The sequence below is a fragment of the Panulirus ornatus genome, chromosome 3 (genome assembly GCF_036320965.1).
Source record: "Panulirus ornatus isolate Po-2019 chromosome 3, ASM3632096v1, whole genome shotgun sequence".
NCBI classification, from domain to species: domain Eukaryota; kingdom Metazoa; phylum Arthropoda; class Malacostraca; order Decapoda; family Palinuridae; genus Panulirus; species Panulirus ornatus.
The window spans coordinates 75,960,412-76,032,500 of NC_092226.1; the positions used below are offsets into that span (position 1 = coordinate 75,960,412).

At 40.1% G+C, this 72,089-nt stretch overlaps 1 protein-coding gene across 4 annotated transcripts; it reads left to right on the top strand.

Moving 5' to 3' along the window:
* The first annotated feature begins 32,240 nt into the window (after positions 1–32,240).
* On the top strand, positions 32,241–53,764 carry LOC139763902 (facilitated trehalose transporter Tret1-like). Of its 4 annotated transcripts, none has more exons than XM_071690332.1 (5): positions 32,241–32,361; positions 40,060–40,093; positions 40,767–40,902; positions 46,717–46,916; positions 51,920–53,764. In XM_071690332.1, exons 1-5 carry the CDS (start codon positions 32,324–32,326, stop codon positions 53,045–53,047), a joined length of 1,536 nt encoding a protein of 511 aa, XP_071546433.1. In that variant the 5' UTR covers positions 32,241–32,323; the 3' UTR covers positions 53,048–53,764. The 4 variants fall into 4 exon arrangements, with proteins under 4 accessions (XP_071546433.1, XP_071546450.1, XP_071546422.1 ...); XM_071690340.1 differs by lacking the exon at positions 32,241–32,361 and adding an exon at positions 32,465–32,542; XM_071690349.1 differs by lacking the exon at positions 40,060–40,093 and having other exon boundaries at positions 32,256–32,361.
* The last annotated feature ends 18,325 nt before the right edge of the window (positions 53,765–72,089 follow it).

Below are 72,089 nucleotides of genomic sequence, written 5' to 3' on the forward strand. Positions count from 1 at the left end.
TTCAAAGGTCTACCATACATTTAATCAACTATGATGATTAATTCCCCTGTAATTCTTCTAGTCATTCTTACTCTATTCACCTTAATGTAATGGAATAGCCCACAGTCTTCAATCCATGCAGCCAAATCTAGTCATCAATGGCTTCACCACCACTGAAGCATCTCACTCACCAATCCATCTACTCTTTAAGCTTTTCTCATCAACGTTCTTGACTACTCCTCTCATATCCACTCCTGTCGCTTACCTCAGACAAGTCCTGCCCCAACCCCGCCCCCAGGAGAGTTTCTGCCATCTTACGTTAGTGCCGTTCCCCTCATGTTATTGCAACTCTCATGCTGGTGCCTCGTTCCTTATGAGGCCAGGGTTTCCAAGGTCCCTCACTGGCTGATGCAACAATGACGGAATGATTGAGTCCGCTGGTACTCTGAGCATGTAACGAGAAAGTCTATGATCGTCACAGGAGACACTGCACTACTCCAAGCAGTACAGGTCTAATCACCCAGTTCCATGTTAGGATGAGAAGATCATCATTAAGACCAATCTTACGGCCATCCCCATTAGTGAAAGTCTCAGGTTAACCCGAGTAAACCATTAGAGAGACTAGTCTTTTTGGTGCGACTCATTAGGAGGAGGGTCATGTTAGCCGGAGGTGGTCGTTGTCGAGATTGAACCATTAGGAGGACCCCATTAGCATGTTTATGCATTTGGTAAAGGCGACCGTTATAGGTGGGGCGTTAGGATCGTTCCATTAAACAGATTCGCCGATAAGCTGGTTCAGCAGGGTTCCCTTACAAGATGAAGTCTCACGTTAACTTGTGTAACCATCATTACAGTTCCTCCTCCATGAATGATCTTGGTGAATATCTCCTCCATGTATGACCTTGGTGAATATCTCCTCCATGTATGACCTTGGTGAATATTAACATCTTGAACACTACGGTACCATCCTGGAGGACGATGACCTCACCTTGGTCATGACCTTTAATTTTTTGACTTGCGACTCAAAAGTTAAAACATCTAAAACGAAGTGAATTAAGTATTCCTTGCGGGACACCCGTTCAGAATCAAGTAAAAAGCCAGGCAATCATACCCAAGAGTCGTCCCGCCGTGTTTAAGAGTCTTTCTCTGGCCTTCAAGAGTCACACTTGTGCTCAAGGGATCAAGGACAGACCACAACAATTTGTCTTACTACCGTACATGTCACTGTTGGTAAACTGTTGGTTATTCGTCTGTACATCAGACAAAATTTTGAATTCTTGTAGAGCTTTTGTGCTGGATTTCATATGGAAATTTAATCTAAACTTTATATAAAAGTTCTTCTTTAGTACCTGGTCTTAAAATTTATGATGGGAGATAGTTTTAGTTTCGGCCGAAACCCCACTCACACTCTCGGACCGGACTACCGTGAATTAATTTACACAAACACAATAAGCAAGAAAATACAGACCGACCTCTTGGTGCAGTGGCCTCACGCTCTCTGGTCTGTCTTTTATTTAACTATTCTCACAGCGTTTAAGCATCTATTTTGTATATAATGGTTATTACTGTGTAGCGACGTTCCCTATATATGATGTGGCCTCTGCTGTTGGTGGTGGTGTTGTGCTGGTGCTGCTGTTCTTGCTCTTACTGTAGTTGCTGCTGTTGATAAGGCTGTTGCTGCTACTGCTTTTGTTCCTCCTGCAGCAGCTGCTGTTGCCCCACCCCTCCTGCTGTCACACCTGCTGTTCTTGTTGGTGCTGCTGCTTCTGCTGCTCCTGCTTTCCCAAGTCAATGTCACCACCTACAGTCCTGCAGCTCGTGTATAGCTTCAGCCAGTCTCCCATTTTATCTCTGAGTCTTTCTTCTGTGTTCTCGTGCCGCATTCTTGTGACCTTGTGTACCGAGGACCTTTCGATTCCTTTCACTATCATCTTGTGGACTCCGTAACTTATCGCACATCTGACTGATCCACACAGAAAGGGAGGGCTGGCCAGGGTATCAAGCAGGTCCATATATGAAGCTTGGGAGGCCTAGATACTGGCTAGTCATCCTCTCAGCAAGGTATTGATACCAGGAAACCATTCTGGATGGAATGTCCAGGAGATCAAGTGATAATGTTGGTCCACAAACTAAAATTTTACAACATTATTTTCCTTTCTAAATGACGATTTGTTGCTAATCAAGAAGAAATTCACAAAGATAGAGGATAATTGTAAACTATCAAATGAATAGAGTCTACAATAACAAATTATATGTTTCTCTGAAATCACCAGATTGAGTTACTGCTAACATTCAACTGATCATCATACGAAGAATGACTCAAAAGGGTTTTGTTTGGTCATAATATCCGAGAATATTTTGTCTATCCACGTCAAGGTCATCCACCAGAGGAAGGGGCGCTCAACATGTGCTGGTGAGTATCAAGCTACGTCGGTGTAGGTAGCTGGGAGAACGGGGCACTATACGCACCTTCCATCTAGGTCGCTCGTGTCTTCTTTCTATGATTCGATAATGATTACATGAAAAGAACATGCACTAGAAACTGCGTGTGTAAACCCGTCTCAGTTTATCAACTCTGCAACGTCCGCTATGAAACGTTCACGAGAAATCTAATAGTTAAATAGAAAATTATAATAAAACTAACATAACCAATTGTATCATCAAACTAATGTAAAAATATCGCCAAGTTTTATGTTTTGGTTTTGCTGTGCTTCCAGATTTTTCATCTACTTCACTTTTACATTGCAAAACATGGCTCGGTAGTTTTTTCTATTTCCGTAGTCAGCCGGGGGCAAAGCATGACAATTCACAATTAACGTTGTCGAGCGAAGGACAAAACAGCAATTATTAATTGTTTGTGCTATCGGCCGACACTGAATTCGGTCAAATATTAAATTCCAACAAAGTTTATATTGAACTGCTTCACTTGGAACGTACGCATCACAGCGACGTAATAACAAATGGCGGATTTAATGGAAAATGTATTACACAAACTGATTACAGATCAAGACTCTCTCAAGCTGTACGCTTACACACAATATCACCAACAACAAGACTTTGCAAAAAAGAAAAATAGTAACAGACAATGATGACACTTTCCCACGTGGCAAAGTAGCGAACAAAAATGATAATGATGCTAATAACACTATCATTATTATCATTACTATTGTTATCATTACCATCATTATTATCATTACTATTATTATTATTATTATCATTGTTATCATTATTATCATTGTTATTATTATTATTATTATTATTATTATTATTATTATTATTATTATTATTCAGAAGCGTACACCTATGACGTAGGTACTAGTACGAGGGTAGGTGGTTGAGTGGTTCCAAATGAAGGTGGACGTGTGATGTCACCATGGCTATTAAATTTGTAGTGACAGACACGGATGCAAGTGTGTTGAAACAAGGCGTAGGTCTGCATCATACACAGAGTTAGTGGTCTTGTGAGCTTAGACGGTTGATATTTGCAGATAACACGGTTCTGGTAGCAGATTCAAAGGTTAATTCCCAAAGTTACCGTCCAAGCTTGGGAGAGTGTGTGAGAGGAGAACACTGAGTTGACATAAATAAAAGTAAAGTGATGAGATGCAGCAGTGGGCGAGAGAGGATAGGCTGAGTGTGTCTAAAGAGGGAAAACCTGGAGAAAAGATAATTGCTATCATTACTTGGAACTGGACTTGGCAGCGAAAGGGACCATGGAAGCTGAATTAGGTGATCCATAGGTTGCAGGAGCGGGTAAAGTTCGGCATGGATGTATGTCTTCAGACTTGAGTGCAAAGCAAAGGAAGAGAGTGGATGTGTTGGGAAGATAATGCCTGTAGACAATGTGTGGGGTGACGAGGGATGATCTTGTAAGTAATGACACTGTGTGAGTGCGGTGTGGTAGAAGGCGAGGTCTGATGATGAGAGCTGACCAGGGTGCGCTGAAATGATCTTGATTTGTGGAGAAGATGAGTGAAGAAAGTCTAACAAAGAGGAAGTTCGTGGCAGAAATAGAAGAAGAGGGAAGGGAAGAAAGAGAAGGAGTAAGAGGGAAGGAGGTTTTGAGGTTCCAGAACCTGAACATTTAGGTGGAATAGACATGTGCAGTGGATGGAACAAATTGGAACAATGTGGTATGTGAGTGGCGACAGGCTATCCCTGAGCTAAGACAGGGGATATGAAACGTCAGGGGAAAACACGGAAATGGTCTCTGGGGTTTGATTATGGATGGTGTGCTTTGGTTTCGGTTCATTATACAAGACAACTAGAGAATGGATGTGAGTAAATGATTCCGTATTTTCGTCTGTTTCTGGTGTTACCTCGCTAAAACAGTTCCAAGAAAAGAGAAGGAAACAAAACTATTGTCCTCACTCATTAAGGATATGATTTTATTGTTCTGGTAACCATTTCAAGAACCAGACGTCTACATGCTGGTAATGAGCGCCTGGTCGACCCTGTGTTCAATGAACCATTAGGCTATACACGATTTTAATACCTGGTTCAGTATTTGTGAGTGATCTGGGAATGCCTGACATAGTTCTCGGTGGCGACGGACATTTCGTGGATAAATAGATCATAAGTGGAAAGACCATGTCCAAACACTGGATCAAGGTGTGGGAGCTACGTGGTTTAGGTTCCATGCCAGAGAGAGAGAGAGAGAGAGAGAGAGAGAGAGAGAGAGAGAGATCTATTTCAGAGACACGAACTCAACTCATCCAAAATCGACGGGTGTATCAGTTAAGTTGTGTCGTATGTGGAAACATCAGCTATCATGGCTCAAAGGTCATCTCAAGGAGCTGGAGGAATCTACACATCCTGGATCAGCACTTGCCTCACATGATATTATACCTAAGACTATGTTCCATGCCGCAGTAAGGTAATGATAATGTAAAATTTACTCATCAGGACACCTAAAAGATAATTAGCCACAACGAGACGTGTAGAATATAATCAGCCCAAGTCACGACCCGTGATATATAATCAGCCCAGGTCACGACCCGTGATATATAATCAGCCCAGGTCACGACCCGTGGTGTTCATGAGAGGCGGCCAATCTTGTACATCGTTTGATTTGTTGATTCCATCATCTTGCATGTCGGTCGACGGTATCTTTCTCCTGCACATTGCTCTCTTTACCCATCCTTCTCACGTTATTCCTCCTTACTTCTGTTCCTCTACAGCACGTCTCTCCACTCGTCTGTCCCTCCTCTCTCCTGTCTTCATACACAGTAATTCTTCTGAATCAATATCTTCACCAACTGGGCTATTGTAGCCAGCTGGGAGGATAAGGTATTGGTCTGGTCTGTACATTTGTTCAATACAGTATTTCATGGGTAATTTTTGATACATTATTTTCTTGTCTTTTGACGCGTTTCAAAATGACTTCCTTTTTCAGTGAACTGTAAACATTTACTGGAATCGGTATTTGAACATAATCCTTCAAGGTGTAGAAGAAATATTTTATATGAAAAGAGATGTACATCAACAAACGAAACACGAATGAATATATCTAACTCATCACAAATCACAAGAAATAAAGAGAAGTTTTTACGAACATATTGAAATAGATACTACGCTTTCTACTTCACATTAGTTCTATATTGATATTCTACCATGAAAATATTAGATAGTGTGTAAAGAACAACTTAGAAAAAGAGCAGGAATGTGAGAATGTGGGAGAAGGAACGTGAACACACGAAGTAATCAGAACTGGGAAGTGTAGAAGTACGGATACGAGACTGATGATGAGCAGATTACCAGAGGGAAAAACCTAAATAATTGTTGAGAAAGACAAATGTTATTACACGGTATGGTATATATATATATATATATATATATATATATATATATATATATATATATATATATATATATATATATATATATATATATATATATATATATATATATATATATATATATATATATATATATGAGTGTGTGTGTGTGTGTGTGTGTGTGTGTGTGTGTGTGTGTGTGTGTGTGTGTGTGAGTGCGTGTGTGTCAAATGATGTTCTTCCTGCTAGCAATAACTGCTATGATATTTGATTCCGTATCTATATGTTATATGACTCGCAATTACTATACGTATGGGTAAAAAAAATGACAATACAAAGCAATTATTTATTTTTTTGGTCTCAGAGATTAATGTAAACGATAAAATTGTTATGGTATTCTTGCCTACTTGATATTCATGATTCCTATTACAAACATAATAACAATATCAAAATTTTGTTGACGATTTAATTCATATGTTTTCATGTTTGATGACAAGGGCGACTGGTGACCATGGTTCACCAGGATTATGTACATTTATGGTGAGGATGAGAACAGTGTGGTGACCTTCCCTGCCTCCAGTGTGGTGACCTTCCCTGCCTCCAGTGTGGTGACCTTCCCTGCCTCCAGTGTGGTGACCTTCCCTGCCTCCAGTGTGGTGACCTTCCCTGCCTCCAGTGTGGTGACCTTCCCTGCCTCTAGTGTGGTGACCTTCCCTGCCTCCAGTGTGGTGACCTTCCCTGCCTCCAGTGTGGTGACCTTCCCTGCCTCCAGTGTGGTGACCTTCCCTGCCACCAGTGTGGTGACCTTCCCTGCCTCCAGTGTGGTGACCTTCCCTGCCTCCAGTGTGGTGACCTTCCCTGCCTCCAGTGTGGTGACCTTCCCTGCCTCCAGTGTGGTGACCTTCCCTGCCCCCAGTGTGGTGACCTTCCCTGCCTCCAGTGTGGTGACCTTCCCTGCCACCAGTGTGGTGACCTTCCCTGCCTCCAGTGTGGTGACCTTCCCTGCCACCAGTGTGGTGACCTTCCCTGCCCCCAGTGTGGTGACCTTCCCTGCCTCCAGTGTGGTGACCTTCCCTGCCACCAGTGTGGTGACCTTCCCTGCCCCCAGTGTGGTGACCTTCCCTGCCCCCAGTGTGGTGACTTTACCTGCCTCACACTCTACTGTTGTGGGATGTAAACACCTCAGGTTCCACCCGTCACTCACATCAGCTGAAGCGTTTCCTGGAAGCTCTTGCCTCTGGTACTGTGGTAACAGCTGATGCAACAAGGGTCAAACCTTTTGCCATTTACTGAGGACTTTCACATTCCACAACACCAGAGGCGACAAGTATCAAGCCCTCTAGCACTTACTGAAGACTTTCATCTGTCACAACAGTTTAGGACGCCAGGGTAAAAAGCATGACCATTGTCTAGGTAGCTGGATGGCTCCCTCACCTCTCGTTAACTACACCAATTAGATCTCCGTGAAATTAGTACCGTCGGTTTAGTGAGTGATGGTTCCCCCACCTCTCGTTAGTTACACTAACGAGGCCTCCTAGTGAACAAATACTGCGTTATTTCATGGCACAAATTACAGGTTTTCTGTCGTAAACGCCGGTAAATTCTCTTTATGGCAGTGAAGCAGTAAAACCCCTTTGGTAAATAATGACCTTGAAATTATGTTCCACAAAAAAAAACGGAATTTAGTGTTCACTTGTTTAATGAATTATCGTCTGAGGAGACCAGAGCCACCTACCGTGAACACTCAGTTGTATAATGTCCGTGTATAACAGGAGAGGCTTTACCGGACTCCACTCTGTAAGTCATTACATCACGGGTGAAATATCACCTTCAACAAGGCTTCATCACTCTCAATGTACGGAGTATAGTACAGTATTGTCAAGGACCTTCTCGCTCTGAAGGAGTCCATCATAACCCCGCTGCTGATTGGAGTGTCGATTTGAGGCCGCAGGAGCCCAATTAAAGTAGTCCTTGTGTTGTATAATGATAATGGTATGACAGGAGGTCAGTGATTCTGAAGACTTGTTATTACTTGTCACTGGAGGTGGTCAGCGTGCTGCATGTCTGTCTTACTGCGTCAGGTCTTCCATCTCTTGACCATGGATGATCTGGCACGTTATAAACGTTCACAGAAAAAATGATGAATGTTACATCTCCCATCCCTGGGGTCTGGAAGCTTCACTCAGGTATGAGTTCCAGGTCCTCCATTTCTTCTTAGTTTATCTATTTAGCTTGGCCGTCAGACAGCGGATGACTCACTGTACAATCCACTAGGATCAACCTGTGGACGGTAACGCTGAGGGGTTACTGAGGTCACCAACATATAGTAGTTCATCTTATTTGCTTGCAGTGTTATCACGTGTTGGAGACGTTCTTAAGGTGAGAAAAGTGGGTAAAGTAGATATCACCTCAGTTTTTCTGTTGCCTCATCCTGAAGTATATGACGTTGTGCCGTTTTTTTAAAGGATTTGTTTAGACTAACCTTTACAAGGTTCAGTTTCTCTCACTTTGAATGCACAGTGTTCCAGGATGTGACTATATTTTAGAAACATACATTTCTTTTCATAGGATGAGTATTTTCACAGAAACTAAAGCGCCAATTGTACCTATGGTTTAGGCTTAATCTAACAGTTTCAGTATATTGTAGTTTACTGATCTCATTTGTTCTCATACACACGTTTCTTGTGACACATTTCATTATGATGTAGAATAGGTTAACTGTGGTCCATTTGCACTCACCTGTTTGCCTCAGATGTATCTGTTAGTTCTCTCGTGACTGTAGGATTTAGACTTGTAAGTGACGACGCATCGTTGTGCTCAAGAACCTCTTCATGAAGTGCAAGTTCAGCCAGGCATCATCTTTATGGCGTTCCAGAAGAGGTATATATGGCATGTATGTGTGTACGTATGTTACATATCTGTATATAGGAAAATACTATATTGAAGGTACGTACTCTGCTAAACTTATCTCCTTTTACTGTGATCTACAAAGTTAACTTTTAGAGCAGCATTCCTCCAGTCTGATATCGTACTGAGTTACCGATGGCCATGGGTAATGCTGGTGAGGATAACAATGTCCTCGACTTGATCTTTTCCCACTCTCTTGTTATTCTCTGTTATCCAGGCAGATGATGCCTCGACAACTGATCACTGCCAATAATTTTGTCAGTGCCTGGTCATTGTTCATGACAGGTATTCGTAACTAAGACAACATTGTCCTCAAACGTGTTGCGTCAGCGAATGATCATTGTCGTAGTGAGTGGAGTATTAGATGAGAGATTATTCGCTTCATGTGTCAGTGATACATCAGCGTCAATAACCGTCCATTATCTCGGTGGCTGATAATCTAACTGTCTCATCATTGTTTTCAGTGTTGTTGCTGTTTCAGGAACCTGATATTTAATTCTTACCACTGGCCTTGATGGAGACAATTACTTCCCTGGGAATCGTTAAGACCTGTTGGTTCCTACTGGCCTAATAACAGCATCAAATTGCCGATCACGTAGCAATAACAATACTCCTGGTAAAAGTGTCATTATTATTTGATCATTAGAGGGTCGGTATTGGAGGTATAATTGGGTATTAAGACCATCAGGGACCCATTACTGAAGTCATAACATTTCAGCAGCTTCGTGTTTCACAAAGATGGCATTGGTCGGGAAGCTGTTCCTTTACTGAATGTGTGGACGATTTGGCAGAGAGGTCGTGTTCTCCAGTGAAGGAAGGACCCCCGTGACTCCAAGCTCTCCTTACTCACTCTTCCTCATTTATTCTTTTCCACATGGTTTCTCGTCCATTTTTCACGTGTGTTTTCTCCCATCAACTCAGGTCTTTTTCCTCTCTACACCTTATTTTTGATGCTGACTTCTTTCTCAACTCCATATCTCCTGTCATTTCCCAAGACTTTTCCTCCACCTTTGATTTCACTGTTCTTCATCCTAATGATAGTTCTTTTCTCTAATTCCTGTTTCACTCTCGTCGTCCTGATGCCAAACTTTCCTGCTTTTCTGTCAAATTAACGTTATTAGTCTTTCCTCCTCCAGTCTTCCTATAACGCCAGGCCGGCTGTCTTGTTGTGTCTTACTTTATCTTCCCGTAAGTCCAAACATACGTTCATGTCGTCACTCTTAATGACCAGCTCTCAGTTCACCATCATTCTAATTTCTGCACGTCATTTGTTTTATCATTGGAAAAATGTCTGACCTGCAACAATTTTATTACCATCTATTCCAAACCTGAATTTTATATAACCTTACATTAAGTTTCAGTGCGTTAGCAGAAGACGTATTGTTCCACAAAGCGATCCTTCTTCCTTCATCATCTTCCTCAGTTTCTAGTGATATGTCTCCAAGTCTTTCTCATATTACATCTCTCAGTCCTCGTCCTCTGCCTCCTACATGGGTAACGCCTGGGTTCTCCATCACTTCCTTCCGTCAGATCTAATGTTAAGTCTTTCTCTCTTATATCATTCATCCAAACGTTCTCTCTCACACACACACACACACACACACTTTACTGTAATGCCGTATGGTTAGATATGGGCATAAAATTAATTAGACATATGAAAAATTGATCAGGAAAAAGCCAGTGCTTATAGAATGTATATGATACCGTAGCATGAGTAAATCATATCAGTCACTCCTGGTAACAACTAAACTCTACGTAAGAAGCATAACAGATCGGTAACTCATCGCTCACATCATACAAAGACAAAATAACACGAACAACAACCAATGAAATATCGAAGTAAAGCAATTTGTTCATCATTGTGGAACGAACTGCGTCTTTCCATCATAAATATATTATGGTTTCCCTATCCGTTATTCAGCGACTCACTGTGTTGCTTTCAACATAAACCAGGTCTTCACTGACGTAGTGCAGAGTGACAGGCCTTTCTTGAGTCTGGTGAAGAAAAAGAACACCATTACAGCGTCCAAGACGGCCTCCACTAGGTCCTCAACCTGTGGTGACCTGGCAAGACGACCTCCACTAGGTCCTCTGTCTCTGGAACCTGGCAAAACTTCGGAAGAAATTACCAGCTTTTGGAATAGACCCCGAGACCAAAGTCCAACAACGAAATAGGATTCCATACCTCCTGTCTATACACTGTAATCAATTTGGAACACTGGCTGCAGCATCCATAAATATCCATTGTTTTGGGTGGAGGGGATGTTTTACACACACCATATTCAGCATTTGAAACGGATGGAGTGTAGGAGACGAAGGTCATACTTCAAGGTCAGCAACAGACATTTATACTACAAGCTGACACAAGCAGTTCTCTCTAGATATCTCCTTTAGCCTCAACTGTGATCTGAGACGACGCCACCTGATGGATGAATGATCGTTGTTAAGTCTGCAAAATCTGGGAAAATTAGAAGTCTCGCTGGAGTTGTCTCAAAGGTCCGGCAAGAACATCTCACCAAGACTTACTGCGCTCTGAGAAATTTATATTTGCTGTAGAGCCTGCGAAGGATTCAGAGAGAGAGAGAGAGAGAGAGAGAGAGAGAGAGAGAGAGAGAGAGAGAGAGAGAGAGAGAGAGAGAGAGAGAGAGAGAGAGAGAGAGAGAGAGAGAGAGAGAGAGAGAGAGAGAGAGAGAGAGAGAGAGAGAGATTTGCTGAATAGTGTGAGGGATAAGTGCTGGTCAATCTTAGTTATAATGGCAAGTTCTTTACGTCATATGGCTGCAGCAGAGCCATAGCACAGCCAAGGAGAACGCCTACATCCGCCTATAATCTGTTTAAGAACACAGCTGATACTAAACTATTGTTCTTTGTGTGAAGAGTAAAGCGTCCTCTGAGTTGCTAGTGATTGCAAAGACTTCACTCAGCGCAAAAGTTGTCTTAATATCATGGGTTGCTCATTTACAAGGTTCGCTTGGCGTTATGAGTCACAGCCACAAGGGTTTCTCAGTGCCAGGAGTCTTTCAGTGCCAAACGTCGCTCATTATCAATAGTTGATCAGTGTCAAGAGTCACTCAGTGTTTGATGTCATCTGCCTGCTCAGTGGCCTCTACACCCTTCATCATACACATACTTCCTCACTAATCATCCATCGCTCTTCATGCCCTGACTTGGTGAGTTCTGCAGGGGACGCACTGCCGCAGACAACCAACATGGTCACTTCTGTGTACAGCCACAACAGACAACCGCACATCGTAAGGTCTGCAAAGAACACATAGCCAAAAACTACCATATACTCGTATAGCAAGTTTCATAAGGGAGAAGTCTTACATGGATACACATATGGCTAATTCTGTTACCTACTGAGCACACACACACACACATACACACACACACACACACACACACACACACACACACACACACACACACACACACACACACGTACGTGCATAAAGGAATCATTCAAACAACTAATAAACAACCATTAAAATCAGTGACCACATTTGTGCTCTGGTTTTGACGTCATACAACCCCGTTTTCCATTTATAGATTCAGTAATCTTGTATCTTCACACACATGCGACTAATTCTGTAACAGAGACACTCGGATGTGAACATTGGAATAATTCTTCATGCCGCTGAAATCCATTCCCAAGTTGGTGAGCCCCATGGATGAAACAGAGGCAGGTTCGTGTTCTCCTGGCTGATGCCTGTCTCTCAGGAATACAGGTTGTGAAGAATTTTGGCAACACATTTTATCCTGTTTATGATATGTCTGTATGAGGTCACCCACATGTAAGAACACCAGGATTCTGTTATCTATCTGACACTATAGTCTATTATCTATCCAAGCCATCTTTTTAGCACACACATGCCATCAAAGCTGTTGCCAGTGACGTAAATGATCACGATTGACCCTCATAGATTTCAGTGATAAAACAACTATTGTAGTACCACAGCTCCCACTATGGCAGTCTGCTGCACCATAACACCAATTCGCCTAAAAGTTGCTTTAATCCCTCACTGTTACTTGCAAGCAAAGGGACGGCATCTGTGCTTCTTATATTCATTTCAAGAATTTTCTCATTTAGGTGACGTGAGATAAGCTAATCTAACTTCAGAAACTTTCATCCTAGACTTCTTTCCACGTGATATGCAGCCAGTAAACCAACACAATGTTTATTTGTGAAGTAAGTTACTGATATGATTGCTGGATTCTTTTTTCTAAATCGGATTAAATAAACTGGTGAGACGAACATAACAAGAGATGAAACTAATGTTAGTACCATATATCAGACTGACCAGCACTGGTTAGTATTCATCCAGACGACCATTCATGGTTAGCCATGTGTTTAATCTATAGTTCACCGACATAAAGAAGTTAAGAAACTCCATTGTTACGACCATGGTTGCTACGCTCAGTAAATGCCGCGCTATTGTGACTGACATGTCTACAAGCATTTCAGACATTTCGTTGTTGTTGCTGTTGCCGGTGTCATCTGGCGACCCAGAGCGAGAAGAAAAAACAGGAAGGATGGATCGTGTCCTTCGGATATTGAAAGCAGCGCCAGCACGCCTGGTGTCTGTGGAGGAGACTTGTAGAAGAACCATACATGTAGTAAGACTGTATGTCCTGAGAATGATCCTGAAGGTGTTGATTTATTTCACTTCTTGGTTATCGGATGATGTTATTGGTCTTAGTCGATAGGCGTAAAACTAAAGAAAAGATTGTGAAGCAGTAGCAACTATTTCCTTCAGACTTTCACCACAGCTGCACCACAGTTGCTGTGAGCTGTGTTTAAGGCCTTTACAACACTCTCACTTTAACGCTATCATCAATCTGTGGGAGGTTCTGACAGATTTCTTCCTAACGCTCGTACACAACACATCGAGTGGTGTATTCATCAGTATAAACAGGTTACACTCTGATGCACTACACAGGTGTGAAGCTAAGATCACCTGGTATGCACAGTGTACCATTGCACTAAACTGTTGAATGTTTCTTAAAAAAAAGAATCCAAAGTTAATCAATACACAGGAATTACGATCACGTTCAAAATTACACCAGAAGTTAATTTTTCCAGAATATAACTACAGTTTATGGATATTATCATTATCATTTTTCTTTCACTGATTACCACCTTGATATCGTATCTTCTGAAAACCATTCATCGTAGATAGTTTTATTATTTTCTTTATTTTGTAGTTCTTGCACCAACGCGCTTCAGGAGACAGCTAGACAGACATACAGGAAGTGAAAGGGAGAGAGAAGCTCATTAAAAGTTGGGAAGATCCGGAGTGAAGGTGTAGCGAACATTAGAGGATTTATTGAGGTAAGGTATGGATCCCGAGCGGTAGTGAGTGGCTGAGAGGCGGAAGTTATTTGTTTTGAGGAACCGAAGTGACAGTATTGTGGAGAACAAATGTATGCAATAAGTCGAGTTAAGACTTACGGAGATGGCCACACTCGTGAGAGTGTAAGTAAACTAAACTGTGTTATCACAGTGTTGGATAACTTAGTCAAACATTTAAAGTAGAGCAGTGTTTCTGGTGTGGACAGGATAAGATGAGAGAAGGAAATAAATGCCTCCTATTAAATCTAGCAGGAGATATAATCGATTAAGTAAATGCGATGATAATTTATCAAATTTACACTTTAAAGTGAATAAGATCTTAGAAATAATGAAAAGTTTAAAGACCGGTTGACTGGTTATTTGGGCTTTTAATTTATCGACTGCCAGAGTCATTAAGAACGTCAAATTCAAGATATAACCACCAATCAGAAAGTCTTGAACCCCTTTCTCAATCGATCAAGATAGTTCGGAGATCAAATATATCCTCCCTATAGTATGGCACTTGTCTTCAAGGAAATATGAACAAAATGATGAGAGATGAATATGAGGGTTACCAGAGGTAACAACATAACTGTACAAACCAACCGAAAGCGACACACAATTTCATTGTTGAGTTTAAGTTAGGATGAGTTTGTTGCTGGGGAGAGGTTGTGTCGTGCAGCCACGAACTTAAAGGTATACGACAAGAACCTGTTTAAACCAAGTTCAAAACCAGTGGTTACAGTTATAAGGTAAAGTGCTGGGAAGCCGAGTGGTTAAGACAGGACTCAGGCCAATGTGTACACACGAAAATGAGCTGGATGACGTTATGTAAGGAGGTATATCGCTAGTCGGTCGCTGCCTTCTGTGCAGCCCACTTCGACTCCCACAGGTCTAAAGGTATCACTCAACACCATTCCACATCTCACTACACCATCTTCATCATGACTGACGCACATGTATAATGGGCTTCGATAGGTTCCTGAATGGAGCCCAGGTGTAAGGTGGGAAGTCAGTCAGTTTGTAAACGATGCCAGTACCTGAAGTGAGGGGAGCCGGGTTAGTGGCACTGTCATGCATGGACGAGTTTGAACTTCTGAATATCGACACGGAAGTCTTTCTTGTCAACATAAAGTCTCAGAGGCTTATAGATGATGACAGGAAGTTTTGCCAACAAAAATGTCCATTCTGTAGCCCCAAGTACCTCTCATGGCTCGGTATAGGAGACTGGGTTCAACAGAAGGGCTTAACACTGTAGGTCTCCGTCATCATGATCCTATTGACATGAGTCTGTTGCCATGTTTCCGTCGCCACGATCCTGTTGACATTACTATGTTGCCATGTATCCTTTGCAACGGACTTTCATGTGGCAAGCAACAAACTTTCTCATTAGATTGCGCCTGGTTCCATCTGGGTGTCCTTGTTCAAGTGACAAAAAGAGAACGGGACGGATTATGGTTATCAGTTGGTAATATTTTGCTACTTTGGGAATAAGATCTGGTTATCAAGTGCCACACTGAGCCTTACGGTCCCTTGAACATACAGTGTTGTGGGTGTTGGAGGGCACATCTCTAACCTACTACTGTATCATTTCGTGAAGAGCTCTTCTGTGGCAACGACCACCAGATGCGTGACCTTCACAGTTCCTTAAGATATGGAACAGGAAATTGGAAAGACTGATATACGGCAGCAAGGCTGATGGAAAGTCCAGTTTGGGTCCTGGCTGTGTGGGTCATGGGAACATAACATTACCAGAAGACAGGAACTGCTATGATCTTAATATTGGATATCATTCCAATATGACCAAACCAATTATGGATGACCTGTGGAAATCTGAGGAAAACAATATCTAAGTTCATTTACCTTATGACTTATATACTTGATGGAAGTGACTGATGGAGTCCAGGTTCTGTTTACTAACCAGTCTCTGATGGCTGGAAGTGACTGGGGGAACTATGACCAACCTTTGGATGGTGTCTCACACAAAGTTTAGAGATTACAGCGATCGGTGAGGGAGGCCTGCCAAGTTTTCTCCGTGGGAAATGGTTGCATGACTAGCTCAGGATTTTTCTTTTACAACCTCTGTAGTTTCTAGATTTTATCTCTGCTAAATTTTTGCCAGTTGTGCGGTTTGTTAGTATTCTGGCCCAGTCCTGAGGTTCTGGAAGTTCTCTTCCTAAGAAAGACTCGCTACTTGGGTGAAAAATAGAAGAGATACAAACGGAAGTTCTTGTATTCACATGTAAAACAGGCAAGGACAGCACTTGTCTAGAAGTTTACCTGTTACTGCATATGTAAAGGCCTCAGCAGGTTTAAGCGAGATCAGAGACGCCATCTTATTTCATGGATATGTGATGGAAATATTTTGTGCTACTCCAATTGTACTGATTTTCTTTTCCCTCCACCAATGAGGACAACCACGAGATAGACTGGAATAAATACCTGAGCAATTATGGCATTTCTTGTCCCCAAATAAGAAAGCCTCATGCTTTCAGTGCTCACTAGCACGCCCCAGTTTCTTACCGTGGACTTACCTCTCACCTTTAAAACCTCACAGAGTTCAGGTTGAACGGATGGACGAATAACTATGCAAAGCCAACAACCTCATGACCACAGTAAGAAATTTCCTGAAGTCATGGCAACAGTGCATTTCCCCGCTCTGTATCGCTGATCATCATCGCAATTCGGCAAGTCGCTTGATATGCAAGTACCTGAGAAATTCCGTTCAGATTCATATTGATTACACCCGTGCATACAGCCACTCCCTTCTGAAGGTTAGCTCTCGCCGTAGTGGAAGTAGCAACTTCATAGCTGTGGAAATTGTAATTCTTGTAAGGTTTCTGATCTGCAGAGTAGATACTAATTCAAGAAGGTCCCCACTTGACAATTCCCTCGGGTATTCAACATCTCTGATACATCAGTTAAGGAGCTCTTACATCATGAAAGTACGGAAGACCGTCGCAAGTGTGGAATCCATCGTCGGTAAGTGCACAAGATTTTCACTGCCTGGTGGTATACTGAGCCAAGCTCGGTCCTTGGTCCTTGGAGTGGTGATAGCCACGTAACCGGGATCAAGCCTCTCCCTTGGGATATACGTCCTTAAACCCAACACAACAAGATCCTTAAATTTCCTTTTAAAGTGTCGTTTGCTAAGTAATAAAGCTCTTTGTATATATACTCGGGTCTGCGCTTCAAGGCTTGACGAGAGGTTGCCTCGAGAGAAGCCCATCTTAACAAGCGTTCGGGTCACTTTTTCATCTCGAACAAAGTCAACGACGACACATAAAAACTGAACTCAACCAGAGAAGTGCCAGACGCTTTGCTGTTCCCAACACGAGGAGGCCGTGCACACCAAGTCTTCGAGGACCTGAAGGACTGGTCGTTAGATTTAAAGACGTGACCCATAAACGTGGTCATTAGGCCAAATATTTCTTCCTTTTATAAAGTTTAATGACCATCAAGGCCTAACTGAAAGAAGTTGCAGAGAAAATGGAAGCAGCGAGAAAGGTGTGGCTCTCTGTTCTAAGAGACGTCGAAGAAAGGAAAATAGATGAACTATCAGGGAAATGTATCATTAAGGCCAGACGACTCAGCAGTAAGATAACATTAGATTTAATTAGATACGTAAAGGAATGCAGTCACGAGAGCAGCAAAACACACTGGATCCTTTCGAGTCTGCTTATAATTCTAGAAAAATACTAGAAGCACAGAGTTATGTGGATCGTAGAAAATCAGATAGACGATCGAGAGAGGAAAAGTTTGTTTATAACTTAATCATAGTAATTCTCCTCTATACTCTCAAATCTATCTATATTTTCAAGTTGTTATATCAAAACTGGATATAATATTCAAGATGGAAATTCACCAGTAATTTGTAAAAGGTAATGATTAGTTCTGGAGTCTTATTTCCACTGCCCAGACGATGAAGACTAGATCATATTTTTCTACTCATCGCTTATTCAGCTTATTCTGCCTCCTTCCATGAAAGGGCGACTCATTGCTTCTGTTGCTTCTTGTCATTATCGTTCTCTCCAGTGAAGCATAAATAAAACGCCATTCCTTTGTCTTTGGGCCGATTGGCTGAAAACATTGTGGGCATGTAGATCACCGACCTTCAAATCGCTCAGAAAGTTTAAATTTTTTGACTCAGAGATTTTCAAGTATTTCTCTAGGATCAGAAGTTACCCATCTAAGCTTCAAAAAAATCTTTCACCAGCGACAACGATGTAATTTGAACACAACCCACGATTTCTTCACTTTTAATGACCTTTGCTTTCTTAAATATAACTGTAATGGCTCAAATCTGACTTTTACCTTGAACTTTGAATGAAAATTTTTGAGAATCATCCGCATATTTGTTTCGTGCTAGTAAGTTGAAACTGTAAAGATGAGCAGCCACAAATACGCGTTTTGGGGTTGTTTAAAGTTTAAGGTCATATGATCCTTTAAAAGACGGTAATAAGAAGATATCTGATAGTAATCATACATTGCAAATACCTTCCACGTTCTGAGTCTTTACCTCAAAGGTAAGGAATATCTCTAAACCTTGATGTTTGTGAAGTAGAAAATGGAAACGGAAGAAAAGTAATCCTTCTCCCTTCCAGGGACGTAAACAGCAATGTATTCTCAGAGCAACAGTTTTCTCCACGCCCTCTAGATGGCGTTAAGATACAAATACATAAACTTTCTCTCCGCAGCTTCACATTCTCCAAGATCATATAGGCGGTTGGGGATTTTTATGCTCTTTAGTTATAGAGATTTGCATTCTTGATTATAGAAGACACAGTCCGTTACATATCTTAGTTTCTATAGATTTGAACGTCTTTTGATACTCATAGCTGGAATGGAATCAAAAGCCCTCGAGCCTATCAACTCTCCAGCTGACACCACTCTTCAATCATTCCATTCTGTCCACCGTGATGTTGTTGCCCCTCTCTCCAAGGTCAGGACCCGAGGTTCCCACCTTCTTTTACTTCTTGTTAATTCTGTGTAAGGACCAGCAACACGAAGATTAACTATCATGACACATCCTCCTTTCCTCAGGCAATGAAAGTGTGGAATTATGTTCTTTCTTCGCCCTGCCCTTTTTGAATTTCCTTTCCACTCTTAAGAGTCACATGATTGTGTAACTCATTTCATTCCTTTTTTTGTTCACTTCTTTCACTCTGGATGGCTATGACTGAAGCATGTATCTGCCCATCCCATGCTGGTTAGTAGAAAAAAGAAGTACCCAACCCGTCAACGTTAAGCTAATACTCTTGACACTGTGTGTTCCACAGGTAATGTGTATGTCTTACAGTAACTGACAGTTGCTATCACGCACAGGACTGCTCACAGAAACACGGAGGCGCGTGGTAATTTTCAGGATGTTATCATACCATGACTTAAAGAATAACAAAATACATCACACATTCATTTACTGTCATGGCGTCCCTTCATAACGCACAAAGTGAGAAAATATTCAACACATAGAAATTAACACATTATTTTCACCGATCATTACAGGGTAGTCGCGTGTGCCGTGTTCCAGAATGTGAACGCAACAGTTTGTGAGCAGTTCCTTAACAGTGACCGGTAGTCCTGCTCAGTCGACAGAAACAAAATTGAGTCGGTCAGAGAATTTACCTCACTGACACGAACCCAGCGTATATCGCTCTCCTCACGCCAGCAAGGCTCGTGGCTCAGCAGAGGCTTGGGTACGGTCCACAGTGAGAAACATTAATCATACGACAGGATCGGATAATCTAAAAGCACTGAGCTCTTGCATCAATGTCTTAGGTCCACAAGAGTCTACCATTAACCCCTCAAAAGGACACAAATTCATATTCTCAGCAACGTACAAGAACGATATAGAAAGAAAAAAAGAACACGAATATCTAATTCACCATAAATACATAAGTAATATAAGAATTCAAACAATGGATGTGAGAAACACAGTGACTTTTGATGTAGCTACTTGATCAAATTTTCATCAAGGTTTTCCATCAGTGGTTAAGACACTTACAGTCAAGCAGCCGCTCCTGACAATAACACCTTATAAAGTCTGGAAGTCGATTTTCCTGTTTAACTACTGTGTTGCGGGGAAAGACCTTGCAAGCATTAGGATGCTCGGAAGACGTCGGGAAAGGTCACTAAGTGACAGAATATCATCAGTAATCTAAGGATAAATCTTTCAAACGTTAAGTCATAGATCTTGGAAAAATGATTCACTAAGATGTAATATAATGAACCAATGTGAGGCACTCACACTATAACACGATAAACAGTTTCTGTTTATATTGTACAGTTTACGAAATTATTCCTACCATAATACATAGGGAACCTCTGACATACTCCGCGTAGGAAACACTAAGAACAACCAACTGAATTGTCACAAAACATCATGAAGGTCTCCAGCAAAATCCTTACAGAATATCACGAAACTAACCAGCAAACTTTTCATATTTCACAATCAGGTCCCCCACCATACTCCACTACACTCCATGATGTCACACAGCGAAGACCTTACAACACACCATAAAAAATGTGAGTGTGTGTGTGTGTGTGTGTGTGTGTGTGTGTGTGTGTGTGTGTGTGTGTGTGTGTTTACATAACGCAAGGAGATAGCAGTATCACAGTACTTTCGGAAAGTTATTGGGTCCCCATTGAAATTTCTATCTGAGGTTAAGGGCAAGGTTCGGCCCATTCAACTAGGAAAATTTCGTCATATCTCTTGTTAACTGCAGAGGAGTCCACTGTTGTTAACTGCAGAGGAGTCCACTGTTGTTCCGTATTATATCAAGTTTTATTTCTTGTTCCGAATGACAGTCGGCGCGCGACACCGACCTGAAGTCATACCGGCTCAGATATGTTTGCTTACGTCTGTACTGGTGAGACGCCTCGTCAACACGTTACCTGGAAAACTTCCACCTTGTTCAGGATGGCAGGACACATCAGTTACGTTCTCAGTCACTTTAAGTTTCTTTCCGATTGAATCCTAAGTTTCCTGAGATTAGGTCAGTATAGTCATTCTCAAATAAATTTTTCTCGTCTATTTTAACCTTTCCAGATCATACTCAGCTCGTAGAAGACGATTGAAAGAGATGAGTGACTTCTGTTACGTTCGTATTTGTAAGCTGTGAAGTGATACCTGACGTAGTATAAACTTTCCTAAGTAAAGATATGAAAAGTTTTTTTTACTGACGTAGTATTCGGGTTCTGGTTCCCCTCTGATGGTGCAGAATAACTGATGTTTTTCTTTACTTAATGGTGTTATAAATTCTTCGAAATATGATTTAGTGTTGTAAATTAGGTAAGAGTAATCTTTCTGGAGTTTGTCCCATAATGATCATAAATTAGTGAGTCCTCTACTGTCTTTCGATGTTGCTTACGCTATACAATGATTTCATTTTCAAATGATTCTCGTAACGTTCTGCGGAGCGTCCAGCGGACAAGCTTAACATTATGTCTGTGATGAAAATTCCTTCACTTAAAACTGAGTAACGAGTCTCTTGTTCATCAAGAGTTCCTCTCTCAGTCAGTCTGTTTCTTGTGTAGGTGTTGTTTATAAGAGGAAGACATGTCATCGTTATATGATACCCTGTAAATTAATTTTCCTGGCTCAGCGCTCATACAACACGCCGTTCAATGGCTTCTGTTTACCTGGTCGGTAGGCTGTACGCATCACAGCTACTTACAGTTGTGGAGGATGAGATTAAGATAAACTTATTCTCAAAATAGACTTGTTAATTTCAGGAGCAAAAGGTTAAAGGTCAGAGTAACTGGTTCAGCTGCGTATGTATGAGAGGAAGGCGTCCACAAGACGAGACCAGGTCTTCACGTGCCTTTTGCTTCTTTAAATTAAATCTATTTATACATCAGATCAGAGCAAATGTATAGTATAAAGAGCCTGGAGCAAACAGGGAACAGAAGATCTATTGGTTTGTGACGAATGTACTTGCTAAAGAAAGAATTTGACTCAAGTTGTCTTAGTTTATAACATACATTCAGCTGGATATATTCTGCCTCTCCATGAGACCATCGTGTTTGCATTATCTGACGCAACAACTGGCATATTTCACCGTAGGAATACTGTTTGTAAATGAATATTTCCTTTGACTGAGATGGAACATTTAATGCTTAAGATTTAGTCCATATCCCTTTATCACTGCCACGACTTTATGAAAGTTAATGAACATCTTAACAACTGGCAAGACGCCACGGAACCATCCCTTCTGTAGAGAATATATCTTGTATTTATGCAGTTTATACAAGTAGAATTTTTTCTTTGGTCTTGTTGTTTACCTTGTTTCCCTCGATAATACAATTGTGTTTTTGACAATGCAGAAATGGAAACTGTACCACGTACTCAAGATGGAGCGAGCGTCTGTGGTAGAGTTTTTGATGATCTGTGTGGAAAGTTTCCGGGATGGAGTTGAACACTCTGCTGGCTTCGGAAATGTGTCAACATTTCTCATCTAATTTTCTCCGCTCATCTCTCATGTTTCATGTAAATAAAGTTCATTGTACTGTAGATATTGGATCACCACATTATTTCAGTTTCGTAAATTTATGATGATAAGAACATGTCGATAAGTGATTTTACCTAGATTTTACATTATCAAGAATATTGTCACAAACGAAAATAATTACTTTATGCAAGTGTTCGGTGGTCTATGGCTTCCCGACTCTGCATCTACGACTAAAGGGAAGCCAAGACTGTCATTTCAAGAAAGATTCCATCGTCTTTATTGCTGGTCGCGTGTCGTGCCGCGTAATAAGATGATATATAACAGCAGCAGAACACGCGGGGACATCATCTATACCTCACCGTGACCGTCTCTCCTTCAAATGTCTCGTCGTGTTTACTGCCACTCAGGTGCCGTTCAGTGTGATGAGATGATATTGGAAATTCAGAGGAGAGCACCCTGACCTCGCGAGTCTTGCTCCCACAACCATTCTTCGGTGAAGTGCTTTTGTTGAAGTTGGGATGCAAAGATCACATAAATGAAGAAGTTTAAGGCTTTACTGTAAAAACCTTTGATTCACAAATGAAAACTGAACGAAAATATGGAGAAAAGGGTGATGAGTATACTGAGTAAGTACGTGTGGAACCCTTATTTGCAAAGTATCCACAATTAGTTGATTATTTCCACGATCAATTGTATAGGGTTGGCATGAAAACCTAGAGACAGGTCCCACTGACTCTTCACCTATCATTCCAATTTGATAAACAGATTCCAACTAAACCTGGTGGCTCTGATCTTAAGGAATATATCCTGATGAGAGACACAGCTAATCAATTACATGGTTGAGAAAATCATAAACATCTCAAAAAATGCATTCAAATGTATACAAAAGAAAAAATGAATACAAGGACATCTGCATCTCTGTCACTGAATTTAACTGCAAAATCAGTATTGTTGCGTTACGGTCGGGAGCTTCCGTTCTGCAAACATGTTACAGACGTTCAGAAGAAAACTTCTTTCCGACACTGACAGTTCTGTGGATCTCATTCACACAGGTCAAGACACCAGCACTATCACAGAGGAGAGCACACTCACCAATCTTCGTTCGTACTTCATTTGTAGTGAAACACTTGATAACCTTTCAGACCATCAGCTCCGGCATGAGACCCGTAATCATCTTCGTTAATCTTTCCCTCTTTATCATCTTAGGTAAGGCGGACAGCACAGCCGGTCAAACACTCTTCATAAATAAAAAAGAGACACACTAGCCTCGGCCCTGTACCCTGCCTGCGAGAGTCTGTCTCAGCAGGTCCTGTGTCTACATAAGGCTACTTTCACTACCTAACATGAAACCTAAACGTGTCAAATCCAGTAATCAGTAAAGACTTAGCAAGAGAGAACGCAGACTTATGTAGACAAAATCAAGTCCTTTGACAGTGTGAGGGCTGGTGGCCTCCAGTACAGATTAGTACAGCAGAGTATGCCGGATATCACAGAGAAAAATTGCAATTGTCTCAACCAGTGTACAACAGTAGTTGCAGTAAACACAGCAACGTCACCGAAACTTTTTTACTGGGTGGCGTCTCATAAGGTAGTGTCCTGTCCCTAACTACGACCATAACTCACACATCAGATCCCCCCCCCCTTCCCCCTATCACCACCAACACCACCTCGATCCTCCTTCTCCCTTCTGGAGGGAACATGAACATCGACATATTCTATGCAGACGACGCTGCTCAGACAATAGTCACGAGTAACACACTGGCTGAACATACCCACCTTGAACAGTAAAAGGCATCCAAAATCAACAGGTATGAAAAAGACGAGAAGAGAAAAGTACATAAGTCTAATTGTGTCACTGATAAGACTGCACCTCAGCTGCAAACTAGTCAAGTGTAACGAGATTCAACAGTAGAAGAGCAACTAATTACTTGTCGACGTAATGATATGACGAACTATGAGAGCTGTACATGTTAAAGAAGTCCTGACCAGCTTTTCTTTCAAAATACTCTCTCCATCTCCACTTAACATTTCTTTTTTTCCTGATACCACTTTCCAAAACAGTGTTCCATTCTCTCTTATGTTCGTCGATACTTTCTCTCCATTTGTCATTCGTCTTGTTCTTCAGCCCTCGAACCTCTCCATTGACCTTTAGGTACTCTCTCCTGTACGGTATTTTTCCCAGTTCTCTGAAGTCTTTCCCTGAAGATACCGACAGTACATATGCCATCTTGTTTCACAAGCAATTCAGTTTCGTCATGCCACCTCTCACTGCCCTTTCTCGTAAGCCCACATACTGTCTTTCACGTACTTCACCCAATACAGTTAAGCACTGCTTCCCTAACACCTTAAACCTCTGAATATCATTGAAAATGTAGTTTAAGTATGACAAGTTTTACACAAATATGATAATTCATCCAAACTTAACTCAATGGAAATAGGCTATGTTAGGCCAGGGTTGGTTCGTTCAGACTAACCTGAGGAAACATCTCACTAGCATGCAAACCCTAACAAGCGTCGTCGACCGACTCTCGCTGAACTAGTCTCATTTTCCAGTTGAAATTGAACAGGTTGTTTACTTCCTCACGTCACAATTTATTCTGTTTTCGATACTTCCAGCATCTTTTCCTCTGGAAGGAAACTTGATGAATATCAAGTTTCCACACGGAAAACAAATGATTATCACAAGTGATGTCAGTAATGATAATGATTACAAAAACTTCACCGTAGCCTAGTATGGAAAATATACAAATATACTGTTATACATCGCGAAAACAGAGGATGATGTGTTTTTTATGTATATTTCAGTGTAAGAGCGTACGTGTGTCTCAGGGTAAACACAATGTTAAACATACGTAACCAGGAAGTTCGCATCTCCTCACTTAATGCTTTATGTAGAGCATCGGTGCGAGTAGCGTTGACAATTGTTCCTCTGGGACAAGACAGTGACTCACTGAGCGAAAAGCCTCTCATTACCAGTGGTGCCCTGAGAGGATTCATGCCTACAATGATAATGACTGTACGTGACTAGACGCTGAACCTGGTGTGAATTAATTGTACCAGACATACGGAGCTCTGTGCCAGGGTGTACATTTATCCGCTTGTTTAATGTGTCTTCCAGTCTGAGAGCGAAATTCATTACACTGATGAGTTCATGTTGGAAAAACACACCCAGCATTAACATTGAATGTGTGACTCATATGTAGATATAAGAAAACAGGGAAGAAGGCGTACAATGATGATGTAAAACGTTGTAAATTATGTTTGCTTGTGTTCTGTTCACTAGTCCTCGGAGAGACAAGAGACGTGCAAGAGAAAGGCAAGTGCAAGAGAGACCAACCCCAACTGTTATTGTAAGAATCTACGTTTCTGCTTTCCAGTCAACTCTTGTCTTGTGTATATTGTGTTAGCCACTTTCCCCACTGTCTCGGAAAGCTTAGTACACATAGTTTTTTTTGTCTAATAGCATTGTTTTTATTCTGCCGATATATATATATATATATATATATATATATATATATATATATATATATTATATATATATATATATATATATATATATATATATATATATATATATATATATATATATATATATATATATATTCTCGTATTTCGATAACTGTTTATGTGAATGTATCAGCGTAATCGACAACTGAACTACATTTTCCGTATCATGACGGTTATTTATGGTCTCAGGCATATTGTGTTTATTTACTACATCACCATATTTACCTACTAGTCTTGCAGACTTTCAGGGTATCATAAGGCCTTCCTAAGTGGGTTAATCTACCTCCAGTTTTTATAGCTACGTTCTCTACCCCACCTGTCAGCTCCTCCTCTTCATTCCTCAGGTAAAGCGTAAAACGATTAATGATTTCAAAAAACGAGAGACTAATCGTCCAGCTCTTGTGCTTAGTATGTGTCGCCACAGTAAAAATAACCTCAGCTCATCGTTGTGTAAGAGATTAGAGAGCTGGTAGCCCCCACTGCCTCAGTGAGACACCCGTAAAACTTACTCAAACCCGAGTTAAAGGGAAAGTTTCTGCCTAATACTGACCCCTCTAGGGTACCGGCCTTGTCCATTAGGGAAGATTGAAGTGAGTATGTTCCTGGTGTTAACTGTCTTCGTCTGCAGCATAATTACCAAGGCAGGTTATCCTCATCTAGTTGTATCACATTACTTAAATGATATGATAAGTGATATATTGTAGATAATCCAAGCTCATGCTTTTTAGAGAGAGAGAGAGAGAGAGAGAGAGAGAGAGAGAGAGAGAGAGAGAGAGAGAGAGAGAGAGAGAGAGAGACTCCTTCGAAGGTAATAATTCTCGAGGCAATCAACAAATAGAAGCATTTCATGGAAAAGCAGTTATACATATATATATATATATATATATATATATATATATATATATATATATATATATATATATATATATATATATATATATATATATATATATATATTAAGAGTATTATTAGCCGTAAAGAGTGTCGTTTATAAGATGACAACAGTTTGTTAACACAAAAGCTGAAAAGGAATCAACGAATTTATTTGAACAATCAAACAATTATGAAAACATGATGGATTGTTAAACCTTAATCAGTTTGATGAGTGTTAGTCATTTATTGAGTGCATGGTCAAAATGATTTTGAAAGCTCAAGCAACAAGTCACTAGTGGGACTTTCGAACTTACAGAAGATTGTTGCTTCAGTGTTCACTTTTGAACCTTACGTGAGTGAGAAACATTGAATAAGTATTAGAGAACATTGTCATTTTAACTAAATTCCGAATTTCAAAAGATTTGAATTCAATGAAGGAATATAGAAAAGGTGCTTGTAGTCACTAGATTTTTAATGATATGTGATAGATTAATGGAACCCAAGCATATATGATAAAATCATATGCTGAGAAGTAGAAGAAACAACCTTAGACTTTATTGGGGATAGGGGAGAAAGAATACTTCCCACGTATTCCCTGCGTGTCGTAGAAGGCGACTAAAAGGGAAGGGAGCGGGGGGCTGGAAATCCTCCCCTCTCGTTTTTTTTTTAATTTTCCAAAAGAAGGAACAGAGAAGGGGGCCAGGTGAGGATATTCCCTCAAAGGCCCAGTCCTCTGTTCTTAACGCTACCTCGCTATCGCGGGAAATGGCGAATAGTATGAAAAAAAAAAAAAAAAAAAAATTATTAGCCGTAATAATGATAGTAATAGCAGCAGTAGTAGTTGTTATATCAGATAGATCAGGAGTCTATCAGAAAGCTCATCAGTCGAGGTGGGTTTATCAGTTGCTGCAGTAGAATTAGCCCGAGTCATGAGAGCAGTGGTGGGGTGACAACTAGACTTCTCCCATCCTCGGTGACGTAAACCAGAACTCTGGTTTACGTTTAGTCTTTCGTGGGATTAAAAAATCGAAGTCTGTTCAGCGATATTCCGGAGGATCGCCTTCACCATGGACGATAAAGCTTTTATCTCAGCGGATAGCGATAATAAGAGAGCAATTATTTCCCCTGCGAGTGAGCGGACGGTCGTCGTGAACGTGGTATATCGCCCGTAAACATCTTCCGAATAGCTGAGGACGCCAGGCAGTTTCCTCAAGATAGGAAAGTATATTGGAAAAACAGCATCTGAATTGCTACTTATCGAGGCATCTACAACTTAAGAGGAAATTCTTTACCATCCAAAGTTTTAAAGTTCATTCTTTAAACTTGGTCATTATGTTAAGATTATATATATGTATATATACTTCCTCTCAGTTATTGACTATGTTGTGAACTATAGGAAACGGTGACTGTAAGATAAGATATTCTAATATATATATATATATATATATATATATATATATATATATATATATATATATATATATATATATATATATATATATATATATATATATATTGCCAGACTCTACCTATTCAAAGTTACACCGCGACTGAAGAGTCACTTTGACGAGGCTGTATCACTGGGAGGATCATCTCGTCAGAGAAGTTCTCAATGTACAGGAGTCCATGTTTCCCTGATACTGGAGTCCATGTTTCCCTGCTACTGGAGGAAACCGTGCTATGCAGGAGCCTCTGGAATGACGTCATGGGTAGCAACAGGACTCCTTCCTGAAGAATGATGATCCTGCGTTGATGATGGACAAACAGACGAAATGAAATGATCTTTGACGATGAAGAGGAATTCATCAAATCTAGCAACAATCTTCTTTCCGCTTAATGGTTCCATTAACGTAATGATGGAGAGGATGTCCTGCCGTCCAGATATGTATAATGTACAGTGAACGTAACTGGCCAACGCATGATGATGAAGTCATAACAAGTTTTCATCTGGTAAACTCTGAATAAATGAATGAAGATTAGCGAGTCATCGACGCATATATCTTTTGCCCATGACAAATTATGGGATCCTGTATACAGGCACATGTCCTTCTGACTCCAGAAATAAGGCAGACATATAGGAAGTCTTTTTTTTTTTTGCAAATACTGATACTGAATCAATATTAGACAATTCCATGCCATCACGTCTTTACTCAAAAGAAAATTATATCACAGTTCCAACGAAGATCTCAAAATCCATTTGTAACAATGAATGTAAATCTTCATCAAGTTGTACTGTATAGCGAAGAACTTTTACACTCATCTATGTTCGTCTGTCTGAATGTTTTTTCTTTTTTTTCTGTTGAAGGTTCCAGTCATGGACAAAAGTCTACATCAAGCCACATCAAGGCCAGGCCTTAATTGAAATAAAAAGAGAATTATGAAACGGAAAAATAATAGACTAGGGAAAGTACTTATGATTTTTTGAGGATGTGAAAGACCTGTCCTTTGAAATGTGCCAGGTCATTGTCATTGGTAAAGACATGAAAAGAAAGAAAGTTCCAAAGGATGTTTTGTGAAGTCATAACTTGTTTTAATGTGTGTGTGTGTGTGTGTGTGTGTGTGTGTGTGTGTGTGTGTGTGTGTGTGTGTGTGTGTTTGTGTCTGTATGTGTGCGTATTTGTGCTAGAATAATAATGATGGTAATAGTGATAATGATAATGATTTTGAGGGAGATATATATATAGGCGTCTGTGGGTGAATATGTGCGTGTGTGTTTATTTCTGTTATCATCCATCTCAAATAACCTGCTTATGCCGGCAATTAAATAAATCGATGAGAATTTCAGATGATTTATCATTTACTGCTTCTACATCTCAATTTTTCTTTTCTTTCATCTCCCTTGCAATCTATATTCACTACGTCCTTTACAAACATTTTAATCAATAAACACATCACTGAAGCACTCCACAGAGGTTATAGTAGATAAGTAGATGTGGCTGAGAATAGGATCATAGCAACCATCAGCTATCCGTTCAAGATCTTATCAGAAAGGATTTGATTCAGTTTGCGAGTCTTGGAACTGATACCGAAGAAAAGAAACCTCACATGGTCATCTTATCAGTTAATATCAGGACCTTAGATAATGATTACAAGTTTGTTTATGTAGCATATGAGGAAATCTTAAACACATTTGAGGGAGACAAGGCTAAATTTAGACCTTGATAAACTTTGGCATCGATTATATCCCTGATTAGCAATGCTGACATCACTGATTAACTATGAAAAGAAATATTTATGTTTGTAAACAAATCCAACTCGCGCTAGTTAAAATCATATCGCTACGAATAATAGGAAAATGATTTCCACATGGGATGGTGGTATTTTCTTTTCATAGTTGTACCATTACTGTATGCTGATTAAAGAGATTTTTATATTAAAGCTTCATATAAGCAAAATATTTTTGTTTAAGCTTTACCTTGAGTCCTCTACGTTTTTTGTTGTAAGACTTTGTAGGAGAATTGTCTATGCTGTTTGAACGTAAACTATGGTATAACTGTCAGTTTTCAGGATGATCACTCGCGGGACATTTATGATACCCACCTTCAACTGATTTGATATCACTTGTAGTAGTCTAGTGCATTGTGTATCCCGTCATGTGCAAGAACTGTCCCTCATATACGTGAACTGGATATTTGGCCTGACGTATGAAAATTGCCAAAGAAGAAAAATTGTAGTGAGACTTCCGTCCGTAACTGATATATAACAGTGCAGCTTGAAGAATTCATCCTCTCATATCCAACTACAGCGCCTTCCATTTAAAGAGAGAACGTTTTTCTATTAGTAAAGACTACTGTATCAGTGAATCCTGAAGACGTGATATGTAACTCACAAGTGCCAACAACCTGCCAGCTCACACCTACACTAACTCTGCTGTAGTCGACATTTCTCAATCAACAGTTAAGTTGTCACTGATTTATTGCAGCCAACTCTCTGCCCGTTCTCAAGCATGCTTGTTAGCCTTATACAATCTCCATCAATGAATAATGCTGCCAGTTTCTGGACTTTCATTAGGAAATCACTTTTATACCTGAAACAGCCCATATGCATAGTGGAAGTGTATGTTGTCTCAGAATTATCGTGAACACCTGAAAAAGGTGTTAACGTTTCTGAGGTTGGTAGATATAGTTTAAAGTTGACAACCTTAATGACCCTGGCAATTCATGATTGGCCTACAGCCCAAACAACCAATTAACTATATAATCTAATTCTGTTGTTTCTGAGTACATATGTCATGCGCAGATTTTGTTCAAGTGGAGTTTTCAAGACCTCAACAGGTCTACAAGCATCCGTCAGGGGCTCAGCGAAATTCTATAAAGGCTTGTACAGATCTAGAGAGTAAACAGGCAATGCCCATATTCGTTCAAGTTCCGAGACATAACAGTGGCAATGAGGCTGCAAGGTTGTACCAGACGCGTAACGATATGTTTAGGAAACAACAGTTTGTTGCATATACAAAAGTAAAATTTCATCATGATTTCTGCCACAATATCATTTGACATTTGCGCAAGACGTCCCTAGTCAATGTTCTTCCTTTTTACGATCCTATATAACGTATCCTGATGGTTTCACAATACCAGGTCCTTACGATGGGTATCAGTATTTTCATCAACATAGTTTGTGTGGCTACTACACTGTACGAAGTCTTTGATATACCCACAACCACTGGAACGTGACACATGAGGCAGTTCACGTTCGATCACGTTCAAACCTCCGTCCATATAGAGCGAAGGAACATATGCCTCTATTCCCTCCCTAGCGCCCTATATATGTTGGGTTAGGATATACATACTCCAGGATTCTGATATGATTAGATTATTCAATATGAACTCAAGTGCTTAGACCAGGTCCACTAAGATACGCAAGAAATTGTGAAGGGTAGTGACCGAGCCATATCATGTGAGGATTAGGAATTAGAAATAGATTCAGAATAACTAAGTAGATTTAGCAATTGAAAATAAAATAACAATCCTTCACTGACTTGTTTTCGCTGGAGTAGAACGGATACCATAAAACCTCATTATAATGATGACTTCGTTAAAACCTATACAAGATCATTTAATTAATCTGTACACCTATTCATGTTACTCACACAACATGACCTAAGCACTTCCGAGCTGTCTTTCATATTGCATTACTAATAATTTATATTGCATTACTAATAATTTATAACAGTGAGTAATGCCTTACTTATGGCTACCACTTAGTCTATTTGTACCAAACTTTTAGAAGCCTACTGAAAGGGAGTTCCTCTCTAGCCACCACACGGGCCTGACGGATGCCCAGGATTCTGAGTGTGCGCTTTTTAACTACCTTCTTCCTGTTGAATAGATTGCATCTTTCTAACTAGAACTAATAATCGAGACGCGAGAAAACTCCCTTCCTGCCTCCCGGCTCCCTCTCCTCTGGCTACGTCACCTGCGCAGGAGAGAGCGCGGACCGACGCTTAGGGTTCTAGAAATTCCGAGTCGTCAAATGGCAGCAACTCTGCCTGGACCAACATGGCACCCTCGACGCGCTACCGACCCATCCCCATCAGGTAGGTACCAACCCTCTGACCTGTGTTGCGAGTGGACGAGCTTGTCCTGAGCTCTTGCCTCACCGCTGTGATAAGAAGAATGACGTATACTCGACGATATAAGTCTCCTAGCTATACCGACGATATAAGTCTCCTAGCTATACCGGGGAATTCACCAGCAACCTGCTTATCAAGGAGGAAAGTAAGTTCATTTCTTATTTGTTCTGCACTTTGCTAGAAAAACGGCGTTTAGATATTAGTAAGAAAAGTGAGGCATTATAAAGAGTAGATGATAGGATGAATCAGTGGGAAAGTGTTGCATACCATGTTACTGCAACAATAGTCGATGTACAGGAACGCGAATCATTAGTAGCAAATAAAGTAGAGAACCTAGCAGATAGGCTGGCTTCCGTGGAGATGAAGTTGAATGATAAATATACCTTCCAGCCTGCTAGAAGGACTTGTCGCCTAGCATAAATTCAGGGAAGGGAGATTCCGACTCAGAATAGGTTTAGTTTACCGGAGGATGATGAAGTACAGGATGATGTAAACATCTTTTGTTTGGGAATTCCCTAATCAGCTATCATGTGTTTTTCTGGTGCAAAATTGGAAGATATTCTGCGGACTATTTAGGTAGTTCTCAGATAAACACCATCTGTTTAGTAACTCTCCTAATATCCTACTTCTACCTGAGACACAGTTGTCTAATGATGTTCTTACTCGTCCCTTTTTCATATCTAACCATAACACCCACTCACAGTTCCGGGGCAAGGGTGGTGTTTGTGCTTATTCCAACATCAACACGCCTGTTGCATGCCTCAAGGATCTTGGGTCTCCAAAGTTTGATGTTATGTGGCTCAAGGTCTGCCTCCCAACTTCCACACTTTTCCTCTGTTTCGCCTATTGCTCTCCTAATTCTACTAATCGTATATCCTTCTTCGACTATTTAAACTCCTGCCATGAGACTGCGACATCCTCTCACTCGCAAGCTGAGATCCTTCTACCTCGGGGATTTCAACGTTCACCATAGGGAATGGTTTAACTCCTCCCATACGGGTGGTGGAAGGATTGAAGCCCTCACGTTCTCCATTCTCAATTATTTAGAGCAAATTACCTCCCACCCTATCCATATTCCTGACGGCTGCGACCACTCTTTTAATATTCTGGATTTGTAAATACATACTCTCTCCCCCAGTTGGTTCATCTGATCACATTCCCATAAACATATCTATTCTCACGGCGCCTCCCCTTTCAGCAGCCCCCCCTCTAAGCGTAAAGAGTGGCACCTGAACAAAGCTGACTGGAATAACTTACGTCACTTTTTTTTTCTGACTTTCCTGGCGTAAATTACTGTCTCTTATGTGGTGATGCTTCTATCTCCGCCAAACGTATAGTAGAGGTTATTCTTGCTGAAATGGAAGCATTTTTCCCCTCTTTCTCCAAGACGACCGCTTCATCCGATTCATGGGTCAATCGTTCCTGTTCTGAGGCCATTCAGGCAAGGCATCAAGCATATTGGGCTTGGAAAAACTGTCCTTCCTCTGGCTCCCATTCACCATTTATCACTGCCTGTAATCGCTGCAAGCACGTTATCCGTGAAGTGAAGCCTTTCTTTATTCATAGGAAGTGCGATAAATTCTCTTCATCATCCACTGATAGTTCTTTCTGGTCTTCAGCTAAGGGCAACTCTAACAACTTCTGTCGCTCTACCTTCCCTTCACTTTTATGCTCCGACGGTACTATAGTTCTCTCCGCAGACAAAGTAACTCTCTTTGGTTCCCATTTCTCCTCTGTCTCCACCTTAGATGACTCTAACATTCCTTCAACCCCTGATACTCCTGTTACTAATCCTATGCTCCTTCTTTTCGACTGTCCGGAAAGCGCTTCTTTCTCTGGACAGAAGCAAGGTTTATGGTTCTGATGGCATTCATCCCCGTGACTGAAAGAGTGTGCCTCTGAACTTGCACCTGTGCTTTGCTCGTCTGTTCCGTTTCTGTTTAAAAACCAAAACTTTTCCTTCCCCTTGAAAGCCTGCATTGATACATCCTATCCCTAGGATGGGTGACCGTTCTGACCCCTCTGACTATCGACCCACTGCTTTTACATCTGCCATCTGAATCCCTCTTCAACTCCCATACCCTTAAACACCAGTACGGCTTCCGTAAGGCGAGATCCACCGTGATATTCTTGCCTATCTTACTAATGTTTGGTCATCATCCCTAAAAGATTTTGGGGAGACAAGTGTAGTTGCCTTTTACATATCTAAGGCTTTTGAAAGGGTGTGATCGGGGTCTCATTTCTAAGCTCCCCTCTTTTTGCTTTATTCCCTCACTTTGCTCCTTCATATCTAGCTTCCTCTCCGGCCGATCTATCTCTGTGACTGTTGATGGATAAGCCTCCCCCCATTTCTCCATCAACAGCAGCGTCCCTAGATTCTGTCCTGTCCCCTACGCTTTTTCTCTTTTTTTTTCAACGATTTCCTCTCCTCCACAAGCAATCCACTGCACTCATACGCTGATGCCTCAACACTGCTTTCATCCACATCCTTCAATTCTGCTCACTCTTTTTCACTCGATCTGCATCTCGTCTTAACACACGTCTCCTGAATAAACTCAGACTTGGACAGGATATTTTTATGAAAATATCATTATTTTTTTATTCATATGGATAATGTTTTGTCTGTGTAACTGATGCTTAGATATGGCAATTAAAGCATATGAAATATGAAAGTTTTGTAGAATACATAAGAAATATGTAAATAATATGACGAAAGTCAACACAAGCCTGATGTGAAATACTCACAAAAGTGACAGAGTGGGACGACCGGAGGGAGGCGCAGGGTGTTGGTGGTGCTGTGGTGGTGCTATGGTGTGGTGTGGTGTTGGTGATGGTGTAGAGGTGGGGTGGTGTAGTGGTGGTGTGGTGAGGTGTTGCAGTGGTGTTGGTGTGTTATGGTGTGGTGGTGGTGTAGACAAGATCTTGTTAAGTTTAATGCCTCCAAGACCCAGTTTCTACCCATGTCTCTATCGAAAACTCTTCACAATTTTCGTCTTTCCTTTGACGGTTCTGTAATTCCACCTTTCGATCCAATAATCATACTTGACATAACTGTAACATCCACTCTTTCCTGGAAACCCCACATTGCAGGAATAGCTAAGTCTGCCTCTTAGGAACTGGATGTCCTGTTTAGATGTCGAAACTTCTCTTCTGAGCAGTTGCTACGTTTATACAAGGGATTGAATTTTCCTTGTATTGAATGCTGCTCTGTCTCCTTACTTGACAGAGTTAAGTCGAAAGCGATTCGCCTCATAAATTGTCGCAGGCTAATTTCCAAAGTTAACCCCCTTGCCGCAATGCTGGTCCACTTTCCCTCTTGTATAGGTATTGCTTTGCTTTCTGCTCCAAAGAGCTGGCTGCTTGTGTGCCCACAGCACTAGCTATACCTCGCAATACTCGTCAAGCTGCCGCGTCTTATGATTATTTTGTGGCCATCAGCAATTCAAGGGTGGGCCATTTTGATACCTGCATCTTTCTCTACATGTCGAAGCTTTGGAACTCTCTACCAATCTCATGTCTTTCCCAATAACTAAGATCTAGCAAATTTCACAGGACAGGTTTTTCACTTCCTCAAAAATTCGTCAACGCTTTCTCTCGTCTTTTCTTTTTTCATTTCACAATTCTCTCTATGTTTCAATTAACGCCCAGCCTTGATGTTGACTTTTGTCCGTGACGGAAGCCTTCAACATATAGAAAAAGTCAAAACACTGGAAAACCGAAAGAGGGATTCAGGTAAGAGGAACATGGCAGGATAGGCAACCCTGAGGTCAGAGATCTGACACAGGATAGGAACAAGGAAGGTAGGGAACACAGCAGAATAGAACACCTAGAGGTCATTTTTCAGGTAGCTGAGGTTATTTCACAGGTATCGTCCACTCGCGTAACAATGTTCCCTGTGAGGAGTTACATTTCAGCCTTTCTTTCCTCTCAAGAGAATCTATTCTAAATTCCTGATACACTTACAGGTCACGTCTTTAAACCTAGGGATGCATTACTGCCCTAATCACCAAAACACTTGAGACTCGTCATACATGTGCTTCATTATCTCAACAACACACAGCTACATCTGTGTCTTCATGCGTGGTCAGTGGTGATGTAAACGGATGTGGTCAAGCACTAAGTGCTTGACTACGTTCGCTCTCTTGGTGACACGCTCCGCTGTTTTAACAACATAGGCTCTAGTCAAGACCTTCTCGGGAGAATTTAAGATATGAATAGAAAAATATTGTAGAAATGAATCAGGATTGACTCTTAAAGGAATAGTTATATTAACTTAAAGGAATAGTTATACTAACTTAAAGGAATAGTTACATTAAGAGAGAAAGACAAAAAAAAAAGGAAGAGAACTCCTCGTCATGGCTGTCGGAGGGAGGAAGTAGGTATCATAACAGCTAGCCCTCAATGCTGATTCAGTGTTTCTTGTTACCGTTCTACAGTTCCTCGTGAATGTCTTACAAATTTAGTTTGCTAAGAATTTTTGCCTCGCATGCATCCCCCAGAGCTTCTGTCAGCATCAACCAGTGTCTGCCTGTGTTTCATTCTCTCCTTGTTTGTAATTTTCCATCCTCCTCGCATTCTTTATGGTTCTCTCTCGCTGCTCCACTTACTTGACTCACTCACCCTGCTTGGCTCTTGCTTTCTCTGCATGGCTTTCACTCAGCCTGTTTGTCCTTCAGTCTCTTCGATCGTTTGCTTCTTCACAAGTGTTATTGATAACTTTCTTCAGCATCATGCATTCTGCATCTTTCACTCACCATTGCTCACCATCATCTCACAGTATACCACTCACTATGGTAATGAATGGTCACTATGGTAATGAATCGTCAACAGGATGATTTTTTTGTTGTATCTGTCTATCTTTTCTGCTTATATCTTATCATGCAATAATTTGATATGGTAATATATCATAATATCAAAGTCATATAGACCTATTGTTGTTCTGCTGCTGAGAGAACAAAAGCATTCAGCTTCACGGGAACAAGAGTGGACAGGAATACCTCCCGAGATGTGAGGACGCTCTGTTTTTGCTGTGTTTTCTTTCGACCAACCAACACCGCGATCCTAGCTCAGGACGAGACGCATGAGGGTCAGGACAGGCGTGTCGAGAATGTAATGAACTGGCTTTATGGATAACAAAGTGAGGATAAGCTTGCTTGAATAAATATATCACTTTGCATTACCAATGTCAGTTTTCCGTGGGGCATATCTTCATCTTATAATGGCTAACTCGCTCTTGTTTTTTGACATCAAGGTGAAACACGGTACATGGTACCAGATCTACAATTGCAAGCAACGCCATCTCCTATCGGTGCAACCATCTTTAAGAATATTCATGACAGAGTTCAACAAGTCCATGACCCTTAGTCCCCTGCATCATGGGGTAACAAGAATCACCGTCTGTCTTACTACTAATGAATGGGAGGCCTCAGACAGTAGTGGCACCGACCTCTCCCTTTCTGATATACCAGCGTCTTTCTTTTTATTCACTATACCAGCATTCGTGGTCTCTCTAGTAACCTCTCCTCTGATCAACACCATCTTTCTATCAACTCTCCTGATATCTTACTTCTCTCCAAGACCCAGTTGTTTAATGATGTTCTCACTAGACCCATTCTCATATTCAGTTATTATCTCCGCTCACGATTCCTGTTCAAAGATGGTGCCTACACTCATTCCAAAGTCAACACACCTGTTTTGCTCCTCGAGGACCTTGAGTCCCCAAACCCTGATGTTATTTGGATCAAAGTCTTTATCCCAACTACCAAGCTTTTCCTTTGTTTCGCCTACTGCTCTTCGAACTGTACTATTTGTACACCCTTCTTGGACTACCTAAACTCGTGTCATAAGGCCATGATATCCTCTCACCTACATGCCGATATCCTCTACTTAGGGGATTTCAACGTTCACCGCAGGGATTGATTGAATTTCTCCCATACGGATGATGGAGAAAGTGAACCATCATGTTCTCCATTCTCGAGAATGTAAAGCAAGTTATCACCCACTCTACCCATATTCCTGATTGCTGTGATCACTTTCCTCACATTCTGGATTAGTTTTTCACCTCTAATCTTTCCCGCTGTAGCAACACAAGTTTGCCCCAGTTCGTTCAAGTGACTACACTTTCATAAATGTTTCTCTTTTAACGGCACTATTTTCGCCAGCAGCCCCGTCTGAACGTAAATATTGGCATCTTAACAAAGTTGACTGGAAAAACTTACGAAAATTCTTTTCTGACTTTCCTTGGGTATATTACTGTCTCTTATGTAGTGACGCTTCTGTCTCCGTCAAAGGCACAAAACTGGTTATTCTTGCGGGAAAGGAAGCATTTTCTCTCTCTTCCTCCAAGACGAATTCTTCTTCCATTCATGGTCCAACCATTCCTGTTCTGACGCTACCAGGCCAGGAATCATGCATATTGGGCTTGGAAAAAAACCCACTTCCTCAAACTCCGATTCAGTATTCATCACTGATCGTAATCATTGCAAGTATATTATCCGTGAGGTAAAGCGTACGCTTTATCTAAAGGAAGTGTATCTTTTTTTTCATACTTGATAGTTGTTCCCCGCTTAGCAAGATAGCACCAGGAAACAGACGAATAGAGGCCACATCTGCTCACACTCATTCTCTTGCTATCATATGTAATGCACCGAAATCACAGCTCCCCATCTACAACTAGGTTCCACAGTCCTTCCCTGGACGTTTCACATGCCGTATTCGGTCAACTGACAGCATTTCGACCCCAGTATATCACATCACTCCAGTTTCACTTTTCGATGAAGCATAACACAGAAATAAAAGTTTAAAACCTGAGTTATAAATCGTTGTTCTTCCAGTTCTTCGGAAGTGGAACGCGAGGTGCTGATGTAACTTTCTTTTCCATCTTGGACAGTCCGGTATGTTGAGGCGCTGGAGGAGGAAGCCAGACGCTCTCTTATCCTTAGTTGCTTGGATTATCTGGGATCCGAGTTTGTTGAGGAAATGGAGGACAATCTTCCCCCGCGATCCAAGTTTCTCTGAGGCAATTAGAAAGAAAATGTATCGTGGATCCAGGCGGTTGTATTGTGCTCTCCTTTGTTGTTCCCTAAAGTCAGACACAACGCCTTGATTTTCTGAGATTCTTTCCAAGTAGGTTTCAGTTCTTCACATTACTACACTATTCCTTGCACTTCCTTCTTTAACTCCATTATGTCTTAACAGAACTTAATCTACTCCTATTTCTGAAGTTTCTTTAATTCCTAGTGTGGTTTCTGCTAGGGCAAGAATATCTAAATATATCTTCCTCATAGCCATAACTATTCTTCATCTTTGTTTCTATAAACACTTATAGTCAATATATCATTAACATGTGTTCAAATCCGTAAATTCTATTTTATCTTTCTAGACCTAAGGGCGATGATAAGTCACGAGCAAACGAAAAATGCTTCATTCATTCAAAATCGAGCAATCATGTGTACTCTGGTGTATTAGTTTTCGTAAATGTATTCATATTTTTCCTGGACCAACTATACATGTACCCATAGGTGTTGTATTATCTGAAGCTGTACAAACACTAGCTATTTCTTGAAAGAATCTGTGGAAGTATATCTACTTTCACACATTTCTGTGGAAGATTATTTATGAACGAAATAATGAAAGACAATGAAGCTGTACAACTTATTTCAGGGGAGAGGACAGAAGCAGAGCCCTGATATATACGGTAAGAACTGTTCGTTCTCTTTTATCTTTGTCATCCCATTCTTTATAAACAGCTGTGCGATTCACTGATCAGCCATATTGGCATCATATCACTTGCATTTTCTGGAAAATATATTCATTCCTAACCAGTAGAGATCTTGTTCTGAAAAGTAAATCTTTATCTTTTTTTTCGCGACCAGGTAGGAACAAGATGAAATGAACAGATTGTACTGTGATTTCTTCACATGGTCATGAAAGGCTTACTTGAAGGCCAGATAGGTTGCAAGCGCTGAATTGAAGATAGCATTATCGGCAACTGGCTGACGGTTCAATGGACTGGTACACTGAAACCTGAAAGATTGACTTATCGTTAAGATAAAGATCTCCAAATGACTGTTGTGCATGAGACTGATTGTTAGTATGAGCCATGACGAAGCAGATTCTAATAACATAAATTCATATTCTTGCATTTGCTCTCAATTCGTGCAAATCAATTAATCAAAATGAGTTTGTCTGGTACTTACAGCTGTTACTTAGAATGTGCAAAGCGCAAGCAAGAGTTATATGAGAACTGTAAAGGAATATTAGAAACTTTCAACTCACGAAGAAAACTTTCCATGTATTGTAAAAATGAAATTATATTTACTCCCACGAGTGTGTACATGGCCGGAGTTCAGTGCTGGTTGTTTGTGCAGGTTGCAGCGGTGATGTCGTCCGGCTTGATAACAGCCAACACATGGGCCGTAGTTGGCTACTCTGCCGTGATTCTACCACAGGTGACCAACACAAACTCGACCCTTCAACTCACCTCAACCCAAGCCAGCTGGTTCGGTGAGTAGCGAGCGTTTTCCATTGTATTTATGATGTTATTATTGTTTTCACAATACAGTACTGGAGGGATGGAGTTATGGTATCTGTAGGATCGATTATCAATTATTCCATTTTCTTCTGATATAAGCATGATATTGTAGCATTAATTACAACAGCAAACATTCTCATTGATAACAACTTGTTATTTTCAGTTAGTGTGTCAGTCTTTCATCCAGCTATATAATTTAGTTCGAATATCTGCTGCTTTTGTTACAAATATCATATTAAGATTCCATGAACTACCTTTTGAAAATTGAACTGATGACATCAGACATCGTAATTCTATATATTTCTTTATTCATTTATTAGTTTATTGTACTTGATCGCCGTTTCCCGCGTCAGCAAGGTAGCTCCAGGAAATAGACGAAGATAGATCCATCCACTCATATACACACATATATACATACACGCTCATACACGTACATATACATACATATGAATATGCATAACATATACACATATACATACATATACACACATACACAGCCATATACATATAAACACATGTACATATTCATTTTCGCTTACCTTCATCCATTTCCGGTGCCACCCCGCCCAACAGCATCGCATCCCCCTGACTCAGCAAAGTACAGCCAGGAAAACAGAAAAAGAAGACCACTTTCGTTTACACTCCGCCTCTAGCTGTCATGTGTAATGCACCGATGATCACACAAATAAAAGAAAAATGAGAGTCACACAGATACAAGAAGAATAATGAGCATTTTTATAAACAGATAGATCCTTTTTGTACACAGATACCAAACCTACACGAGTTATACAAACAGCAAGAATACTACGTTATCAACAACAGAATTTTGTTGGTTACAAAATGTATGAAACTATTGTTGAATATTATCTAAATTATCCTCATAAGGAAAAATATCATTTAAGAAAATCATCTTAATTGTCCTTTCAAAACAATTTGTTTTATTTGTATTTGTGATTAAATGATTATATAAACGCAATTATTTAGGAAGATCATGTCTTACTTAAAGATAAACCAAATTTCAAGTGTAAGCTTTGGCTCCTCGATGACATTATCATCTGATTCCAACTCTAGTAACTTTCCGGAATCCATGTTTCTAGTTCCCTTATGGATGTCTCTTGCTGTGATACCAAGAATATACTTGGACTTGATTTTATCATTATTTTAGATGTAGCCTCTGACTCTTAAATAAGAGTGAAAACCTCGCAAACCACTGCAAAATTAAGTGCTACAACGGTTCAGCTGTTGTTAGGTTAGTGAAAAAAATAATACCTACAGTCATCAGGAAAACTCGTATATCGTTACTTGACTGAGACAAAGTATAGAATTAACACTATACAAATGGCATTATATTCACCATAGTATAACATTAACATTATATATATATATATATATATATATATATATATATATATATATATATATATATATATATATATATTTTCCTATGAGTCCACGGGGAAAATGAAACACGATAAGTTCCCAAGTGCACTTTCGTGTAACAATCACATCATCAGGGGAGACACAAGAGAGAAATACAAGTCAGTTGATATACTTATATTTCTCTCTTGTGTCTCTCCTGATGATGTGATTATTACACGAAAGTGCACATGGGAACTTATCGTGTTTCATTTTCCCCGTGGACTCAGGAATATCTTGATCACGCGCAAAATTGTGATCCTTTCCAATATATATATGGCATTATATTCACCAAATATTTCCCTCTCTCTATGTTTCGATGCTGAGGTTTGTTACTGTGTCATTCTTCCATTCTTCACGCTTGATGGAAGACACAAGACAAACACAAAGAAGGAGATACGAAAACATTGAAATATATTGACACTATTTGTAATCTTGTTTTAATGTTGAAGGCCAGTCACGGCGAAAAGTCCACATGAAGCCCAAGCCATAAGTGAGAGAGAGAGAGAGAGAGAGAGAGAGAGAGAGAGAGAGAGAGAGAGAGAGAGAGAGAGAGAGAGAGAGAGAGAGAGAGAGAGAGAGAGGACTACTACCGGGGAAAAAAGCAAGGGAAAGAAATTATGAATTTTGAAGGAAAGGAAAAACCAGTCTTTTAGAATTTGCAGGTCGCACTTATTAGGAAAGAAATGAGAAGGTGCGTGTAGGACGCCCCATGAAACAACAGGCAAATCAATACCATTTCATTATTGATGTCCCCACCTTGCTAGTACCAATGATCATAATCAGCACGTATAACCAAGGATATGCTTAATGTCCAGGAACGAATAAGACGCATCAGGATGCCCAATACATGATATCAAAGTGGAATTCTATGAGTAGACACAGGATAGAGATGACTTTGGCGTATTTTTAACAAGAACCTCTGCAGAGACGCAGATGCATTGTGAATGTAAATCTGACTCACGCAGGATCGCCAGTATTACGAGTTTAGAGGGAAGCTTTGGAAGATTGTACCGCTACAAATATGAAGATATACACCAGCCAGCCATCTGATGTACGGATTAGGTTCCACAGATGGAACATCACATAACGATGATGATAAAACTGTTGATTACGGGGATAATGTACGATACGATAAGTGAGGTCGGATCAATAGCGGCTCCTGCACTATATATGAGGGAGGGATCACTCTCCGCAGGTGAGGCAGACAATACGTGGTCGGTCAATAGTGAGGCGGGGGATCGTCCCAGACGGAAGAAGGTTAAGGTCTTGCCTTCCAAAACGACACTCGTAAACATACAACAAGGCAGCACTTGTGATGTACGCCTGAGGGACTTCCAGCAGAGTCGCAGTAGGCCACACACACACACACACACACACACACACACACAAAGCATATGATTCCTGTTCTGTTCTTATATCATATTTATGTTGCTTACGTCTAAAATGAAGATCCTTACTAGTCTGCCCAAAATAAAAACATTACAATTTGTACAAGATATTCCATAAATGCAGCCTGCAAAATTTTCTGGTTAGTTTTTGAAGAATTTTCTTCACAGTATTGTTATTGCTGAAGGCAACATAGCATTAAAGGATTTAAGCAACCTGGGAAGTAATGAAGAATCATCGCTAAAAGGGAGAAATAAAAGATTCTTGGTATCAAGGGGACGTTTGAGTTTATCTCTTTGAAATTATTTCTTTACCAACCTAAGAAATTTATCAGTGAAAGTTCCAGGATACTTTAACTTGGATTCATTATATCTTCTCAAACTCGTTATCAATAACTTCTGGACTGCATATATGTACGTAATGTCCTAAGGATCATCGACTGGAGTGATGAAAATTTATTTCTGTCTTGTTGAGCTGAGTAATGATTAATATAAGAACAAACATTGGCGGGTTTTCTGTATATGCTAAACTTAAACATGTTTCTATCCCGATGGATCATGCAATCTAGAATAATGGTAATACACATTTAATTTCCAATTCCACAATAAAGTTGATAGAAGTTACTAAATTGTTAAGTAAAAAGAGAAATATTTGTAAATTTTCCTTTGTTAGCCAAACATCAAGAACATCATCACCTAACTTAAGACATATTGCATAATTGGTCAAATATCAAAGCACATAAGCCAAACTTTCCAGCAAGACCCATAGTGAGCTTAGTGAGCTCCATCACAGATTATCAAAACGCTTTGTTTCTTTATTAGGCCCACAGTTTGGTAAGATATCAAATTCTACTTTCATGAACAATGTAGATTTAGTTAACAAGCTTAATGATATCCATGTTGATTTTGATTTCAAACTGGCAAGTTTTGATGTTCCATCCTTGTTCACAAAAGCTCCAGTTGATGACCTCTTAGAATATTTGGTTGATGTCTTGGATAACATTGATTTACTTCTTTCAAATTCTGTGTTCATTGAAATGAAAGAATTGTGTACAAAAGACTGTATTTCAGCTTAATGGAGAATGTTAAGCTCAGAAATATGGTATGACGATAACTATCCCTCTCTCACCAGTATTAAGTAATCTTTACATGAAATTCTTTGAAACAAAATCACTAAGGGATATCTTATCCCCTATGGCAATTTGAGTTAAGTATGTACATGATGTTCTCTGTGTCTGGCCAACAACGATTTACAAACATTTGTCCCTTTACTAAACAATATAGTAAATTCCATCAATTTTACTGTAGAAAATGGAAAATGATTGTATGTTACCATTTCTTTAGATTGCGTGATACATCAAGAGAGAAACATGTTTAAGTTTAGCATATACAGAAAACCCGCCAAAGTTTGTTCTTATATTCGTTGTTACTCACCTCAACATGAGAATTAAATCATCTTTATTCCAGTTGATGATCCTTAGGGCATTACGTGTATAAAGTCCAGAATTTATTGATGAGTTTTAGAAGATATGTTCTATTGGATTCAAGTTAAAGTATCCTAGATCTTTCATTGATAAATTCCTTAAGTTGGCAAAGAAATCGTTTCATGAAGTTCAACCTAAGCCTCCCCTTGATACTAAGAATCTTCAAGTTCTCCCTTTTAGTGATAATTTTAGATTGCTTCCTGTGATGCTTGAATCTTTTAATGCAAATGTAGCCTACAGCAATAACAATACTATAAAGAATAGCTTAATCAAAAACTCACCAGAACATTCTATGGGCTGCTTGTTTATAGAATACCTTGTAAGTGATATAATATGTTTTGTTAGGCAGACTGGTAAGGATGTCTATGTTAGATTTAAGCAACATAATATAGAAAAAGAACAGGACAAGAATCAAATGCTTTGTTTAATTATGTTAAGAATTATGACCAATGTATTGACGGAAGTAATGCTAATTCAGTTATCAACCATAACTCCTTTACCATAAGATATATCACTTAATCTTCTATTATCAAATACACAAGGAATTGTAACATTGATATCATTGAAGGTGTATACAAACGGAATAGCTTTGTCGTAGGCAAAATTTGTAAACAGTTCCCTTTCTTGTCCACATAACAAAGTGTTTATGACAGGCATCAAGCCAAACCCGAACACACCGACCCGAACACCACCGTCCGGTAACGCTTGTTTACCAATGGCGTTTAGCTACGTCTCTCCCTTGTACATCAACTGACTGTTCTACGTGTTCTATCTCATTCTTGTATCACCCCTGATGATGTGATCATTACATGAAAGTGCGCATGGGAACTTACTGTGTTTCATTTTCCTGTGTTTGTATATATATATATATATATATATATATATATATATATATATATATATATATATATATATATATATATATATATATATATATATATATATATATATATATATAAATATATATATATATATATATATATATATATATATATATATATATATATATATATATATATATATATATATATATATATATATATATATATATATATATGTATTATCCCTGGGGATAGGGGAGAAAGAATACTTCCTACATATTCCCTGTCTGTCGTAAAATGCGACTAAAAGAGGAGGGAGCAGGGGGCTGGAAATCCTCCCCTATCGTTTTTAATTTTCCAAAAGAAGGAACAGAGAAAGGGGCCAAGTGAGGTATGAAATCAAAGGTACGTCATTAGAAATCTGGAAGTCATCTTAGGAAAAAATTAGCTTCGGAAACCCCAGGAACTTTCACACTCTGGTTGTTACGTCTGATATAAGAAAAATTCGGTGAAAACAGAAATCCCCTCGGGACTTTCAGAGTAAGAAGAGAAAGGTCTCTATTGCGCGTAGACGTATTTTCATCTGAAACTCATTACAACTTTATCTTATGATGTACCAATTAATTAATGATATAATATAATGCATTCTATAGCCACATATCACGTTTCGTCTACAGCTACGTTGCCGCTGTTTATGTGCATTCCTCTGTCGACAATAGGAGGGCTGATCAGCGAGTGGCTGGGGCCAAGACGTTCCACTTTGATACTGTCACCACTTGTTGCTGCCTCATTTGTGGTCATGCACCTAGCCTCATGGAAACTCATTCTGGAGGCCGAGATGGCTTATGTAATTCTCATGATCTGCAGGGTTGTGCAGGTATGTCAGAGAGGTGGCACATTCACTTGTTGCGTTGTATATATATATATATATATATATATATATATATATATATATATATATATATATATATATATATATATATAAAATCGCACTTCAGTAGTTCATAAAATTCTATTAACATGTAATTTTTCTGTGCATGTGGCAAGACATGTTTCGTGAAGACAATCCACTTCATCAAGTGCCTGTACTTAGCAAAGTTGTTTTGATCCCAACATCACACTTGATTCCCACCGTCCACCTAATGAGGTGGATTATCTCCACGAAACATGTGCCACATGTATAGAAAAATTACATATTAATGAAACTGTATGACCTCCCACTGAAGTGCGATTTTACTTTCATACTATCATCACGTACTAGTGTGATCAACAATATATATGTATATACATATTGGAAAGGATCACAATTTTGCGCGTGATCAAGATATTTCTATGAGTCCGTGGACTCATAGGAATATATATATATATATATATATATATATATATATATATATATATATATATATATATATATATATATATATATATATATATATATATATATATATATTCTCCTCTCCTTGTATTTTAACTTTCTAAAAGGGGAAACAGAAGAGGGAGCCACGCGGATAGTGCTCATCCTCATCGAAGGCTCAGACTGGGGTGTCTAAATGTGTGTGGATGTAACCAAGATGAGAAAAAAGGAGAGATGGGTAGTATGTTTGAGGAAAGGAACCTGGATGTTTTGGCTCTGAGCTCTGAGCTCAAGGGTAAAGGGGAAGTGTAGTTTGGGAATGTTTTGGGAGTAAACTAAGGGGTTGGTGAGAGGACAAGACCAAGGGAAGGAGTAGCACTACTCCTGAAACAGGAGTGGTGGGAGTATGTGATAGAGTGTGAGAAAGTAAACTCTAGATTGCTATGGGCAAAACTGAAAGTGGATGGAGAGAGATGGGTGATTATTGGTGCCTATGCACCTAGGCATGAGAAGAGAGATCATGAGAGGCTAGTGCTTTGGGAGCAGCTGAGCGAGTGTGCTAGCAGTTTTGATGGACGAGACCGGGTTATAGTGATGGGTGATTTGAGTGCAAAGGTGAGTAATGTGGCAGTTGAGGGATAATTGGTGCATATAGGGTGCTCAGTGTTGTGAATGGAAATGGTGAAGAGCTTGTAGATTTGTTTGCTGAAATAGGACTGATGACTGGAAATACCTGGTTCAAAAAGAGAGATATGCATAAGTATACGTATGTAAGTAGGAGAGATGGCCAGAGAGCGTTATAGGATTACGTGTTAATTGATGGGCGCGTGAAAGAGAGACTTTTGGATGTTAATGTGCTAAGAGGTGCAACTAGAGGGATGTCTGATCATTATCTTGTGGAGGCAAAGGTGAAGATTTGTAGAGGTTTTTAGAAAAGAAGAGAGAATGTTGGGGTGAAGAGAGTGGTGAGAGTAAGTGAGCTTGGGAAGGAAACTTGTGTGAGGAAGTACCGGGAGAGACTGGGTGCAGAATGGGAAAAGGTGAAAGCAAAGGACGGAAGGGGAGTGAGGGAGGAATGGAATGTATTTAGGGAAGCAGTGATGGCTTGTGCAAAAGATGCTTGTGGCGTGGGAGGTGGGCAGATTAAAAAGGATAGTGATTAGTTGGATGAAGAAGTAAGATTATTAGTGAAAGAGAAGAGAGAGGCATTTGGACGATTTTTGCAGGGAAATAGTGCAAATGACTGGGAGATGTATAAAAGAAAGAGGCAGGAGGTCAAGAGAAAGGTGCAAGAGGTGAAAAAGAGGGCAAATGAGAGTTGGGGTGAGAGAGTATCATTAAACTTTAAAGAGAATAAAAGGATGTTTTGGAAGGAGGTAAATAAAGTGAGTAAGATAAGAGAACAAATGGGAACATCGGTGAAGGAAGCCGATGGGGAGGTAATAACATGCAGTGGTGATGTGAGAAGGAGATGAAGTGAGTATTTTGAAGGTTTGTTGAATGTGTTAGATGATAGACTGGTAGATACAGGGTGTTTTGGTTGAGGTGATGAGCAAAGTGAGAGCGTCAGGGAGAATGATTTAGTAAATAGAGAAGAGGTAGTGAAAGCTTTGCGGAAGATGGAAACCGGCATGGCGGCGGGTTTGGATGGTACTGCAATGGAATTTATTAAAAAAGGGGGTGACTGTGTTGTTGACTGATTGGTAAGGATATCAAATATATGTATGGCTTATGATGAAGTGCCTGAGGATTGGCGGAATGCATGCATGGTGGCACTGTACAAAGGCAAAGGGCATAAAGTTGAGTGTTCAAATTACAGAGGTATGTTTATTGAGTATTCCTGGGAAATTATATGGGAGGGTGTTGCTTGAGAGGGTGAAGGCATGTACAGAGCATCAAATTAGGGAAGGGCAGTGTGGTTTCAGAAGTGGTAGAGGATGTGTGGATCAGGTGTTTGCTTTGAAGAATGTATGTGAGAAATACTTAGAAAATCGAATGGATTTGTATGTACCATTTATGGATCTGGAGAAGGCATATGATAGAGTTGATGGAGATGCTCTATGGAAGGTATTAAGAATATATGGTGTGGGAGGCAAGTTGCTAGAAGCAGTGAAAAGTTTTTATCGAGGATGTAAGGCATGTGTACGAGTAGGAAGAGAGGAAAGTGATTGGTTCTCAGTGAATGTCGGTTTGCGGCAGGGGTGCGTGATTTGTTTATGGATGGAGTTGCTAGGGAGGTGAATGCAAGAGTTTTGGAGAGAGGGGCAAGTATGCAGTCTGTTGTGGATGAGAGGGATTGGGAAGTGAGTCAGTTGTTGTTCGCTGATGATACAGCGCTGGTGGCTGATTTGGGTGAAAAACTGCAGAAGCTGGTGACTGACTTTGGTAAAGTGTGTGAAAAAAGAAAGCTGAGAGTAAATGTGAATAAGAGCAAGGTTATTAGGTACAGTAGGGTTGAGGGACAAGTCAATTGGGAGGTAAGTCTGAATGGAGAAAAAACTGGAGGAAGTGAAGTATTTTAGATATTTGGGAGTGGATTTGGCAGCGGATGGAACCATGGAAACGGAAGTGAGTCACAGGGTGGGGGAGGGGACGAAGGTTCTAGGAACGTTGAAAAATGTGTGGAAAGCGAGAATATTATTTCCGAAAGCAGAAATGGCTATGTTTGAAGGAATAGTGGTTCCAACAAAGTTTTATAGGCGTGGACTATAGATAGAGTTGTGCGGAGGAGGGTGGATGTGCTGGAAATGAGATGTTTGAGGACAATATGTGGTGTGAGGAGGTTTGATCGAGTAAATAATGAAAGGATAAGAGAGATGTTTGGTAATAAAAAGGGTTTGGTTGAATGAGCAGAGGAGGGTGTTTTGAAATGGTTTGGTCGCATGGAGAGAATGAGTTAGGAAAGATTGACAAAGAGGATATATGTGTCAGAGGTGGAGGGAACGAGAAGTGGGAGACCAAATTTGAGGTGGAAGGATGGACTGAAAAGAATTTTGAGCGATCGGGGCCTGAACATGCAGGAGGGTGAAAGGCGTGCAAGGAATAGAATAGATTGGAACGATGTGGTATACCGGGGTCGACGTGTTGTCAATGGATTGAACCAGGGCATGTGAAGCGTCTGGGGTAAACTATGGAAAGTTTTGTGGGGCCTGGATGTGGAAAGGGAGCTGTGGTTTCGGTGCATCATACATGACAGCTACAGAATGAGTGTGAACGAATGTGGCCTTTGTTGTCCTTTCTTGGCGCTACCTCGCGCGCGTGTGGGGGAGGGAGTTGTCATTTCATGTGTAGCGGGGTGGCGACGGAAATGAATAAATACAGCAAGTATGAATTATGTACATGTGTATATATGTGTACGTCTGTATATGTATATATATATGTATACGTTGAAATGTATAGGTATGTATATATGCGTGTGTCGACGTGTATGTATATACATGTGTATGTGGGTGGGTTGGGCCAGTCTTGCGTCTGTTTCCTTGCGCTACCTCGCTAACGCGGGAGACAGCGACAAATTATTATATATATATATATATATATATATATATATATATATATATATATATATATATATATATATATATATATATATATATATATATATATATATATGTATACAAAATCCTTTAGGCTCAGAATAATGGACTGTTTCCATTGTGCCTCCCTCTTCTCCTACCTAAGAACTAGTCACAATTGCATAGTTGTGCCCCAGTCTCTCCTTCGCTGGCTACAGTTCTTCACAGGTTGTGTGTCAGGTGGATGGGAGGAGGAGAGTCATTGGTGAGTGAAATGGGGTCTCAAATCCTCGAGTCGAAAGGTGCCTCTGATTCTCCTGTGTTGCCACCTCCCTTCTGCCTTCTGGTCATCGACATTACCCTCTTCATCACTCCACACCGTATTCTACAGCATCTTGCTTCACAGCACTCCCCCAAAGCACCTAGCTCCAAACCACTCCCTCAAAGAACCTAGCTCCAAACCACTACCCCACAGCACTTAGCTCCACAGCACTCCCAAAAGCATCTAACTCTGAAGCACTGCCCTACAGCCTCTAGCTCTATAGTACTCCCCTACAGCACTTAGCTCCACAGCACTCCCCAAGAGCACCTAGCTCCAAAGCACTGCCTCACAGCACCTGGCTCCACAGCACTCTCCCACAACACTTTCCCACATCACCTAGCTCCATACCGCTCCCCCACAGCACTTAGCTCCACAGCAGTATTGGAGATGGGGAGTCTGGTTTATATTCTGGGCCTTACCCTCACATCTATTCATAATTTTTCTGGGTAACGGAAATTCAAATACAAAATACTCATGACTTTCTTAACCACCAGCATACTAGAGATATCTCTGATAGAAGGAATAAGTGCGGAGAAAGCCAATATCAGGCAGAAGGAGGTTGATGTAAGGTTGTGGGTATACGTTCGAGGTGTAAGTAGGCGTAGGTTTAGATAATCATTAGCACAGACTAGCAGAGGTATAATGCATATGACAATGTCGACCAGTGATAAATATTTTTTGGTTTTCAGGGAGTATTACTGGCACTGCATGCCTCGATCCCCTCGGTCTATATCTGCGACATTAGTGATTCTTCTCATCGAGGAATGTTCACAAGCCTGCTTGAGCCGTGCATCGCGCTGGGTTTCGTTCTTTGCTATCTGCTGGGTGGCTACGTCCACTGGTACACAGCTGCATGGCTCCTCCCCTTGATCACTTCTGTACCAGGCTTTCTCGGCTTCCTGATAGCACCGGAATCCCCGCCGTGGCTCGTAAGGAAGGGAAAAGAAGCAGAAGCAATGACAACCCTACTGAGACTACGTGGATCTTCGGAGGAGGCAGAACAAGAAGTAGCGCTGCTGAAAGAGTGTGTCAAAATGGAGCAAAAACACTCATTCTGTCAGTCAGTACGATTATTAAAGGAAAGATCCATCGTTATACCTATGGCAATATCCGCACTAGTGATAGTATTTAAGGAACTTTGTGGTCTCTCAGTTATCATGATTTACATGGTAAGAATTTTCCAGTTGGCAGGGGTGGGTTTCAACCCCTTTTGGATTTCAGCTGTTGTGAGTTCAGTGCGTCTGGCATGTAACTTACTTGGGTCAGGTTTGGTCCACCGATTTCCACGCAAGGAATGTCTTTTGGGAGGAATCATATGTACTGCTGTAGGCATGACGACGGTAGGAACTTTTTTCTTTCTGCAAAGCAGAAAGGATGATCTTTCCCACCTAGGATGGCTTCCAGTGGCAGGCTTCATCGTGTTGATCGTAGGGATGGGTGTGTCTGTGTATCCAGTGAGTTGGCTTATAGCTGCCGAGGTGTTACCAGGAGCAGTAAGCTTTCTAGGTATGGGAGTCAGCGTCACAGGACACTTCATTACATCCTTCCTCATCTCGAAAACTTTTGATGATGTGACGTCACTGATAGGCTTACACGGTTTGTTCTGGTCGTACGCTCTCGCATGTGTGACTTTCTCTTTGTTTGTTATCATCTTTGTTCCAGAAACACGCGGACGATCACAGAAGGAAATTGAAGAAATATGGGTGAGGTCATCGGGTGAAAAGCAGCTATCAGATAGAAGTAATAACATCAAACTTTTGCAAAAGGAAGGGGAAGGATTAACTGGCGCGGCAGGACACGAAGATAGCGAAAAGTAAGAAGTTAGGATTTTAGTGAATATAGTATGAAAAGAAATCATGTATTTGTGGTGAACAGCCTACTTCGTGTTATCATTTGCAATATACCACACAAAGATATATTTCGTCACATTCAGGAAACATTTACAAGAAAGGTATCGTATAGATACCCGATTATGTCAGTAATGTTTTCAGAATGAGAAATCTGACATTTTGGTGCTTACATATCTTAGCCATGAACGAGGACTGATCTCAATTGTAGGCAGTGGCTGAAGATGAACTTCTCAATCCTTGTCTTTTTTCTTTGGTTCAGTTGATTCAGTATTTTGGCCATGTCATCAGTATGATGTCTTCTAGAGAAGTCCAGTTGGAGTCATTTTCCCCACAGTCAGGTGCAGACGTTGGCTGCCAGGCTGGTGAGTGTGTGGTTGATTATCACAGTTAACTGCCGATGTTCTCTGTACGATCAGCTGTCGCGGCTCCCCACCAGTGTTGGGTGAAGGGCCAGCATTTTAAGCAGTCATCTTGATTGTGTTATATTCAGCTGGATATCATAACTCTAGATTATCAAGTATTTTTCTTTCACTTTCACGATCTGCCAAATTCATATTTGCTATCTCTAATAAACAAAAAAATATCTATCTAGTAAGAATCATATTTTCATTACATTAAGATTGAACTCTGTGTTTATATCTTGTATGTACATAAATTTAAGGAAAATAAAATGTTACCACCATTTCTTTTTGATATTTCTCAGTTTGGTACAAATGTTTGTTTCGATTGTATTTTTCAGAAAGTCCACAGGCTAATCCTTTGTCTTGCATCTTACTGATTTTTACACAGTTATCTTCAGTGAGAAAAAGAAAATATTTTGAAAGGAATTGCGAATAGTGTGAGGAGAACAATGGAACAGACGAGAAGAATATTGAAGAAAACGGGTAAGTGGTGACGATCAAAAATTAGGTGAACGAAAGATGAAAGCAGTAATATGGAGAACTGTTGGATGTGTCACATGATAACGAGGCGGAAAAAATGTGTTTGGATAGGGTGGCACACGGGATGAGAGATTCCTGGCGTGTGGTACGGTGAAAGGAGAAAAGGTAGTGAAAAACTTTGGTAAGATGAAGTGTGGAAAAACAGCAGGAATGAATGAAATAAATGTCGAGTTTTTCATGAAAGATGGTGACAGTGTTCTTGACTGGTTAGTCAGGTGATGCATTATTTGTATGGCCAATGGTATGGTATCTAAGGACTAGTAAAATGCAGAGATAATGTCTTTGTATAAGTGCAAAAATAACGAAAGTGCTCGAATTACAGGTGCGAATATGGACAAATGCAACAAACTTTCTATATGAGAGGACACTGCCAAGATCTGGTATACTGAACTTAGCATCAACACTTGATAGGTCGGTAAAGTCTGGTCATCATTATGACGAGGAAAATAAACAGGCACTTATATACCAACATCACAGTTGTGACGTGAGCTGTATCACAAGAATACTGGTCTGTGACATGAACAAGTGATGCCATTACACCCATAGCTTGGAAATGACTGATACGCTGGATCAATCAAGAATTAAGAACTACTAGACGTTGAGGGAAAAATGTTTAATGATGGGTTTGATGTATGAACGAGAATGAGTTCTAGAGGAAAATAATAATTCAATATGAAAACGCTTCCGCATGGCCAAAATGTGTTCAGTTGTGCAGTGCTATATTTTCTAATCCACCGATGATTTACGGAGACATTATTACTGTACTATATTCAAAAGAAATAAACTGCGGAACTGAACAAACAGGGTTACTGCAGATCCTGGATGAGTGTGTGATACTAATGAAATCAAGGCCATTGTATAATGAATATGATGATATGATGGCGAGTCTGTTGGGAAAAGATGACATTTTTTTCATTGAAAAAGGTTATATGGAACTGCGAGAAGTGGATAGATGATGCCAAGATAACACAGTACCTTGTTGAAAGAAAACGAAAAGGAAATCAAGAAACACTGTAAGATAAGAGCATCATATGTGGGATATGAAAAGTCGGATCTTTATGAGACTTTGCTTTGTAATGCGCTTTTTGTGAGGTTAGATACCTTAAGACGTTCGTGTGGAGTCACTTGTAGTGAGCAGAGCAACGAATGACTACAACGAAACCAAAACCAGTTATCATGAAGTGAAAGTTCACTAAAGAAACACTATGTTTACTTTTACTAAGTATACATGAACACATCCATGCCGTCAAGGGGTCACTATATCAAGACTAGGATGAAAATTGCAAAAAAATTTACGATCCTTGCTACTGAGGCGAGAGCGGGGACGTAGACTTCACAAGTAAAGCAAAGGTGAAACACGTAAGTTTAGAGGGTGAGTATAAGGTCATTACATCGATGATGATAATATGGGGAATGTGATTATAGCAGTTGCAGAGCTCATGGTACTGGAAGCCAAATGGCCGAAAATCCTTGGACTTGGTATGGCTGTAAGATGGATCACAAGCAGTGGTTAGAGTGTGCCTCACTGTGTAAATCCATGACTTCCCTTAAGTGCTGATATCAGATGCGATGTCGGAAGGTGACTGCACTTAGCACAGTGAATTGCTATCGATACACACTGCAGGACAGAGGATCAGGTTAGTCTGGAGCTGGAGTTGTGTCAAGGGACAATCGTAGACAGAGAAGACTGCCGTAGCAGCACTAATGGAAAGGATATTCCCGGTAATATAGACAAGGAGTAGTAGAAGGGAAAAGTGAATTTGATTTACGATATAAGAAATAATGCTATTGATTGAAAAGAGAGGAAGTGACCATATTTCTAGTAGGATAAATGCGATGTTCTGGACGTAAGGTCGGGTGTCCAAGATGCGATTAATGGGCAATGATTACGGTAAGAGTTTTGTAATGAAAGATGGGAAAAGCTTTCTTTGTTTTCTTTAAGCAAGAGATAAATTCTTATGGTATCAAGTAAAGAGATAGAAACAGTATTAAGATTATTTACACATCTACAAAGCATATGAGTCAAGTTGCCTGAATATTTTTCAGACAAGTAGTCGAACAGTAAAGTAAACTAAACGTATGATAAATAAAAAGGTGGAATGAGAGTGAACAAGACAAGATGTCTTCCTATAAACAGTGTTTGGAGCTGTACAAAGAACAAGGGTGTCTGTAGGACTGTCTTCACTATGAAGTCTCTATAGATATGTGGAGGCTCCACCCCCTCCTGCCCAACACAGTGTGTGCGACAAAGATGAGGGAAGACTGCATGGCTAGACATAGTCAGATCTCGTATGACTCTTTGTGTTAGACATTGAAATGAAGAGCCATGAGACAACTAAACTGGTTATGGTGATGTATATTTTTTGTGAACCTTACTTAATAATTTGGTTCCACTAGAGTTACTACTGAACTATTTCTGTAAGAGTCAGTTTTCTATGAATCTTTTCTTGTTTCAAGTGTAACTACACTAAATGATTTACACTGTTAAGAAGATACGACAGTGGCCACATTATATTCATCACACCTACTTACTAAGTTTAATGTGAATCTTTTTATCATATTTTTCCATTCATTATTCTTCTTTCCCTTTCTGAAGATGGTAATTAGTTCTTCATTAGTTTCATTACCTTATCATTCTTCTCTGATATCAGACCTCCTGAGCACTCAGTCTCTTCCTTGAAAACAAAACGTTCTTCTTATTTCGCTTCAGTGAATTAAAGGAAGAGCCAACCTCGATTTACATATCCATCTCCCTCTGCACCTAAACACTCTGGTCAACTCTAACATCCTAGTTCAGTCATCAGCCGTTTTCTGATGTACGATCATGAAGCCAAATCTGAAGATGCATGTTCACGAACGCTTCAGCACCCACCCACCCACCTACATTTCTTACTTCGGGAGCGAATCTCATAATAGGATATTGCCTATGTTGGCTATATTCATCATCATACATGTATGGAGACAGGTAACCTTGATCTTCATTTCTTTCTACGCGAAAAGTCCAAATATTTTTGTCATTCTAATATTTCAAACATCTCAATTTATCTACCCAACTTTCTAACTCACACATTCTTCACTGCCATACTATTTATTGTTTTCTTGACTCCCTACAGTTATACAGTTACAACCCCTCGGTACTCCTTACAAACATCCGCTAAACCCTTGTGGACATATTCTATTCCACGACATTACTGTCCTTCCATCAAACATTATACAAGTGAATTATCATGTTTACACTCACTGTAAGCTTGCAGTCATTTTCTTACTACCTGCAACAATTGATATATCGATTCATCGCCCAGGTACGTATGTTTGCTAGCAATACTCTCAAGCAACAACGTCGTTACCATTACTTCAGGCACTTTTTATGCTTTTATCTTCATGAAATCTGCGACTACACTTGACCAGGGTCTTGACGACGGATCATCCTTCCTCTTTTGATACCGGCGATCAGGTGGGCGGGTCTTGAGGCCCAACTGTCCAATATCCCAGGTCAAATTTCATCCATTTCTCACAATCGCTACACAACAGGTCTTGCGTTTGGTTTCGATTTCCATTATGCTGGTATTTGACTGTTTTCCATCCACTTCTAAACCATCCAAATAATATCTTTTATTCGTTATCCAATGAGATATTCTTCAGGGCTGGTCTTAGCACTCTTCCCATGTGGCAAGACTACCGCTGTTGGTATATCTGCCATGTTTGATGACACATTTGATGTTTCTGAAAACTTTTTTCTTTTCTCTCTCTCTTTTCTCCTTATCCCCATGACTTTAGTGGGCTTACACCCATTTCTTTGCTTTTATATTCTAAATACTTCTTATGTGTCATTCCATACATATGAACTGACTTTAGAGGAGTGTTAGGTACAACAACCTGGTTTTACTTTTTTGGGAATTTCTATAATTTCTCAGCAATAGGATTACTGTGCCCAAGTTTTGCCTGTATCTGGTAATCCTAGGATTTGTTTCTGGCTTATTGGTTATACTCTGGTCATAATGTTACCCAAGTATTTAGGATATTTGATAACCTTTTATATCTGACCAATACTGATTAATAACTGACAAATACTGATTATAATGTAACATTGTCTTGTTCTTCATTCATCGTTACAAACTAGGTCTGTGAATAGACCAGTCTCGTACCATCCATTTTTCGTCTTCATCTAATTTTTTTCACACGGGATACATTCCTAATCTTCATTTTCCTGAATGTCATTCTTTCTAACTCGGTCAACTTACTTTTAACTGTAGCTTAAGTTCTTTCTACCGCCTGTCATCCTTCCACTGGACCCCCTCACTTATCTCCCTATTACAAGCTCCCTCGCCCATCATAATGATCAATTCCATAGTAGTCTTTTTAAACATATTCCGGTGATTTGAGTTCCTTCTGTGTTTCTGTTAGTCTTTGTACCACACAACACTAAATGATTCTGTATTTCTTCGGTTCAATGTAACTATTATTCAAGAAGAAAAGTGTTCATGACCGTGGCTCTTCCCTGCATCTGATGCACTACACTGTTGTATTTCCTTGCCTTGGCACAACTTCTTTTTTCTCACCGACCATACTCAGTCCCTAGATGTGTTCTATATAACGGCTAACGACATATCACCCGAAATTCTTAACTAAGACGTTTAACAGTTTTCTCATTTTCTATCTACCATCACAGAACAGTAATGGGATTAAGATCTTCCATCCATCCTACACCGCTCGAAGATACAGTATAGGAATCTCTTAGATAGAGTGATGTATCTAGCAAATCTAACATAATTCTTAAGCCGGTTTGTCTTACCTCCTTTATTGCCAGAAATATTTCATCTTCTATGATTTTATTGTTACCACACTGGCTGCCAATGATTTTCCTGATATTAGTCCTTCCTTACTGTATGATAACTTAGAGATAAAGATCTTTACTACATTATATTTTTCGTCTCTGGGAATATATTCCACTGGAAACTTAAGCATTTTCTTTATTTGTTCAAGAGTTCAGTTAGGACGAGAGTCATTTCTTGTATGATACATTTCTGAAAGAATATCCAACCCTGCTCTAGTCTAACGATCGTCCTGCCTGTTGGATAAATGTGAGCGTAGGATCCCATACGCTGGGGCACTCTAGCTCTCTTAGATCGTTGAACATTATCTCTATTCGTTGATTATATATGGTCTTTACGACTTACACAAGTCTTTAATGGACTCGCATCTGTGTGATGGATGAACGTAATGGCTTTAGTAAAGTTCTTTTCAGAGTTTTCGAGATAGAAAAAGAAATGTTTTCCCTCTAACAGATCAGTGGAATTTATTGCATATACCATATATTCTTTTTTTTCATAGGGTTAGATGAGACGCCACGGTGAACTAAATACACTAATCAGGATCGTCTAATCAAAGTGGTAATACATACATATAACTTGCCTATGTCAGATACCCAGTTGATCGACCCACCCCAAGGGAGGTAGAATAGCTGGATTGATCGTAGACCGACTGCCACAACCAGGAGTCGAACCTATACGCTCGACCCCGGGTGGCCCTTAAAGGCGTCATGGTCAACAACGTTAACCTCTACACCGCGAAGGTTCATCTTAACACTTCTCTAAAGCTTAAAGTGACTAGGTATGAAAATATAGTGACTGTTTGATTATACTTTGTTACTGAAGAGGTAATAGATGACTACATGGAATCAACAAACGGTGTAAGAGTTGTCTGTGTCGGGCTGTTACTCTGAGAGACACATGAAGTTTATATCGTCAGCCGGACGTGTCTGTCCTGTCTGTCAGTCCTCCACACAGACTGACACGTGCAAATGGTACCACGTTACTGGAGCAGCCAGAGGGGTAGAGCTTGGAGATAACATTATCACATGGAGGTTTGGTGGGAAAAATGAGAAAACAGTAAGAACCTGTTCACTTTATCAAAGCTGGATGCTTCAGGGAGGAGGTTCATATCTGAAAAATAAGATTGTTTTACAACAGAAATATTTAAGTGTTTGTTATTTTTGAAGAGGCTTATTTACCAGAGCCTCTCTTACTGAAATATTTCTATTTTTGTGATTGGAGGATATCAGCGGTCTTCCCACGGACGATATCAGTTGTAATCTATATTAATGTTTTAGGACTCTACAACTGAAAGAACTTGGGCCACACTAGTCTAAAGTCTTCCTTTAGTTTCATTGTGTTATTTCTAGTCGTTAGATATCCACTTAAAGTGAAAAAATATCATGTGTTACACTGTCGAAAATATTTATCATATAAAAACTTCTGTTAATTCCGTTGAGTCTACGCAGATTTTTTGAGGGAATGATTTCATAGATGTTTGAGTCTTTCTTGACAATAACATTACACGAGAATGGTGTGAAAATCAATGCTGTAAGGCCGCAAAATACCAGATGAAGGATGGTCAGATCATGTTATCTCTATATAGATGCCTATTAAAGGCGTTATACAGTCAGTACCCCACAAACCGTGTCACATCCCCAGTGATGGTAGCAGACTCTGAACTCATCTCCGTTTTCCATCTCACTTCCTCTGCTTGTGATTACATCTTCTTCTGGACTTCCTGGTCTTCTTCCTCTCTCTCATATCTCCCCGCGTCTCACTTCCTTCCTCCTACCTCTTGACCTTCCCCCCTCGTATGGTCTAAATTCCTCTCTCCTCCGCGGCACCATGGCCTCCGCCTATCATCCAGGGCTCCGCCTTGCGCCGCCCGTATTGGCACTGTCAATATCTCAAAGGCATCCAATACGTAGTGAAACTTCTGATGCGTTACATGTAGGAAGGTTGGATGTTAGACATACTACGACCTCGAATATATATATATATATATATATATATATATATATATATATATATATATATATATATATATATATATATATATATATATATATATATATATATATATATATATATATATATATATATATATATATATATATAGAGAGAGAGAGAGAGAGAGAGAGAGAGAGTTTAATTTTCGAGTAGCTGAATTGTTTAGCATATGGAAGTCTTCAAGAGCTATCAGCTCTAATGACCTTTCAGACATCACCTTCTTCATCCAAGTAATTGTTTAACCTTGTCATAAGGATTGACCTCGCCTCTTCTCATATAAAAGCTTAAAGTTAGATCTTGATCATTATCTGCGATACTAGATCTACAGGGAACATCAAGAAGGATCGTCAAGCAGTTTTGTGAGTATATATGCAATTCACTCTGAGAGAGTCAATATTGCACCTACGTACGTTGCTCATACATGTGTCCGTGATCTGACTTAAGTTGTTCATAACGTTGTCCATGCTCTGACATAAGCTGCTCATAAGTCTGCCCATAATCCGACCTGAGATGATCATAACTCTGCCCACGATCACACGAATATTAGCAGCCAGTAATTCCATCAACAGCAGCGTCCTCTAAGGTTCTGTCCTGTAACCCTTTATCCTCGATTTTCTTTCTTTTACAGATAATCAAATGCACTTACATGCTGATGACTCAATACTACATTCCTCCACATACTCCATTTCTGCTCCTTTTCCCCATCAGGTAAGTCGGGTAAGACATTGTACATAGAAAGCCATTCTCGTTTACTCTTAATTTATATCCTGTTACTGTGAGCATATGATGAGCGTCCATTGTGATCGACTGAAGATGTAACTCGGTAAATAATTTCCTGACCCGCATGTCAAGACGCCACTGGCAACGACTCTCATGTCAAGACGCCCCTGGCAACGACTTGCATGTCAAGACGCCTCTGGCAACGACTCTCATGTCAAGACGCCTCTGGCAACGACTCTCATGTCAAGACGCCCCTGGCAACGATTCTCATGTCAAGACTCGCAAATCAAGATTGCTCTGGCAATGTCTCATGTGTCAAGACTCCTCTGGCAGCGGTGTCAATAAGGGCAACGCTGAGGCCATTTAGAAGAAGTACCCGGGTCATTCCTCAGACGCTGGGTGTCATTTACTCCATCTCTTTCTGTTATATTACTTCTCTCTGTGTGAGGTGCCCGTTACCCTCTCGTTCCACTGACACACTCCGAATGCAAGACGTACCCTTGGGCTGGTCAGCAAGAGAACTGTCTGCAGATGATCGTCTGAGACATGGAGATCTGTAACAGTAAAAGTGAAATTTATCAAAATTCTCCGTTGACATGTAATCAACTCAGTAGTTTGTGTCCGTGCGGGGCAGCTGGTACTCCTCTCGACTGGCAGTGAAAGTTTTTATCGAGGATGTAAGGCATGTGTACGTGTAGGAAGAGAGGAAAGTGATTGGTTCTCAGTGAATGTAGGTTTGCGGCAGGGGTGTGTGATGTCTCCATGGTTGTTTAATTTGTTTATGGATGGGGTTGTTAGGGAGGTAAATGCAAGAGTTTTGGAAAGAGGGGCAAGTATGAAGTCTGTTGGGGATGAGAGAGCTGGAGAAGTGAGTCAGTTGTTGTTCGCTGATGATACAGCGCTGGTGGCTGATTCATGTGAGAAACTGCAGAAGCTGGTGACTGAGTTTGGTAAAGTGTGTGAAAGAAGAAAGTTAAGAGTAAATGTGAACAAGAGCAAGGTTATTAGGTACAGTAGGGTTGAGGGTCAAGTCAATTGAGAGGTAAGTTGGAATGGAGAAAAACTGGAGGAAGTAAAGTGTTTTAGATATCTGGGAGTGGATCTGGCAGTGGATGGAACCATGGAAGCGGAAGTGGATCATAGGGTGGGGGAGGGGGCGAAAATCCTGGGAGCCTTGAAGAATGTGTGGAAGTCGAGAACATTATCTCGGAAAGCAAAAATGGGTATGTTTGAAGGAATAGTGTTTCCAACAATGTTGTATGGTTGCGAGGCGTAGGCTATGGATAGAGTTGTGCGCAGGAGGATGGATGTGCTGGAAATGAGATGTTTGAGGACAATGTGTGGTGTGAGGTGGTTTGATCGAGTAAGTAACGTAAGGGTAAGAGAGATGTGTGGAAATAAAAAGAGCGTGGTTGAGAGAGCAGAAGAGGGTGTTTTGAAATGGTTTGGGCACATGGAGAGAATGAGTGAGGAAAGATTGACCAAGAGGATATATGTGTCGGAGGTGGAGGGAACGAGGAGAAGTGGGAGACCAAATTGGAGGTGGAAAGATGGAGTGAAAAAGATTTTGTGTGATCGGGGCCTGAACATGCAGGAGGGTGAAAGGAGGGCAAGGAATAGAGTGAATTGGATCGATGTGGTATACCGGGGTTGACGTGCTGTCAGTGGATTGAATCAGGGCATGTGAAGCGTCTGGGGTAAACCATGGAAAGCTGTGTAGGTATGTATATTTGCGTGTGTGGACGTATGTATATACATGTGTATGGGGGTGGGTTGGGCCATTTCTTTCGTCTGTTTCCTTGCGCTACCTCGCAAACGCGGGAGACAGCGACAAAGCAAAAAAAAAATATATATATATATATATATATATATATATATATATATATATATATATATATATATATATATATATATATATATATATTTATATAATGTGTGTGTGTGTGTGTGTGTGTGTGTGTGTGTGTGTATAAACCCACCGTGAAAATCCATCAGAAAATGCTACATCACCAGCACTGCCACAGTGATGACACAACCAGAAGCGTATCAAGTGACAGCAGACGTCCCACCATAACCGTAGCAACGCACGGAACGCTGGAGCATCATCAGTCACGGAACACTTGGATGAACGTCATGATCCAACAAGTAACACATTGTGAACGACTGTCCTCCTCTATGAACAACACCCGTGATCCAGTCAAAGGAGAACACTTTTTTCTTTTTTCCTACCAGACCACCCAGCCGTCGGCCAGCAGGCCTTCTGCTGTCGGTCACGGCCAGTCTGTCATTCTCATGTATACAAACCATCCCATATCACTAACACCGACTGTGATCCAGCAAGTGGTGAAGCAGAAGCCGCGTCGTCTGGGATCCCACAGCGATATTTTGTTATCAAGTGGTGGTTAAGGTGGTTTAGGAATAGGTTGGACAAGGAAGGCAAAGTGGAGAAACAGAAGACAGATGTATGGTGCAAGGTTTATTGAAGTATGTATTCGTCAACTGTTGAATAGAGATATCTTGTGTTGTATCTATACGCCTTTGGGAAACTAGAATGTGTATCTCCACTGATGCCGTGTGTCGCTGCTGGAGGAAGTAACTAAACTTGGCTCAGAAATGTACGCTTTGTGCAGTGGTTGATGGGAGGCGCTTCCCTCGCGACTCAGCCACTCCGGCCACGTGTGTGTGAGTGATGTGCTGCTGCTTCGTGTCATATCTTGAGAATGTCTCTAGTTTGTCTCCGTTGCCTTGTTGCTTTCGTCATACGTTTCCTTCTGTTCTTTTTATCACTCGAATCTGTAGAGACGTGTCAGGGCCGCTTTCTCGTGTGCAGTTGTTTGGTTGATATGGTGTACAAGCAACCCTCGTGATACTGATCTGTGGTAGTCCAGTGTAGCAGTTCTTATGTAATATATTTATTCTTTTTGTTGTTGATGTTACTTGGAGTCATTTCTCCCAGTGTAACATGTGAAAACTTGTTGTTTTTACCTTCAGCCTCTTTTTTAGTTGTTAGGGGCTAAGAGCCAGGGAAAGTTATTACATGTGCGCTGTCTTTTGCGTAACAGATGTTCATCCTGGTGTTCTTTGCCAGAAGGGAACTACATAGGATGTAAACAACGTGGGTGACTTTACCATATGTGCCATCATCACGAGAACCCGTCAGGCTGTAAAGGGAAAATCCAGTCCCTGCCAGACAAAAGGACAAGTTGAATTCTGCCTTTGAGCGTTAAATTCAATGCACTCTGTTATCGACGCTCCATTTCATGATCACTGCCTGAGGAAAATGCAAAGGTGGGGGAGACATGGGAAGGCAACTTGATGATATATATATATATATATATATATATATATATATATATATATATATATATATATATATATATATATATATATATATATATATATATATATATATATATATAAAGAATGCTTTATTCATATATATATTTCCATCGTCTTTAATTTTGCTACTAATTCTGTGGGGTGGGTCAGGTATATCAAATACGCCAACTCAAAAAACTCATTTACATATTCAGGCCACAACCAGTGTTTTAAAGTAAGATATGATCTTCCACATTGATATTTTATTGTATGTTGGGGATCCTGTCACGGACAAAAATCCACATCAAGGCCGGACCTTAATTGAATTATAGTGTTTAATGAATGGGAAAAAGAAGAGACAAGGAAAAGTATGTACGAGTTTTGGAGGAAGTGAAAAACCTGTCTTTTGAAAAGTGCCAAATCATAATCATTGGGAAAGACATAATACAGTAGAGAGTTCCAAAGCTTCGAGGTGGATGGGAAGAAACAGTTATCAAAAGGGCCTCCCTTTGAGTTGCTACCAGCCACACAGTATTCATGTGACACAGCAGCTTGCTGAATATTGTGTGGTTTAGGTATTGGTGGACGCACACAAGCAGCAGCTTTCGGGAGCAAAAATCAAAGCAATACCTATAGAAAAGGAAGGTGAACCAGCATTGCGGCCTACGGCAAATAGGCCACGTTTCGAAATTAGCCTAGGAAAGTTGATGAGTTGGACCGCTTTATACTCAACTCTGTCAAAGAAGGTTGCAGAGCTAGAACCACCACAGATGTGAGAGTTGTGCTCCATGCAAGGATGGATCAATCCTGTGTATAAGCGGAGCAAATATATTGAAAAACAAAAATTTCGGCTCCCAGTTTTTTCGAAGCAGACTTTGCTATTTCTGTAATGTGAGGTGTCCCAGATAGAGTGGATGATACAGTAATCCCAAGTATTTTCAACTGAGTTATGAGGTGGAATTACAGAACCGTGGAAGGGGAGAGGAAAGTTGTGAGGAGTTTTCGATAGAGAGATGGGCAAAAACTGGGTCTTGGAGGCGTTAGACTTAACCAGATTTCTTATTCCCTGCAGAGATATCATGCCCAAGTCTGAGTTTATTGAGAAAGTTGTGTCGAGACGAGATGCAGATCGAGTGAAAGAAGAAGGAGCAAAAGTGAAGGATGTAGAGGACTGTATTGTTAAGTCTTCAAGTATTGAGTGCATTTGATTATTTGTAGAAGAGAGGGAGTGGTTGAGAAAAAGGAGAAAAAATGTGAGACAGAGCAGAACCTTGGACACTATTGTCGGTGGAGAAACTGGGAGGCTGATCCATCATCAACCAAGGAGATAGATCTTCCACTGATCATTACCTTACATTTTGCACACTAAGATGGTTCGTGAGACCTCCTTTCTAGTTATTTTTCTTACATGAACAACTTTTATAAAATCATGTACAGAAAAAATGTGAAAAAGAAGTTACACAGGTCAGGTGTATAAACATGTTCTATTGTCGTATATATATACCTGGCATTTGATCTTTGATGTCACACTGTAAGTCAAAAATAAAATGTTCCCATCATGAATTTTTCAAGATACTAAGTCAACAGGATCCATCTATATATGTGGGAAAGGTTAATATTACATTCCTAGGAAATACTTGTCGTGAACACCTGTTATAACCTCCGGCCCGTGCCGTCAGCGTTCTCAGTCTAACATTTCCTGTCTTTTAAAAGACAAAGTTTTTATTCCTCTGATGTCCAGACCTCTGAAAGCTGCTGATCGGCCTTATTCCCCTGTCTCTCTATAGGGCCGTTACCCTGTCTGTCGTTCTGTCTGTCTGTTTCTCTCTCTGGCTCTCTCAACTTTTCATATGTTTTCGTATTTCCTTCTGACCTTATAACTCGCCTGCTCGTCCAGTATTGAGGAGAAGGAATGAATGAAAACTCAAAGGCTTCCTGTAACTTTTTTCCTTGGCCCGCCAGGAGTACATCATCTTATGTAACAAATATTAATAGTGATGGAGGAGTGAGAGGGAGGGATCATGATGGTGCTCCATCACTTGGTGGATCCCTGGTGGTGCTCCACATCATGTTACCTGGTACTACATTGCTCTAAGCATTGCTTAACATAGCGAGAAAAAGTGTACATTCCCTCTGGGTAATAACCTTGGCTTCTACATCGTGTTAAGTTTCCAGGGTGTTCTGCCTCAGAGATGAGAGAGAGAGAGAGAGAGAGAGAGAGAGAGAGAGAGAGAGAGAGAGAGAGAGAGAGAGAGAGAGAGAGAGAGAGAGAGAGAGGATGGAGCGGGAGGGAGTATAGATTATCCACAATATTTAGGTTAAAGAATACAATACAGTGCTCCACATCTCACACAGTCCATGATATACTTTAACTTTCAACTTATCTTTATCCGTTTTGGCAGAGTTATTTACCAGAGAAAAAACGATGGAAGAAAACCTGTAGACTCCAGCTTTCATTCTCATTTTATGAATAACATTAACTTTTCCCGAGTATCAGAACTTTGGGACTTATTGACAGAGGATAAAATGATGTCTAAAAACTTGGTGGCAAAGGCTTGTGAAAAAGCTCTCAACCTCTTTGATAATATATAAGAAAATTTCTAAGCGATTTTAGGATCCTGAATTTTTTTTTTAATTGTTCTTAAATCAGTAACTTCGAGATTTTCAAGTAAAAAATGTAGCTGAAGGTAAAAACGAAGGACAGTGATATACTGCTCCCTTGCCTGGCTCACTGGTAGCGGAAAAAAGTCATAAGGGTGAGCTAACGTTCACACGTGAGGGATTATGGTGACTAAGACCATGAGGCTGGATGGACGATGATAATGCCAACCACACACTATGCTCTTTCTGGTTTGTTTTAGTTTCTTCTGATTCTGACTCTCCCTCCCTTCTTAGTTTTGAGATCATATATATATATATATATATATATATATATATATATATATATATATATATATATATATATATATATATATATATATATATTTCTTTTTTTTCTTTCTCTTATATATATATATATATATATATATATATATATATATATATATATATATATATATATATATATATATTTTTTTTTTTTTTTTTTTTTCACACGATTCGCCATTTCCCGCGTTAGCGAGGTAGCGTTAAGAACAGAGGACTGAGCCTTTGAGGGAATATCCTCACTTAGCCCCCTTCTCTGTTCCTTCTTTTGGAAAAATAAAAACAAGAGGGGAGGATTTCCAGCCCCCCGCTCCCTTCCCTTTTAGTCGCCTTCTACGACACGCAGGGAATACGTGAGAAGTATTCTTTCTCCCCTATCCCCAGGGATAATATATATATATATATATATATATATATATTATCCATGAGGATAGGGGATTAAGAATACTTCCCACGTATTCCCTGCGTGTCGTAGAAGACGACTAAAAGGGGAGGGAGCGGGGGGCTGGAAATCCCCCCCTCTCGTTTTTTTTTTAATTTTCCAAAAGAAGGAACAGAGTGGGGCCAGGTGAGGATATTCCACAAAGGCCCAGTCCTCTGTTCTTAATGCTACCTCGCTAACGCGGGAAATGGCGAATAGTTTAAAAGAAAGAAACATATATATATATATATATATATATATATATATATATATATATATATACCGTCAATTTCTTGGATCGGTTAGTTCAACGACTGAGTAAATATTCAGTCATGATACTGAATGCCTGATTTACTCGGGCATTTAACTTACTGGTTGATATTTACATTATTTTCGTTTCTCTTATGAATTTCCTGTTTGTAATTGACTTCAGTTATCATATGAAGCTTTAGTAGCAGAAAGTGAGCAACAAACGTTTAGTAGCAGAAAGCAACAAACGTTTAGTAGCAGAAAGTGAGCAACAAACGCGCCTCTGAGCAGTCCTAGCCTTGGTGCAGTATGTGTCGGGACATGACAATGATGTAATCTAAATTCATCAGAAAGACATACATGTATGGGGAGACGCCGGAGTGACACTTACGATCTACAGTTCCGTCTGGTCGTTCCACCGTAAACGGTGTGTGTGAGGTTGGTAGTGCCCTCCCGCCAGGGGTGCACCGTCAGTCAGGTCATAATATAGTGTTGATGGAGGAGGTCAGTGCTGGTGGAGTGTGTGTGTGTGATCAGGGAGTGTAATTGCTTATTTGAAGCGGCGTCTGGCCTCATTTTGAGCTGCGCTGGTGTTATGTTCTAACAAGACTGTTTTATAGTGATGAAATGGAACAGAAATTCAGTGTAACTTTCTGAAGGTGATAGACGAAGACGAGGAAAGCTGGATATGACTAACAGTTAAGTGCGACAAGGCTGAAACTTTAGTTAAACAGTCTAAGAATGTCTCCAGCGCATCACTGTGATGAGAAAATGTAAGTCTTTTCTTAATTTTGTATGGAATGAAGATTTTGCTATGGTTCTATTATACCTTAACCCTGTAGGTTAGGAAGAGTTGGTTACGGTGTTACTGTGATATGTATGGTTGGTGTTGAACAAAGCAGACTGGAGGAGTATATGGAAGAGAGAGAGGAAGTTTGATGTGATTATACAGTCTAGTTTCAATATATATATATATATATATATATATATATATATATATATATATATATATATATATATATATATATATATATATATATATACATATATATATATATATATATATATATATATATATATATATATATATATATATATATATATATATATATATATATATATATATATATATATATTGTAATAATGATATATAACAGTATTGGAAAATGTAAAGCCAAACGTTGAAAATATACAGAGAAAATATTCAGAGTAAACAGTGGGCTTACAACAAAGGGAGGGATGCCAGACTGGCAATCATGACAAATACTGCAGATTATTTATAATGTACAGACAGTGGCTTGAATAGAGCTGTTCTTTTAGCTGGCTTTGCGAGCTGGCATGGGTATGATGTGGTTGTGGTACCTCACTGTAAATATATATATATATATATATATATATATATATATATATATATATAGTGGTAGGAGAGTGCCAAGTGATGGGCGGAGACACTAAGGGGACCGGTGTGTTAGGCAACTCTTGGTAGATGGTGTACAGAGAGACCACGGATGATCTTGCTTCATATATTGAGAACGTTGCAAACGATAATCAGGCTAGGTAAGAGGCGAGGCAACTCGGGTGTAAAGCTCTCTCCTCTTAACGCAAATGATAATCACACACACACACACACACACACACACACACACACACACACGCTCAAAACTTCTGGACACCCATTGTCACAGTGACCTCCTCCTCCTCCCCCCGACGCCCCTCCACCTCGGACCGCCGGTCGTCACCACAATAGACTTGTTCCAATCAGAGATCGTACAGACAGATGTAAGGACAGTCCTATACCTATTGTATTGCAAACATCATGAACAATCCATGAACAAGTACATACTTATGCAAGTGACCAGCTCAATTTTCGGTTAGTTAGCTTGTGTGTTATGTCAGTTACCGTATTACCGTAACAATTCATCACTCAATTTTCAGTCAGACTCGTAAAATATGGAACATACCACTTAGTCTGTAAACATCCCTGAATATGTGCCACCCTGGCTATCTATACGTACCTTACCCAGATGTTTATCCAATGAGTGGAAGTATTCAGCTCATCCTAATCTTCAGTTTTTGTATGATCAGTTAACCAGGAACTATCATCGTTAACCAGGAACTATCATCGTTAACCAGTTCTGTAATATCTGTTATTCTCCAAGTGTGAGTTATCAGCCAAGCGGCTGGCTATATCCGATAATCCGTTACTTGTTATCTGTTATTTGTGTAAACATACAAATACTCAGGTCCAGGATACGTTGATAACAGGAACAGTTGGAGTTCATACCTCCCTCATGGTGTCTGACGTTTCAGTTATCACGGTACTGACAAGCACACAATTGGACGAATATCATTGTATGTATTTGCATATGTGGTTATGGATGTTCATAATGTTGAGGGCTCCAGTACTAGCTCAACTGTTCTGAAATTACATACTGCCTCTGAAACAATTCATTTAATGTTTGTTTTTATAGCGAATAAGTTTTTCCAAAAAATTTTATTCAAAAATATTTACAGCTGTTCCATGTGTGATGTGTGTTGTACTGATGGTGTGACGAGTGAGCGTTTATCACGTTTGCAATACTTCATTATGTATGAATACTGAACAAAAATATGAAAACAAAAATCGTTATTCACTTATATTCTTCAATCTTTTTATCTTAAATTTCTTTTGAATTATGCTTAGGAGAGGAGCAAATGATTATGATAACGTTGATATGTCAGCATAAAATGAAGCGACAACCTCACACATGCCTGGATCAATTATCATAACCAATGATTTATCATCATTATCACAGTCGAAAGGAATATTACTAGTACTAAGATACCTTGTTACAACCCTCATTATCACCACAGCAGAGACTCCTCAGTACAGACAATAGTGCTACCAATATCGCCACACACGGACATGACGTCAACTACAACGACTTCGTCACCAGCTGTCACGGTACAGAACGACATCACTGACGTTTTCACCGCCAGAGGCCAGCTGCACCGCCAGAGGCCAGCTGCACATCTTCATATCATATTCAAAAGTATTTGGTCATAGTTCAAAGCTTTGTGTCAGACTTTATGAAGAGAGCACATTTATGCATTTAGTAAAGTTCTTTATATCGTGAGGTGTGGAGGCTGTCAGGAACATTAATTAGTATCTGATTTCTTTATAAAGTGAATGTTAAATATTGAAAGTCGAAACTATTGTAATTATGATAAACTTTCAGTTCCAAGGATAAAAAGTATGTGACGACACTTTCATGTAAGCTTGTACGAGCATTTCAGATCCGTGAAGGTCGTTAGAAAAATGTTGTTATAATCTATGATTAATGTTATCATCATATGCTTTCACAAATTCTCTGGAGGCTGCTGCACCTCGAAGGCTGCGCTTAAGTTTGTGGCAGGGAAGAGATGGACTTATTTGTAGTGAGAAGATCTTCGAAGACATAGTAATGTAATGATGCAGCCTCGTCAGAGGTGGCTCTTCACTCACTGCGTAACCACAAGCAGGGGGAGTCCGGTAATGCCTCGTGATAACACGATAAGTGTTGTAAAGTGGAGCTGCAGCACAAGTACCCAGAATAACCTGAGAGGAGTGAAGGTCAGACGCACAGCAGTGT

What these genes read in the sequence shown, in the direction of transcription:
- LOC139763902 (XM_071690321.1), top strand. Translation starts at nt 32,441, where the DNA reads ATGACGTATACTCGACGATATAAGTCTCCTAGCTATACCGACGATATA. An exon ending in CCTGCTTATCAAGGAGGAAA is followed by an intron (nt 32,543 to 40,766) that starts GTAAGTTCATTT and finishes TTGTTTGTGCAG; the next exon opens with GTTGCAGCGGTGATGTCGTC. An exon ending in TGATCTGCAGGGTTGTGCAG is followed by an intron (nt 46,917 to 51,919) that starts GTATGTCAGAGA and finishes TTTGGTTTTCAG; the next exon opens with GGAGTATTACTGGCACTGCA.